Here is a 72,089-nt window from a genome sequence, read left to right on the forward strand (position 1 = left end):
CAAATAAATCAGACATTACTCAACATTTACTCAGTAGTTTTTTCACCAAGCTTTTTTACTCTTACTCAAGTAATTATTTGGATGACTACTTTTTACTTTTACTTGAGTCTTATTATTCTGAAGTAACGGTACTTTTACTTGAGTACAATTTTTGGCTACTCTACCCACCTCTGAGAGTATTACTTGATAACATTTGACATAACATCACGTTATAGTACGCCACAGCATGTTTTTGTAAGGGTTTATGGATTGGAATTTGTAAAAGAATATTTTTTACTGCTTGGTAAAGAAGGCTCTTACTTTCAGATTACCCGTGTTGCTAATAGTGACTTAACTTGGATTTGTTTTTGTCATTTAATGATGATTAATACTTGATGGATTTTTTTTAAGTTCCTTTTTGTTTACTCTGAAATGGGAGATGAGTAAAACCTCCTCTTGTGTTACAGAGCACAGTCTTCCTGAAACCTGATTAAAAGCAGCTGGAACAAGATGTTACATTAAAGAGCTTCCAACATGTAAAAAAAACCAAACATGCATGTTCGTCGTTGTTTTTATAATGACAACGCGTTTTGTCTGCACTGAAAACGTTTTAGAATGTTTTTGAAACTAACTGTGTCTATATAAGCCCTTTTTCCATCAACGACATGATTCGCTTTAATTTGATGCACATCAAGAAGTTAGTGCGATACATGTGATGGAAAAACGGTTAAATCGCTAGAACGCCTGTTTTGTCGCATTAAATCAATTCGCTCGAAATAGGTGGTTCAGGGCTAAGTTGTATCGCTACAGAAGTGATGGAAAAGGTTAATGCGATTCAGACTAGCCACGCATGCGCAGATGGTATTGGTAAAGCGCGAGGATTCGAATGTTGTTGTTGAGCCGCTCAGCCGCCCCATTTCACCTATCCTGTCGGTATCAAAACAGCAGCAACAACTAGTAACAACAATGTCCGATGATAAAAGAAACAACTGGTCGAGAGCAGAGACTCTGCTTTTTTTAAACACAATTCGGGAGGTCCTGAAGCAGCATGAGAGCGAGGCGAGAATTAATTATGCTGCGGATCCTGCGGATGAAGGATCCTCCTTCTTAAATTTCTGACGGCTATTATAAGCTGACATAGCAGCACTAGCAGCATGTTTAGTCCTATCCTACGGTCCATAACTCTAAATAAGTAACTAGCCTAATAAATAAAACGAAAGCCGGTGGTGAAAAGGTACGTAGCCTTGAAAGTTATAGCAACTGTAATAACAGGAGGCTGACAATAACAGCGCGAGCAATTAAATTCCCGCTACCGAGCATTCTAATTCGCTACATTCGCCACTTTTGTAATTGAAAATCATCTGGTCGAGTCAGAATAATGCGCATCAGCACGTTCCGGTGATGTCATTTTATTTCGCTAGAATCGTCCTGTTTGATGGAAAACCAACCGAACGCATCTTATATCGCAACAAAGTAATGCGATATAACTTTTAATTCGCTACAGAATCTGATGGAAAAAGGGCTTATTTTTAGTATCAGTTGCTATGTTTACAGTTGTTGATTCTGATGTAATCCAAAAGTATTTTGGTTTGATTCTTTTTTTTTGTTAGTAATTGAGTGGGTCATGGCCAGTGGCAGATCAGTGGTTAGAGTGGGTTGTCCACTGACCAATAAATCTGATCTTAATTTTAATCTTAAAAATGTCCATTCAGTTTGTACTGTGAGTGGCTAGAACCACCTTCTGTAACTTTCCAACCCTAAATTAACCTCTGGACAACTTGCCCTGTACCAAAATAGCCACGCAAGGATTTGCAAGCAGAACAAAGACAGGAAACTGGATTTTGCAGAATCCTCCACCATGTACACTTTTGTCAATAAAAATTTACATTGCCAGTGTTTTACAGACTAATTCCTGCAGTCTATGTCTTTTCATTTAGTCTGTTTAAACTTGACATTTTTTGGCCTGTAAGTGGTACACTCCTGCATTCCTTATTGTTCAGCGCTTTGAAACAGTTTTCCTTAGCTGAAATCAAAATTTTAGAAATTGCCATTTTACAATTTCATTATGTGCTGTACTAGAGTGTGTTGACCTAAATTGGAAAGATGTCCTGTGACGACCTGTCCGGGGTATGACCTGCCTCTCATGTGTACATGTCCTCCGGAGACCTGGCAATTCATTTTTATCCCATGTGGGGGACATGAATTTTAGACCTTCGTCAACCACCATTTATACAATCTGGCAGGCATTGCATTTTCCACATTTTATGGCAACAAGTGAGGTCAGTGATCAGTTCTTTTTACAGAAGCTATGCTTCTTTTGATGATAATCATTGTGTTTCTTCAAGATGAGTCTTAACTTTAATTTAATATGATTTCAGCAGTGCAGAATGTTTTTAACCTTTTCAGAGAACCACAATTTTCATTCAATATCCTTTGCAGAGGACAGAAGGTCTTGTAACGTCCCAATTTTAAGGACACATTGAGGCAGGAAGGATTTTACTGAGAAATGAAGCAGCAGAATCAGACATGAGGCTGTCAGGGCAGAGGGGGGAAAGTCAGACAGCAGACCTGGAAGAGGAAAGCTCTGAACAGGATACATAATCTTTTGAGGAATCTCAGCAGGAACAAAGTGATGACATCTCTTTTGCTGCTAAGCCTATTGCTTGATGTAATTGATAATACATTTCCTAAGAGTTCATTGAACTATAACACAGGAGGTTCTCTGATTACTCTTGCCTACATGTGTCCAGACTAAAAAAACAGAAGTGAGAACACACAAATCAGAAAATGACGGTGATCATTGAAGATGCCCTTAAAACATAGAAAGACATGATATAAAACTGAATAGAAATCCCCATGAAAATTAATATCAGATTATTATAATACACCATTATGGTATTTGATCAAACGAGACCTGATGGCCACTGCAAAGAAAAAAAGACATTGTTAAAAAAATCATAGAACTTTTTTTTTTTAATCCTATTTGTTAAATTATCTAAAAATATAATTATTTTGAATTAGAAAGCAGCAGATTTTTTGTCCTTCGACCTCCTTCGAAAACAAAAACTACAGCACTCTAAATTTCAAACAATAAAACTTTAAAAGTGACAAGTTTCTTTGAAGTGGCTTGTGTGAACTGGTTGGATGCAGTCTCTTGCTAATTAGAATATTAAAAACAAACACAGAGCTGGAAAATTAAGTTAATATTTATCTTTAATTAGCAAAAACTGAATTAAAAACTCAAAGAGATTGTCACCTGTGGGAGGAGGGGAAAACAGGATGATAAAGTGTAAGTCTGTGATTGAATTCGTCTGCAGTATGTAAATGACTGCCTTTGGAAATAGTGTTGAGAATATCAGCTCTGCCACACACACGCAAACATGCACACAAACACGCTTCCTCCTCCCCCTCTGGAAACCTGTTCTGGAGGGAGTGACTTTATCCAGGCGGCGTCCAATTATATGGAAGCAGCACTTATTCCACTTTATTCCAGGCTGCAGTTAAGTGGCATGAAGCCCTCAGAGAGATGCAGACTTGTTGGAGCTGTAAAGGCAGAGAGACGTTAACCGTGTGACATGTGCGTGTAGAGCTAAAGACAAAAGGTAGAAACATCCACGAGTGTGGTGTGTGAGAGGAGACGGAGGATGCTCCAAATCAAATGCACGAGGATCTTTTTTTTCTCTCTCGTCTGGAAATTCACGGCTTCATATAAATGATTCATGAGAGCCTCGTTCTATTTCTAAGGGAGTAATTGCCCTCGGTGAGTTTCAGCTGAAGCCAGCCAGTCTGTAGAAGCTGGGGCCAGAGCGTGGAGGGAAAAAAAGAAAAGAAAAACACTTAAGTTAATTAATTTCAGAAGAGTTTGATAAGCTTTCTATTAAACCTGCGCCGGTGCTCATCTGTCACAAGGATCAACTGTTGCTGCAGCCGGACGGAGGGCAGAGACGTTCTCCAAGTGTGCCTGGCTTTCACAATGGATGTTTGACCATCACCTGCACCCGCATGCAGCCACGCAGCTGGTTTGGTGTAATTAACATGGAAGAGAGACTCATATTGTTGTTGATGCATCGAATATTATCTGTCCTGATGTGATGCCACATTGTTGCACTGAGGGGAATGATAATACCCCACACCGCTACCGGCTTTTTCACACTGATTGAGTATCTCTGTGTGTCAAACAACACACTCCCGTTCTTGTTTTCTTTGTATAAGGTACTACTTTGGGCATTTTAACTCACGGACAGACGTCAAAATTGACAGGCTTTGTGTTAAAGTGACCTTGCCCGGCTTTGACATCCATTCAGCGGGAGATCAACATGCTGATGATGATGAAGAACAGCGGCGTGGAAGCGCATCAGGTTGATATCGATTCGGAATTTGAACCTCACGGTCGGTCGCGGTCGTGCACCTGGCCGCTGCCATGCGGGGAAGATTTCCACGGGGGAGAAGAGGCGAGCCGAGGAGGTCTGGCCCTGGCGTCTGTCAAAGTGGAGCAGTACAACGTGCCTGCGTGCCGGGCCGAGAGGAAAGGCGGCGCACCGGCTGAGATCAAGCACCCCGCCGGCGCCCCGGCCCCGGTCGTGGCAGCTCCTGCCTGCGTGTCCGGGGCTGCGCTCGACGTGGCCGGCCAGCTGCGCAAAGCCAAGTCGTCAAGGCGGAACGCGTGGGGAAACCTGTCATATGCAGACCTCATCACCCGTGCCATTGAGAGCGCCCCGGAGAAGAGGCTCACCCTGTCGCAGATATATGACTGGATGGTTCGCTTTGTTCCTTATTTTAAGGATAAAGGCGACAGCAACAGTTCAGCCGGATGGAAGGTAGGATACATGAACGATTTTTTTCTCTCCACACGCTGAAGGCTACACTATTTTTACCTTCAGTCTCTGTCTACAACGTAACTCTTCTTTTTTTTTTTTTTTGCATATTTCAAAGCCACATAATTGACCCGTCAGTTTGTGTCAGTGGCGTGTCTCCGTGTCACTCCACATTGTGTGGAAAGGGGCGGTGAGCTCGCCTGGATTAAGGTTCACTGGGTTCATCGTATTTAGGGAATGCACCCTGTGCATACAGCAGAAGCCTTTTGGAGCCAAACTCATCATCTTCTTTCATTTAATTTCTTTTGGAAATGCGCTGTGACGCACTGACGCCGGCTCTGTGTGCTTATAGCCTGTGTCTCTGCCATATCTGGTCACGCGGGGGACAGAGTTTGCCTCCGGCCCGATTTTCGACTGTAAATTTCACCCATGCCGCTGTTGGTTACTCGGGATTAACCGTTTTTAGCCCACCCCCATCCCCCCGCCCAACTCTGCTATCCGTTTCGCGCACGCCAAATTACGCACAGCCTGTGCGAAAGCATGGCACAAGGCGAAGGGCTTAAAAGCACAATAACAAAAGATGATGACATCGGGTGTCACAGTAAACAGATGTAGTTACAGATCATCCCCTACATTAAAATTATTATGAGGTTAATCTGATAGATTGGCAGCTTTAATCTACTTAAATTGACCACACATTCTGTTTTGGCAAAAGTAGTCTTTTGTTTTCAAGCCCCACACTCTGGCTCCCCCTCATACCGTTCTTTCTGTTTTTAGAAAGAAGTTAAGCCTCTGGATAATTGGGAAGGTTTGTGCACATCAAAGCAAGTTGAATAAGATGGTCACAAAGTGTCCCATTAAATTCCCCTGTTAAAATGAGCTCAAAGTTTATGTGCAAGGAAAGGACATTTAAATATTTGCAATCAAATATCACTATGCATGGTCTCCTCTTGTGTTTTCTGCACTTTCATGCTTTGTGGGTATTTCACAAGGGCTTCAGGGGTCAACACTACAGGTCATTTGAGTTCTTAAAACTGACAGATTGTAAATGAAGAACTGGGAAGCAGCCTCAACAAGTTCCATTTAATCAGTTTGATAGCAGGCTTCATTTGGGACAGCATGAGTTTGAAAAAAAAAAAAAAAACATATATTAGGTCAAACTATGAGTATTTTACTCCCTTAAAATATAGAGAGGGAAAGAGAACCCCCCCCCCAAAAGTCTAAATTACAACTACAGAAGCTGAAATATCCAGATTTTTTCCTTCCTAAACTTGGATTTAAAAATTGGATCCGCAATACAAGTGTATCCTTGTTTCATATTTTATTTCTTGTTCTAAAGTTCACAGCCCAGTTTGCTCAGTTCTTCTATCATCATTTAAGCAGATTTAAATATGGGAAATATACTGTAAGTATGCAGCTCAAAGCGTTGCATTTTAACAGCAAAATATAAAAAAAATGACCACATTTTCAACACTCTGCTTCCCACAGATCCAACTTAAGGTTTGATTTGTCAGGATGCCAGTGCTCATCGTCTCCATTTGTATTCCTGCATGATGTTGTCCACTTTCTATTGCTCACTTACGATTATAAGGAAGAATGATGGACTGTTCTAATCCACAGATACATGTGACACATTCATTTAAGAAATCTCTGGTTTGAGTCTTTTTCAATAGTTATTATATAGTATTTTAAACATCTGTCTCACTCATAATACCTTACTTTTCTTCTGCATTTGCTCCATCGAGGCGTGAGGCGTTAGATAGTAATTACACATTTATTAGTAGAATTAACTTACATAGTTAGGCCTATGTTACAAAATGCATGATTAATCTGTTCCACCAATCGACATCGTTATGGCTTACAAGTTTCTACTTTCATAAAATTCTGTAAAATTTAGTATTTGTGTTAACATTGAATGGACACATTGAAGGGAGCTTTGTTGTACCTAGACACGGTTATGATAGTTTTATATAAGTAGACACCATTTAAGCACTGCTACCTTTTTGACAAATTGACGGATAACATATATATTACATGTTTTCTGGTGAGACTGGGCTACATCATAACTAAAAAGCTGCAGTAAATACAGTATGATGCTGTTGTTTTCACTATTTGAGTAGTGTCAAGTGAGTAATATTTTTGAAAATCAGCATACAGCCCTATATTTTAAAAAATATATATTTTTGAGATAGCCCTTTTTTACTTAGTTGTTGCTTTTCTGGGACAGCCAGTAGAGCTTGTGTAAAACTACAGAGGAAAAAGAAACAAAAGTTGTGGTGGGATTAACAGGCGTTTTACACCATCTGAGTGTGACACTGAGTTGAACTGAAATCCTCTCCCTGCTTCTCCTGTCATGTTGTCCTGTTCTCCCAGCCTTTTTATTTTTATTTTAAGGGCCACCATCTATCTTCTTTTTTTATCCCCCTCAAACACAACCTTTTCTCAAAGCTTCAGCCTTATACCAGCCTCCAGTTAAACAGCACTGAGTTGCAGATTAATCACTCTAAAATTGCAAAGAATTGGATTTAAGGCAAGGTTTTAATTCGGAGGGACTTGTTTGCCTTGACCATGGATGCCCAGCTGTATGCCTGCTTTACAGCTTTGCATTGAGGTTTTGATTGGCCGCTCTGGCGAGGAAGCTGATTGGTGGAGGGCGGCTCCCAGTCCCAGTAAGGCGAAAAACAACTCCCCTCAATAACAATAACAGCAACAAAAACAACAAGAAGTCTTTATGAGATTTGCAACACGGAGGTAAAGAACTGCATGCACGCACATTTGTTTATCATATGTATACTCCCCCACACAGCCTTGTATGTTTCTGATTTGACTAAAAGAATTGATGGAGGTTGGGGTGGGGTTGGGTTGTATGAGGATGGATGGATAGGCTGAGTGGGAGGGAAATAAGATGCAGTCAGACTCTTGCTATTAAAAGCAGTCTTTAAGACCTGTTGTGTAATGCAGTCTGAGAAGTGGGGCTCAGTCCAGCAGTTGATGTCTTTCTTTTCATCTGGGCCAGTGGTTTCTCCTGCTCCTTAATACTACATTCACACACTATATACATAGATATGCACTTCGCACACACTGCTGAGGAGTCAGCCACTGTTAAGATGTCAAGTGCTGAGGGATGGGTGACAGATTGGATTCCTCGCAGGCATTAACACACCTCTTGCCTAGAGTTTATTAAAGTTTTCAAATGTGGTCACAAATACTTATTATACACACACACACAGTGTAGGTGAAGTGTGTGTCAGCAGAGTTGTCATGTTGACTATGTATGGATTTCTCTGAAATGTTGTTCAGTAATTGTGGTCAAGTGTTTTGGCCATGTTTGTTGTTGTAATGGAGGTGGGAGGCTTTGTTTGGTCATATAAAGAGTTCACTTTTGTAGGTGGCCACAGTGTAGCTGGTGGTGGTGATGGGGGGCTCTGTCTCTCTGATTCTCTCTCCCTCTCTTACACACACACACACACACACACACACACACACACACACACGCTCTTATGTTCATTTCACAAGTGGCTCTGCGTGGGAATAGATGTGCTGAGCCGTGGCCTGTCTGCAGGCTGTACTGTACACAGATTCAGGAGGTATCAGGTAGGAGCTCTCTGACTATACCTGAAGGTTTTACCAAGCAGCATGTTGAAGGCACTCTGTGGGTGTCTGACTGTTGTAATCAGACTGATGTATTGACATACGCAGAAAAGAAACAGCAATGCACATCAACATCACTGATGAATTAAGAAATGCAGCCATTCAGTATGTAGTTCATGTCTGGTTTTACAGTGTTTCTTACTTTGGTTGAATCAGCAGCATAGATTCCTTCGTATTTGTGTGTCAACTTCTTTTTAGGGGAGTCATATGTTTGGCAGCTAGGTGATGTCATGTGAATGCACCGGTTGTCATGTTTAAAATTCTAGTTGAATTCAATAGTTGTTAGGCCTTAAAGACAATTAACGCCTTAAAGATGGCAATAGCTCAAGGCTGAGCTATGGGCTTCAAAATGGCAAATCACAAACCATCTATGTGAATCACCCATGGGCTTTTCCTGCTGAAAAAAGCCAAAATATATGTTGAGAAAAGGGTCTCTGCATTTGCTTGAGTTATTTTGAAGTTAATTTATGAAGATAAAGAGTCTTTTTTTCTCCATCTCTGCCTCTGAGTCTAAGAGCGTCACATTTTGTATGTAAAAGTTTCTAAATGGGAGTCTTGAGGAGCTTCAAGTTTGGGTCTCAAGTTTTCTATCAATGTCAGGTTCATTGGGTTTATTCATAGACTAGGTTAGGATCCAAGCATTGTTAACAATAAGTACCACATCGATGTATATCAAATCTGAGCTTTACCACATTGCAGAAACTGGAATCTGTTGCATTCCAATATCTGAAATAAATTCCACTTTACAAAGATCATAATATGCAGTCTTTGATGTCTTTGTTAAGAAATATGTCAATTCAGTTTGTTTCAGTATGTTATTCACTCAGGTCTTAATGACAGGTGGAGGTTACATTCTGGTGAATAGTGAAATACATGAAAACCATTAGGGCTGGATTCATTCTTACCCATTTCAGGCATCAACTGTCTCCCTTCTCATTCACATCCAGTGGGGTGACATCATACGTTGTCGAATTGAATTCTTGGTCCGTTCCTTAGCTTCGCAAGCGTGGCTTGTGATGGAATAGCCCTAGTCTTGCAAACAGCAGTACGAGTGCCAGTCAGTATAATCGTCTGACTGATTGCACATCTGATCTTGTGAGTGACTGTCGCTACAACTCCAAATATCAGGCCTGCCCACCATCAAGGGTTTATGCATTGCTTCCATTTTAATTCTGCCTAAAGCAGTCCAATAGAGCAACATAATTTATCATGTATTCGTTTGTTCAAGTCTACCTAATAAAGTGGCTACTGACTGTGTATATTAAGATAAAGAGAAGATGATCTACTGTTTACGTACTGCACCCACACATTTGACATATTCTGAGAAATGCAGGTTTGATTGCATGAAAAATAAGATTTGTAACAGCTTTAACAATAGCCACATTAGCTTTAAGTCTACCATAATTTACATCTCTAATTACTAGAAGCAAAAGTGTATATTTAGCTCTAATGTGCTGCTAATCTGCCTGCAACGCATCATAGTGTACTAAATGTAAAGTGTCCTCGCCCACGCTAATGGTCATCACCTTGTTCTGCTAAGATTCCACATGCCAGAGACAGAGAAGGTAACTAGGGAGCACAGAACAGAGAGACAGTGAAGGGGAGAAAAAGAAGTAGGTATTATTTAACCTGCCAACAAAAGCTTTTTTTGAATTGGATTCAGAATTGAGTGGGAGAGTAAGGAAGAGAGAGGAGGAGAGAGAAAAGATAGAGGGAGTGTGTGAGCGGTGTTTGCGGCCCCTGCTGCTGAGCACACTGATAGGAGCCTGAAAACCTGTGATGCTCCACAGCTTGCCCAGACGGAGGGGAATTGGTTGGAGATGGTGGAACAAGCTTAGAGGGTTTCCCCGTGCCAGCCAGCCTGGCGTGTGCTCAACAGAAAGAACCTCTGCACCGTTACATAGTTATTGTTATGATCACAAAGGGGCAGAAGAAGCAGAGACATTTCTTGCGTTGGCGGGCTTGGCACTGGGTTAACAGGGACATAGAATTAGGAGAGGAAGTTGGAAGGCAAAGGAGGTTGGTAGTTGAATCGGAGACTTTAGTAAAACCATGGGAATGGAGGGAAAACAGTTTGGAAGAGTCACTGAGAGCTTGAATAGAAAGCAGGCCATACAGGGACAGACAAATGTTGATCTGAATAGGATCAGTTGTCTTGTCAGTTGAAGTCAAACTCCTAAAATCATCTTAACAGATACCACCTCAATCCAGAGAGGGGCTGGGACATAAACAAGGGATGCACCAACAGTGGAGGCGGGTGTTCACTGCAAAAAAATTAGTCGTAGTGGTTGGAATAGCACAGAATTTTTCTCACCCTCAGCCCTCACACTTCAATCGGTTGGAATAAATCAGAGGGAATAAAATGTTGAGAAACACTCCACAGACGGAAATTCCAGAGAGAAAACCGAGTCCAGACACAGAACAGTCAGTGAAGCAGGCGGATCTTGGGAATTGTGCCTGGTGGTATGTCGTAAAATGTCGGCCAAGCTCGCATTCTCTCCGTGTTGTCTACCAGACCTCAGGGATTCAAAATATTCTGGTGTATGGCTCAAATGATGAGCAAAGTGCCTATCAGAAAACGCCCAGTCTTCTGTCCTCTTAGACTGACTCAGGAACTGATCAGCATATAATGCTGTCGCAGGGATAAAATGGTCTTAAAGGAAAAAACCAGGGGTTCCAAATGCTTTAGTTTATTTTCATCCAGTCATGTCAACTCTAGTTTACATCACAAACCTTTTTTTTTTTGTATTTAGAAATATGGTTGTATTTCATCATCTTCTGTTTCATTTTTTTCAATTTATTTTATTAAAGGTGATAGAGAAGGGTTGAATGGGGCATTAATCCTTGTTCTGTGATGTGATATGTAGCCCCAAAAAAATTGGTTGGGTCTGTAATGGCTCAGAACCTCCCTAAAAGGCTCTCTGAAACAGCTATGTTACTATGCTGGGTTTAGAATGCGTTGTTTGCCCTTATTGGCGTCGTTTCAGAGCTTATCTGGCAACCTCATTATGAAATGCAGGTTGGTGTTGGCGCTATTCGGTTGCTGTTGCTTGATTGGCTGCCCTTGCTCTCACTGAAAACAGAGCTATAGAGTAATACACTGACTGAAAAGAAAGCTCATCAGAATCAGAATTCGTTTTATTGCCATTGTTAGTGAACAGTGTTCACTAACTAGGAATTTGCTGCGGCGTAAGGTGCAAACATGTAACATAGGATATAATAATAAAAAATAAAGAATAAAAATATATGAATATAAAATGTACAAGGTGTGTACAACAATTCACAGTATCCAATATACAGAACAACAACAGTGCAGCTTCATTAGTGCAATTTTAATGATGGTAAAGTGATTGGGGCAGGTTATGAGGTGATTATGAAGTGTTCATAAGTCCAACTGCAAGGGGGAAAAAATGTTTTTGTGACGGGAGGTTCTGGTTCGAATGGACCGAAGCCTCCTGCCCAAGGGGAGTGGTGCAAATAGTCCATGTGCAGCGTGAGAAGGGTCAGCTGTGATCCGACCTGCTCGCCCCATAGTCCTCTGAGCAAAATTCCGACTGAAGCCTGCTCGGAATCATGCAAGGTTTGTGAAACTGTACTCCGTGAAATGCGCAGAGCAAAGGAAAAGTCGGCGGTTGTATGTACTGGGGATGCTGTTAAAAATAAATAAAAGCCATTGATCGCGAACATTGCTTTCCGGGGGAAGAATATGTAACGATCGTAGTCCGCTTTCACAGCCTTGGAAGGCACACCAGTTCCTGTTTCTCGCCGAAGGGGCGTGTCTGAAACGGGGTGGCTGTGAATTTGGGTGTGGGTGGGGGCGATTGCTGAAAAAGTGACATCACTTTTTCACAAAAACGGATTGGCACTTTTTCTGGGGGATATTCAAAAAAGGGGAGTACTTGAAACAGAGGTTCTGACACTTGCTGGCACTTTGTGTGTACTCCCCACAGCGGGGAGACTCAGAACTAACACCAAAAACGTGAAAAAGATGATTTTGATTCTCTATCCCCTTTAAGTATTCTCAGATTTCTCTTGTTCCTTCCAGGTTAAACTGATCGACCAGCTCTTGGGGCGTCTTAAATGTTTTACTTTTATACAAATAACTTTTAATACATAAATAACACTCAATCCAAGCCCCCAATTGTCCCAACAAAGTCAGTGTTTCCCTATCTGGACATAAGACTTATTCCATTTGAGGGAATAAGCCTGCCTGTAATGAGTTTTCCTCATCATTTTATGCACCTCTGACCATACCCACTTGGAATGGCGTAATATGGGATTTCTTTCCCCATGCCTTTGCTTTGTATTTGAAAAGGCTTGTTAATGTTTGAAGCCAGCCATCATAGACCTCTTCTTCTTCTTTAACTAGTGCAAGTGGGAATCATTCTCCCATGTCTTTTGGCCAACTTCACCATCTTATAAATTTCTACTCTTGGAAATGCCAATCCTTTTCATTCTTTTGGATTACAGTTTCTTGAAGCTTGGACATTTGGACGCATTTACTGGTGAGACTGGGCAGACTATCTTAAGCAATAACAATATGCATCCAAAATTTGTTTAACATTATAGTATTGTTCGCAGTGAAACTACTTGTAAGACAGTAAACCACAGAATCATACCAGACAAAAATGATTGGCAACCAGTGGCGTATGCAGACGGTAGAAAAACTCTCCAAAAAATCCTTGTTTTCATTTGAAATAGTCAGCAGTGTTTGATGGACACAATTGATGGCCTCTAAAACTTGCATTCTGTTATAGTGATAGTGTGAAACATTTGTAGAGGTTAGAGAAAATCGCTGAGTCCGTCTTTCGGGTCGCGGGGGCGCTGGGGCCTATCCCAGCAGTCATCGGGCGAGAGGCAGTGTACACCCTGGACAGGCCGCCAATATTTAATACATATATATATTATAATTGTTTCCAAAATTCAAGTGCCCTGTATAGCAGTTGTGCATAATCTAACATTGTTTAAGACTGAGCCACACAGTGCAGTCAGTCATCCTCCCATTCCCTGTCTGTCAGGTCAGGGCAGCATCAAACCGAACAGAATCCCACTGGAATCACTGAGAAAATGTTCAAATGTAATCATCTGAAATTGCACTAAATTTTAATGTGATTAATGACAGAGTTTCCTCATAAAGTATTCACCCCTCAACTTTTAGCATATTGTACTCATTATACTATGCCCCAATTTTAATAAATCATTATGCACTCATAGTGTGTTTATTTTAGGCTTCTAAGCCTTATGATACCTTATAAGGACCACTTCAAGTAATCCCTTATTCCGAGTGCAAATGGGATTAGTTTTTGAGTATCTGCACATGTTAGAATGGGTTCAATGGAGGTTTGTATAGATCTGAAGACTCAGTGTGCATATGTGTGTATCTTCTCTTGTTGTGTAGCCGGGCCTGATGTGAGTCCACATCCGGGGGGTACAGCTCTAGTTAATAATTCAGTTGAGGCTCATTATCAAGGCAGCGCAGATCTCTCTCTGATTCCACCTTAATTGCAGGCAGGATGTGCCTCTCAGACACTCTCAAAGTCACTCCCTCTTCTGTCTGCAGCTGTAAATGACTACCACACACCTACATGCACACACACATACACACAGATCTCTATTGGTTCTCATCCAGACCTCACCTCCTCACAGCAGGTCCCCTCAGAGAGAATTAGGTCTGGATTGCATGAACAGACATTTGGAGATGAATAGATAAGTCCCACACAGCGTTTCTGCCTCTCAGAGAGTATAGACTCTGAGGCCAGCCGTGTGCTCCTATATAAGTCACTTACATTTTTAATCAGATCTTCATGAGGTAATCAGTCAGAGGACAGCAGCCCTGTGTTTCATGCTGTTGGAGAAGGAAGCGCTCAGCACCATGCTGGACATCTTAGATCACTGCTATTTCACAGTAAAAATTACCGTTCAGAGACTATGTACAGGTGACAAAACCAGACGTCAATCTTAAAAATCAGTCACCGTAAAATTGACTTCTTTTGACACTTATAGCAGAAGAAAGTTAATGAAAGAATGTAGATGTGTAACTCCCTGAACTGACTGTTCAGGGATCACTGACATTAAACTAAGACTTAGTCTGAGTGAAGAGATAATAAATCCATGGTACTAAAACCCACTGAGGTGTGGAAGACTCCAACTTTGGCAGGGTTAGGGTTTTCTTTCTTTGTGAAAAAAGTCCAGTATGCTCTTCATCCAGTAAACAACTTGGAATAGTGGAGGATTCTCTTTTAAGTTGCATTATTAAAGAAATACCCTACAAAGACGTTATGTAAGGGAACTTGCTGCACTTGCTGTTACATGTTGGTAAGAATGAATGCCAATTAATTTGGACTTGCTGGTGGTGATGAAGACCTAAGCTTAACGTGTGCCATGGCAAACAAATTGATGGTCAGCAGCTATCTTTCATTAATAACTTGTTGATAAATACAGCAGAGACAGCTGAGGATGTAAGACATGTAACTAATGTTGCAGGTATTTAGTGGACTGTCAATACAAAGCAAGTTGAAATATGACAGTGCCCTCTGTGACAGGTGAAAATGGAGGGAGTGATGTGATGTAGCCACAAAGTATGTGTAAATAAGAGGGAGGAGTTGTTTTACTGGCTAAATCAAGTTCTATTTTCAGTGCTATGGGTCACCATCACATGATAAGGACAATGATCTGGGTGTTTATTCAGGTTAGAAGAATTGGCAGTTTAGTGATAAACCAATTAAAAAAAGAAAGGCCTAAGGGAGAACTTGCTTCCCGGACAACACTAAGCAAATCATTGATATAAACATCTCATAAACAAAATTCAAGATTCAAGAGTTTTATTTGTTACATACACAAGTATACATGGTACAGTGTGCAGAGAAATGTATTTTTTTGCCTGGCCTCTTTAAAGAAATATGTATATGCATATCAGGAAGAAGAATATATAGAAGAAATATATAAGAGAGGTTATGAACAAAATGTGCATTCACAAGAAATCCAGGAGGGTGTTTCTGGTAATCCGGTAAGCTGAGCAGACCACCATCCTTAGGGCTGCAATGTCCTGCTTTGTGCAGCTTCCCATCCAGACTGTGATGGTACCACATAAGATGCTTTCTAATACATGTGTAAAAGTTCCTGAGCACAGATAGCAGGAGCTTGAAGTCCTTTAGAAGTTGTGGATTCGCCTGCATACAGCGATGTCCAGTCCCAGGTCGCTCAATTTAGTGACCATCTTGGAGGGTATTCTAGTGTTAACAGCTGAGCTGTAATCCAGCTGTAACAGGATGCTCACATAGTTCCCCTTCCTAGAATCCAGGTGGGAAGGACTCTTGTAAGAGTGGGATGGTGTTGTCTATGGATCTTCCTGGGCGTTATGTGAAAACTCCACAGAATTTAAACAAGTCTCTTCCAAGCAGCACGTAAGAAGCAGGCTTTATGCAGGATTTCAGTAATACACATGTATCCTTACTGATTTCAGAAAGGCTGACATTTTATAAGGTTAACTAATGGATGTAGTGGTGAAAGAACTAGAGGGAATTTACATCCATAGCTTTACGTTAATGGGTTTTGTTCCTGATGTAGTCCAGTCATGTTGAGGTGATGTTCAGCATCAATCAAGTCAAATTCATTTGCTGACAGTTGAATCCATTTTCATTAAAGATGCCCGTTACTGCACTTTAATTACAGCAGATAAAAGCCTGTTGAAAGTAGGAGCCATTAGTGCCCAAAGAGTAGGATCATTTCCTGAGTTTTAACCAGAATTATTTTCCCTCTGTCTTAGTAAAATGCCCGTTAAAACAGTTGCTACAACAAGGAAGGTGTCTGCTAACAATGTCAAACTGAGCCTGGATGCCTTCTGTTTATTGTCAGCACAAAAAACGGGTCGGGGAAGAGTATTTTCACTAATGAATATTCATCAGTCTAACGACTTATTTGGACAAATTACAATAAAAGCTTTTCAAGCTGGAGCTGAGTGGGGATAAATGACAACCTTGTCATTCTGAAGATTAATAATCAAACACCATTTTACTACTTAAATTATAGCTAAGTAGATTTACGTTATGGCATGCACAGATCGTACCAAATGTGTGTGTGAGTGTGAGAGAAAGAGAGAGAGATGGTTTGCTGATGGCGGTCCAGGAGACACACAGAGGTTAGCAGTGTAAGACACCCACTCTGTGGATTTCTGTGTCAGTTTGATGAAAATAGGTCAGGATTCAATGCTCGACGTTTAGCATTCTGATTATGTGATGGCTGACACGTTGCTTAACGACAGCCAGTTTAGAATGAACTCCAGACTCTTTCTGTCTCTTGGCCCCCCTTCTCCCTCCCACTCTACTATAATCTAAACTCAGTCCTGTCATCCTCTGTCTTAGTGTGGCCTGCAGATTAAAAGCCGTTTCCCTACTAAAATTGCTCTCAAATCTACAATTGACCAGGTCTGGAAGAATGTATTTGAGTTAGATACTTTTGAATATTGTAGCTCTGCTATTGAGAGAGAAAATAGATGTGCTTTAAAGCTTTATATGAATAATACTTCAGTGGCGGATAGAAATGACCCATCTTAGCATAAGGTCCACGGTATGTTTGGCTTGATTTATTATGGTCCTACAGAGCAGATCCTCATTTTTCTTGACTGCTGTGCTTTCAAAATTGCTCTCTTAAAGGTGAATTCACTTACAGATGAGACAGTTCAATGTTTGGCTACATCTGAGGCTCGGCAAATTACTCCCAACAACTACCTCTGGCATGTAGAGCACCAACTGTAAACAAAGATGGTAAACCTAACAGAAAGGGAGAGATAAGTGAAAAATGACAATTGCAGGTGAATTTCTTTTTATTGAATCTTTGGGTTAGGTTGATTTGTGTTTAGTTACTATCTTCTGTGGTAAGATGGCTCTGCTGGTGATTAGTCAGATGCTAATTTAGCAAAGCAACATGTCTGGCTTGTTGCAGTCTTGCTAACACCAGTTTTTGCTCTATTGGATTAAAGGCATAAAGATGCAGAGTGTGCTTCATATTTCACATTTCTTATGGCCATGAATAATTATTTTCCTTTCATTTAGCCTCACCCTCAGGGAAAACTTTGTTTGAACCCACTGTTTTAGAAGAAAAATAGAATTTAGCAATAACACTTGTTATTGACTCTTTCATTTTTGGTTTTAATTGTCATTTATGTCTTAAAGGGCCACTGGAAAAGCTTTACAGTGTTGCTGTTTTACCAGATCCATAAATACACATGAAAAATAAGATTTCAGCATGGCAGTCGTGGCTATATGCAGTATTGGTTGTACGGTAATTGGATATTAGCAATGAAGAAAATGTCCTCTAATAACCAAAAATCCCCAGGGCCTCAGAAGCCAGGTTCACTGTGTGTCAGTTGCATTCCAGGGATTTGATTGTTGGACATTTGTTTGAAAATCTGTATTGTTAATGAATAATAAAGCATTTACCATTTGTTTTTGATTAAACAAATAACCACTGGACTGGTTACTTTTAAGAATATCTGGAAATGTAGGGAAGGTGCTATATGGTGTACAGGGTATCTTACATTGTGCACTATAAAGTAGATGGGATATGCATTGCTTATGATATTTTTTTGTTAAAGCTATAATGTGTAATATTTCACGTTGTCTATTAACAAATTTGAGTCTTATCATTCACAAGTATTACCTCAATCGTTATTAATTACCTCCATCACAAAAGTGCAGTGTTCTTATATTCTTTATATTCAGCATGCGAATGTACATAAGACGCATTTTCCGTTTCCACATTGGAAACGGAAAGGGCGAAGCTGATGACATGTCCTTCTACAAATCCCGTAGTTTTAAAATGGCGGAGCAACATGGAGACATTCATTGTCCGTGAAATATTACACATTATAGCTTTAATGGTCATACTCGAAGAGGCGACCAAGAGATAGACAAGCCTGGATCCAAAACTGGGCATTTTGTATGCTTTCAATATCAGTTGATGCTTTCAGCCTTGGTCTGAAAGAAAACATGTTGTGGAGGCAAGTAAACCTAAATATATGTAGAAAAAAAATAATGTCAGTGTTGGTGCTTGCATATTTTGGACATATTTCGATGTGTTAATTTCCCTCAAAGGCTTATTGGTCCAGCATCTGCTTCCTCCTTTGTTTGCTTCTACCTGAAGTAGTTTGTGTCTCTATAACTGATTTATTGTCCCCCTGAAAATCTGACTTCATCAAATCGTTGATACCAACAGTCATATATACCATCTTTGATGAGTGCCACTAAAGTCGATGTGAGGATTTATTAGCAGCATTAATCTGCCTGTTTAATGGTGTTGTTGAGTGGAAGGTGGTCACTGAAAGACGCAGCACTAAAAGATGAGTTATGGCCCCTGATGGTGGATGGCGAAAGGGCAAAATGCAGAACAGTCGAGATGTGGAGGAAAGTTAAACAGTTAGACAGGGCCTTCCTTTAGACTGTAGTCCCCTGTAGTAGGGAGCGAGAACAGACAGGTGTTTGTTTTGCAATGACTTGAATTGAACATTGTGCTATAATTTGCTGAAATGTAGCAAGTTCGTTTGAAGACTTTCGTTGCAGTAGTAACAATGATAAACATGCCATCAAGGGTCAAGTAAAAGTCATAGCTCAGGGAAACAGTATTGACTGTCAGTTAAAAACAGACAGTTGTCAGTCTCTTGTGTTCAAGTCCCATAAACCTTTTTTTCAGTCAACTTCTCAGACCTCTTCCCTATAGTAGGGGGACTTTAATAACCTACTTTTCCTCCCAATTCATTACATATTGACTTTTCAACAAAATTTAATTCCCAACTCGTCACATCTGGGAACTGCTTGGTTGAGAGCCCTTCACACCAGCTTCATATTGACAGTTATACTTCTGTGGTGGTAAGTAACTTGCCAGCCTCACTAATAGTAAATAGCGACAGGAAGATGTCTCTCTATTGTGCTGGAGTATCAACCGCTAACACATCCTTCTATTTGACTTTATTTTGCCATTTTTCACCCTACTGCTTCGTTAAGAAATAAACATACTTGATAAGGGGTTTGGACATAGTTCTGTTAAGATGTTAAAAAATACAATAATAGTGATTTTTATTGCAAAAGGCTTCATCCACATTTTTCACTTTGTCATGGTGATGTGTTCCATGACTGTTACATTACCAGCTCGACAAAACCTGCATGTCTACAAATGACATAGTTTTACCCTTTTCATTCAAAACCGATGCAGCAGTATCTTGAATAAGCTTCAGTATTTGATGAGTTGGGAGTGAGAACAGGTTGGATGTTTGGTCAGTAGCATGCTGTGTTGATTGTCAATTTGCAGGATACTACTAAAGAGTAATGTAGGTAAACGCATATATCATTGAACCAAATATCAATCATTAACAAAGTACTTTTACCGCCTAAATATAACCAAGTACTTTTAGTACATAACAAAATAATACAAGAACAAAGGAAGTCAAAAGACCAAATGAATGACAAGAAGGAAGAAAACTGCAATCTCAAGGTTGGACTGTATAATGAGTCCCATGCCTGAGTGTTGGGTGACTATGCCCCTCCTCCCTTTTGACCGCCTCATGCAATCTATATTACTTGTTGATATCGAGCAATGTAGAATGACATTTCCCAATGGTGTTTCATTTTGGCACAGCTGAAGCATCATCATCTGCTGCAAAAGAATTGGCCTAACCGGTAATATTCAACTATAGAGTAGTCCCAGCGCATCGGAGAGTGATGGTAAAGCAGCACCCAGTACACTAAAAACTGATTGGGTATAAGAATGTGTCCAGTTTGAAGTCTACAACATCATCACTTGATTTTGCTCCACTTGGCCATGAAATTACATTTTTGAGCATTTAAAAGCCATTGATGCCATATTGCACAAGCCCTAGAAACAATAATAAAACATAACTTTATTTCATGTCAGTCAACTGTTCCACAAATGATCTATATGTTTCTTTTACGATTGAATTATTGTAAAAAACTACTGTATTTTACACCTGAGTGCATTTGTCAGACATGAGTTTATAGGTTTATGTTAAGAGCAAGATTAACACATAAGTAAGGGATTAGAAAATATGCTTTGTGCAGTTTTCTTCTGTAAAATGGTAGAATTAGTTCCATGTAAATCAGTTGAGCAAATGCTCACACATTATTAATGTGATATGATTAATGATAGAGTTACATATCACTAAGACCTTCACTTTCAAAACCTAAAGTACAATTTTTGTTATCATATCTTTTCTGTCTGTATTTAAGTAAGATTTCTGAAGCAGAACTTTTACCCGTAGTATAGTATTTACAAGTTGCAATCTCATTAACAAATATTTGTATTAGGTTTCTGAAATTCTACTATATGTGAATTTCTATTGCTATTTTTAATAGGGCACACTGTGGTCAAATCATATTTTTTTTAAATGTAGGACAATGATCCAAGTAAGTTATCCAATGATTCTTGTGATGCAGTTTAATTGACCCAGTAGGTGCACTACTCCACAATGATCTCAGTCTAATGCAAAGCTTTCCAAACATGCTATTGTAGCTCTCCTGCCATCAGTAATATTATCCATTATAGTATCAACAGTTTAAGTAGATAGTAGATTAAACTTCACAGCACAGGGACGTTACTTCAATAGGATATCATTTTTTGATGGCTCAAAAGAACTGAGCATTATTGATTCATAATATTGTGAAAAAAATGCAGTCATATTGCAGCTTCACCTCAGAGATACGTCTGTCGAGGTCTCCAGTGCTGAAGCTGATGGTAGGGGAGTAGGAGGACAGGATAGCATGGCATTGGTTGCGTGACTGAGCAGCGCACAGGTCTTCCTATGTGCAAGTCTCGCAAGACAGATATTAAAGACACAATGCTAAGGCTTTCCCTCCGCTCTGTCCCTGCTCTCCCTCTCTGCTCTCCCTATCTGCTTCGCCTTCCCCGTTCTCCCGTTCCCACTCTTTCCCTTTCCCCTCTCCGTCTCTGCTAATGATCTGCTTCGCCTGTCGCTGCCTGGCTGACTGATGCCCACTGACAAGCCCCACTCATGCGGAAATCTGCTACCCCTCATACACACACACACACACACACCCCCACACACGCAAACACACGGAGTAATGAACTCCTCCACATCAGTAGGCTACATATTTACTATGCATGTGTGACACACATGCACTATGCACGCCAGCTTGCATAAGTGCTCACGGTGAGATAGATGTACATTAACTAATCACGGCCATTTGTTCAGTCACATGTCAGCAGACATATATGCAGAACAGATGACAAACACACAAATAGACCACACATGTATATGTAAACCACAGAGAGCATCCCTCCTCTTTCTTCACTGAGGCTGGCGTGCCTATTTGGCAGCTGACTCACCGTCCATGCATCTTTATGCAAATGATAAGATATTGAATTAGACCGAATAGGAAGTGGCACATTTTAGTGAAATTCCTGCAGTGTCCCAAATTACTTTTTGTTTTGTTAAGATAGACATCTCAATGAAGAAATTATGTGACAAGACAGAGTGAAAACAAAGATGCAAGTTTGTCACATTAAGCAACACTGAAACACTCACTGTTGATGACATGATGTCTGTAAAATATCTTTTCAGACAATATATCATGATATCTGCATATGCACATACAGCATGCAGCCACAGTCAAAAGTTCACATTAATGACTTCTGAGTAATGAAACAGGCCTATCTAACTGTTCTATCTAATCCAACTGACAGACAAAAAAGCCATCCAATGTCTTGACATTGAAAATTGGCAGCAAAGAAGAATTTTACAAGCTGGCTCCCCCAAATGCTGCCAAAGTTGGCTTCTAACTCTTTGGAAGTACTTCAGTAAACTTCTAAGTAACTCACAAAACCTCAGTATCTGGACATGTGAACTCCCTGTTAACTTTTGGAAACGAACAATGATCTGGAAGACAACGGGCTTTATCTGGGAATGGAAACTTTGGATTACTGTCACAGTTCTCTCATCTGGTGAGTGCAAATGAGTTTTCAGTCCCAGATACAGCAGAGCACATGCCCCTTTTCTTCTTCTAGAGCAGGGTTTGCTTACGACAGCAAAGGGTGATTTCTTGCATCCAGATACTGAGGTTTTCATCCAGTGCTACTGTTACATAAAAAGTATGTAATAGGTATGTTTGTCCACTTGCCCTAAACATAGTATCACGATCCAAGGTTAGAAATCATGAAATGACTAAATATCTCTGGCCTGCTGTTTTTTGTCAGGCAGCATCCACGTGACGTGAATAGAATCCTGAAATGAATGAATGATAAATTGTGTAACCTCTAACCATGAAGGGAACGTGGAAAACATGTGGGATGTATCAGGAACTTGGGGTCTGTAGAGTTGGCTTATCTACCTTTCTTCCTTTTATAAGCGTTGTTGCCTAATCAACAGAGATGATGTGTACATTGTCAGTTAGCGAGACGTATTCATTATGTCTTGAGTATTTATTCATCTTTAGCTACAATATAGTTATAAGAGCTTTTAAAACTTCAGAGATGCAACAGTAATTAATTACTAGTCCTACTTTTAAGACATATTCTGTACAATCAGAGTTATACTTTGCTATATTCTGCATTTATGCGTGTCCAAGTTATTTATAGTTGTTCACGGTTACTTTCTCTGTGTCTAATTCCAACCACTGTGTTATTAACCATTTGATAAAGCTACTAATTAAAGTTAAATAGGAAGTGTTATTATAATAATACACAAAATGACTGATTGATTAATCATGAAAGTAACTGTTTAATTAACTGATAATGAAAAAAGATTCACTCCATCCATAGTATGGTTGAGACATTCAGTTATTCTTCATGTGTTTTTCCTGATTAATTTAAAGTTTCCACACCTACTGTATGTTACAGTGAAGGGCCACTTCAGTCACTCAAAGCGTCCTCCCTCCTCGTCTCTCCCCTTTTCTCTATGTACTTAACAAAGTCTCACATTCAGAAACCTATTCTGTCTCTTCCCCTCAACAGAAACAACAAATTATCATTGCAATACTGCGGCTGTTGGAATTCAGCATCAGCCTCCTTGTTGTTTCTCTCCAGATTCAAGATTTGTTTTTTTGTTTTTATTTGTCCTCCGCTGATAAGACTTTTTTTTTTAACCTACAGCAATTTCTCCCAATACTAAATATATTTATGTGCACATTAACTAACCTGAGATGAGGCAGAAAACACTTAAGTGGTGCTCAGATAGAAATTGTTGCCACTTCCCTTATTTATTTAACACCTTCAGCTTGTGAGTGTAGCACATGTTTTCAATGAAATAATAACTGATTTGTTCTTCTAGTGGAACGTGCTCATGCTCTAACTCAGTATTCTCCTGCTGCTCCTAATTGCTAATTGGTCCTCACTTGTATTAAATAGCAATGCATATGAAAATAATAATTACAAAAATAGTTTATTTGGTCAATTCATCGATCCTACAATGATCATCTGTGTAATCAAACCAATAAATACAGCAATGAATTAAAATATGACACAATACTTCTAGTACTACCACTAATAATAATAATAATAACAACAATAATAATAACAACAACAACAATAATAATAATAATAATGATAATAATAATAATAATGATAATAATAATATGCTTGGCTAAACATCTCTACAACAGTGCCCTGCCAGGGGAGTTTTATGGAGGTAAGAAATGAGGTCAGTGAGCAGCAGTGTGATGCAGGGCGACACCCCTGGGCTCGCCTTGGTCCCAGCCTGTGTACAGCCCACAGTCCGTCAGCTGATGGCTCACACTCAGCCAGGGGGTTATGCAAGGCTTTGTGAAGCCCCGCTGATTCTGTCACGGATTAAAACAGGAGACCCGGCCAGGTACAAATATTTAGATATGAAGGAGTTATAGAGGAAAACAAAGCACGCTGCATTTTCATTCTGTGGAATTAATTGCGTCCTCATATAGCACCTTTTAAAGGGTTCTAAGTTGCTAATCACTGGCTTTTTATTGGTAAAAACAGAAATACTTCATAGATCAGTCAGAGCATAAGCTATTAATAAACTTTTAGATTTTGCAAACACTCTTTAGATGTTGAATATTTCATAATAGTCCAGCCATTAAGAAATGCTTAAATGAGTTTCTCATGTTAAAGTGAGACATTAAAGTCTTGAGTTACAAACATTATGAGGAAATTATTGCAGAGGATGAAACCACCAGCTATGCAATGTTGTGTCAGAAATGTTCTGCATTTAAAAAGACAAACCAAATATCTTTCAACTCCAGCCAGGAGTGTCTGCTATTCAAAAGACAACACATTAATTTTAAAGTCTGCAGAGTGTGACATGTTCAGCATTGTCTACTTAGTGGTATGTATTCTAAAACGGACGTAGTGATGTGCTTTATTATAGTTGCAACATAGTTGTGGATAAGAATTTGCAGAATAGGTTCAAGAACAGAGAAACCTGAGCAGTCCAACAGTGAATAGCTTTGGATTCACATCAAAAGGGAGGTACTTCTATGTTGGACCATTACCACCTGTAGTGAAATTTTTCTGCACATACATCCAACATATTTTGAGTCATTTTTATAACATAAAGACATCCTCAGCAAAGGTAGGAAAGAAAAGATAAAAAAGAAAAGAAAAAAAACACAGGTTTTACCACAGAATAAGAGCACCATTTGCTATATGAGGCAAGAAGCCTGCCTCTAAGGCCTTAGAGAGACATCATTGTGGTTTGCAAATCTCAATTCCATACAGGTTTTTGGTTTTCACAAAGCTTATTTATTAATGAATAAAAAAGTTATAAGTAAATAAATTAAAAAGTTCACTAGCTTAACTAGCAAAAACTGTACTGTCTGTCATCAGTGGACGTATTCCAGTTAAAATGAAAACATGGGAAAGTAAGGAGAATTTGATCCCATCCAATTGTACCATATTCACAACTGGCATGTTCAACTCGAAAGAAGAAAAATTTACTAAAAAGCTTTGCCGATTTACTTAGGTTTGTTTTCCATGAGCTGATGAACTCACTGTAAAATATTTATACAAAATAAAAACTGACAGAACCCTCTTGAGAACAGGGATTACTTTGTTGGAAAAGTAGCACAAGTGATCCACCTCTTTGATCCAGACTGAAAAACTGAGACAACTGATGGACGGAACTATTAGTATTACACATGTTCATGTTCCCCTTTAGGAGGAATTATAATAACCTTGCTGATTATTGAGTCGTTTTTCCAGGACCATCATCCAACACTTTGCTCTAATCATTACTGAATCTAGTGATAGCTGGTAAATATTAGGATGTTATTGACATATCTTTTTTAATTGCCCTTGAAGCTGCCACCATACAAATGCTCGTAGCCTTATGACGCGTTTCCACTAGCTTGCTTCGGCTCGGCTCGGCACAGCTCGGCACGCTATTTGCGTGTTTCCACTAGCACGCAGTACCTGCAACCGGGTAGACTTTTGGTATCACCTCACCCCTGGTTCCAAGCGAGCCGAAGCGTTACTAAAACGTGACGCCAGCCGACTGCCTTCCACTGATTGGCCGATGAGTGTCGTCACTTTTCAATACTGTTTTGTCTGGCAGCCAGGAGTCTTCTCTGGCTCTCTTCTCTTGCCTTCTGCGCGACAAAAAGCCACAGGGTGAGCAGCAACACGAGCGCCTCCATGTCCTCCATGCTATCCTCCTCGTATGTTGTTGTTGTTGTTGTTCTGGTCGCGCAGCCGTGTTACGACGACCCCGCCCACGTCGAGGAGGCACGAAGTGATACTCGGTTGTAATGGAAACACAACCAAACCGAAACCGAGCTTTGCCGAGCCGTGCCGAGCCGTATCGAGCCGTGCCGAGCTAGTGGAAATGCGCCATTAGTCATGTTTTTTGTTTCATGCTTTATATTTCAACACTGAATTATTTTGTTATTTCAGGCTATTATAAGCTAAACTTTTTTTGCTTATGATATAATTTAGACCAAAAAACTGCCCAACTTGAAATTTGGACATACTGTAAATAGACAATGCCTCACTTTAAACACCTTAAGAAATCTCCAGTATGACATCCAAACTGAGAACAAAGGGGTGAGAGACAGAATGCAGGAAACATTAGAATAGGGAAACAATTTTTATCCTTTAGATACACGTAGTGGTAAACATCAGAAAAAAGAATGGAGATGTTACTGAAGATTGACAAGGACACACAAACACACAGAGACAAAAGCAGCATCCATTTAGTTTCAATTAACAGGATGGTTTTAGACTTTCATCACTGTGTTCGGACTGCCGAGAACAATGAAGAGACTTCTCAGTTCTAGAAAATGCCACAGTGCTTAGATGTGCAGCAGGAAGAACTTCTAGCCTCGAATGAAGTTTCTCGTCTACTCTTTGAAAGACTGAAAGCTCTGCTTTACTCCTCTCAGTTCCAGATTGACCCCCTCCTCCCTTCACTGACACATACACACATGAGCAGATACTCAAACACACACAAAAGCACACATTCCAGCATCCCCATTTGCAATTCATGAGCAGCGTCTCATTAGACTTTAAGTTTTACCATAGGCCTCTGAAGTATATGGCTGGAGCAGTTATTAATATTTCATAGTCTAACATTGAGGAGCTAAAAACGAAGTCGACCCGCTTCCGCTACAAAGTGACTCGTGCTCCTCTTTTTTTCCTCTTCCTCTGCTTCTTTTTTACCCCCTGTTTTCCCTGTTTGTCACACTGCCTCTCTCTTCCCCTCTTCTGGCTGTTTGCTCCTCCACCATTTGCTCCTCTGCGGTCTCTTTTTCTCCTCGGCTTCCTCGCTTCCGATCCTTCTCTGCCACATAGACCTTAACTCAAACTGACTTAATTGGGCTGTCTTTGTTCAAGGAATTGTGGGCATACCTTCCCCATCTCCTCATCAGAAAGAGAAAAGAGAAGTACAAAGTGAAGAGGAGGTGGGAAATGAGAGAGGAGGGGAAACAGTGGAGGAAAACCCTGATTGAGCTCCAGTTGCTCTAGGAGGACCCCATGTGCCATGCCCAAGCTAGCAGGGACTCAGGGGTCGAAGGATGGAAGATGGGGTGATGTGGGGTGTGTGTATGTGTATGTGTATGTGGAGACAAAGATGAGGGGTGGAGGGTCTCAAGGGTTCACAGGGTGTCTGTCAGACTGGCAGACAGGAGCTCTGCCCCCAAAACAAACCCATGCATGAATAAGTCAATAAACCCATGTCTGTGTGGTATGTGTGTATGGGTGAGTGAAACTGGATGAGGGGAGGAAAAAAAATTGGGAATCAGATGAGGGTGATGAGGCTTCTTGTTTCCCAGGGTCTGTGACAAGGAGACAGACGCCACATTCCCTCACAATGACAAACAGACTGAGAGACAGAGAGTGATCAAAACCAGAGAGGAAGGGAGCAAAGAGGAGAGAGGAGAATAATTGCAAAAGTATGTGGACCTCTGGACACAATGATTTTTTTAACATGTTATTCCAACACCACTAATCTCCTGCTTGGTGTTGGAACCTGGCTGCTGGAATGTGCTCTCATCAAGGTCTCATTGAAGGTCACTTCAAAAGTACTAAATGGGATCAAATCTCAGTCCAAGACCATTCATAGCAAACCATTACTTTATGGACTTTATGGACTGTCCCTGGAGGAACTGTCATGTTGAAACAGAAAAGGATCTTACACAAACTGTTGCCACAGTGTTGTACACATGCTTTTGTCGAAAATATCACTGCGCTGTTTCCCTTTACTTGAGCAAAGTGCTATAGCCAAAGCTATGCAAATCAGACCGTACAAAAAGTATACGGATACAATGACTGTGTTTCCATTCACTGGCAATGCAAATCTGACTGTTAATCAGACATGTTTTCATAAACTGGTTTGGGGGGGATAAATTAGTTGCCAGAGGGTTGGGCTATGTTGCTCATGGTTGTCATTTTAATCTTTGCCAGGTCAGATGCAATTCCCATTTCCTGTAATGCAAAGTTTTTCAGTTTGTACTGTTTGCATTCACCATTTCTTATTCACATCTTTTAAATGCCAATCAAAAATCGCAGTGGAAATGCGGCCTCTCTAACTCCATGACATTACAGGAGCAGTGTGAAAGATTTAGTCACATCTAGCTGCAACATTAGCCGCATTCGCACTGTATGAACCTTTGGCAGTTCCTATAACCTTTTTGGGAACGGGGTCATTTTTTCCTGCATTCGCACATACAGGAACTCGGGACCATCGCCCTCAGTTCCTATAACCATTTTAGCTCCTTCTCCGAGGCTGGGTCTTTTCTGGGTTCTATAGGAACACATCTGACGTAGGTGTTTGGTGGTTGGTAGCTACACCCCTTGTCATGTTGTCATGGCTGGAATGTTTACTAATATGACACGGACACAACCTGCGCATGTTTAATATGTTAAACTTACACGTCCTTTGTCTGCGGCGCTCTGCTCTCCTTCCTTCACGAAACGAAGAAGTATCGCCTACGCTCGATCCTGACTCTCTCTGTGTGCTCTTCCAGCCTCAAAGTTAGACGCCCGATGTGATCGTCCATGATTAATATCACCATCATGCAGACCATGAACACGGTGGCCTCCCCGCTCTTCATATTAGCTTCTTGGCGGTGTTTTTTTCTTCTCTCCTTACTTTTCGCGGGTTTTGTTTTGTTCTGTTTTGTTGTTGAATGTGGCGCTAAAGTAACACGTCACTGTCGCAGACGGTTGCGTCGCATCAGTTCCGACCTGGTCCCGACTTATGTGCGAATGCAGACTGAAACAGTTCCCCTGGGGAAGGACAGTTATCAGAACGAAATTCGAGGAGGACCGTTCTGAGAACGGCGTTCTTAGAACGGCGTTCTTAGAACTGCTCTGTCCGAATGCGGCTATTGACTATTACAACCCATCCCCTTCCAAGTTTGTAGATGACACAACAGTGGCCACAAAAGATTGAGGAAATCTTGAAAGGATGTTTGGCTGTTCAATGGTTTTGCTATCCAAGGCTACTGTGGAAATAAGTTGGCACACCATGTCGGACAGATCATGATCTACAAAGTTCATAGTTCTCAATACATCCTCATTGGAACTTTAAAGTAAAGTAACATTACCACAGTAGCCCACCAGAATAAAACACAAATACATACTTTAATTTAATTTAATTTAACTTTGATTTACTCTTGCATCATTCCAAAACAAGTCATCTTGACAAAAACTATCCAGAACATTCTTCACCATTCTAAAAAAAAAAAAAAAAAAATGCTAAAAGGTTATTATTGCAAACTCAAGACCAACAAGAAACAACAGAACGCCATATTACCTAAATGTAACATTCTTTTACATGTGTCACATTCACACTTTTTGCTGCCGATAGAGTTGTCCAAAGCGTCTCTGATGGAAACTACTTTACCTTTGGTGAGAGGGAGTGGCGATCTGTGCACTATCTGTCCGTTTTGCTCGCAAGTGATATTCAAGACTTGATTCACGCAACTCACATAGACGGTAACGCCAGGTAAATTTGGTCTTGTCGAGAGAACCATTTGGCAGGGTTTTAAAGATGAACTTGCCATTCAAAACATCCTTTTCTTTGTCAATTTTAGCTTCAGTCCATTAAATTAGTCTACACCCCTTCTTGAATGTGAGAAACCGATTGTAAATTGCTTTGTAAAAGCTAGACGAGGTTAAAAAGATGTTATAGCAGTGTGAACTCTGGTGTACATAAAGGCAGAGGTGTAGACTTGAGTCCAATGACTGGGAGTCAAGTCAGACTCAAGTCATGATTTTAATGACTTCGAACTTGACATGATAGAGTCCTAAAGGACTTTGAACTCGACTTAGACTTAAGCTTTTGACTTGAAAATACTTATTATTTCAATTAAAGACAATTATTTCACAACAAACAAAAAGCTTTACTCAAAATTCAAATCAATTAATTTTATTAATTTCCAGTCAACTAACTACCCAGAATTCCCAAATCCAATACAACATACACTGAAGTCACAGAAGAGATGTACAAAGATTTACTGTGACGTTACTGGGACCCAGTTGGAAAAAATGGTAATTTAGGTAAGCAAACAAAATCACCTTAGGTATAAGGTGATTTTGTTTGCTTACCTAAATTACCAAGGGACGTGGAGGCAACAGCTTCCTACTTTCACATTTGAAGCTACATAAAGAATGGTAAATCAAGGCTGTGATTAGTGGGTAATTAACGTTAGCTTAATGGCTAGGTACATTTTCTACCTTGCTAGTATAATAATGGAAGCATTTAATTTAATCTATATTTCTAATTTTTGTTGTCCTAGGTTATTATTTGTTGTCAAATGCAACCGCAGCACTTTTTGTTTTTCATCAAGTTCAATTGCACTTACTGTTTACTTTTTTACCTTTTAAGGAGCAGTTATTTCTGGAAATCATCTATTATTATTCTGCATTTGAATTAGATATTTGGTCAGATGACTTGACTCGAAAATTCAAAGTTCAGGACTCGGACCTGACTCTGGACTTCCACATCTTGACTTTGAACTCGACTTGGGACTCGCATGTCTTGGGACTTGACTCTAGACATTATTGGAAAGACTTGAGACTTACTTGTGACTTGCAAAACAGTGAATTGTTCCCACCTCTTTATAAAGGCGTTAAATGTGTTGTAACTCTGCTATTATAGCTCCCCTGATAAAACTGGTCTTAGGCAACAAAGATAATGATTTAATAAGAGGCAATGTAGCTGGAGAAAGAAAACACATGAGAAGATAAGATAGGCGAGGTATTGGTGGAGGTGGGGGGTAACAGAGATAGAAAAAAAGAGGAAGGAAACAATTCCATGTCCTTGAAAACCAATAAAGCTAATTTGAATTTGAGAATGAGGACTTTGTTCTCTTCTCTCACCTTGTATGACCTCCATCTCGCACTTCTTGTCTGCTCCTCAATCAGTTTAATCTCTCTTTGCTTATCCCTCACAGACGCTCTCCCTTCCTCTCAAACCTATCCGCCATTCATTATTGCTCACTCTCAAGGCTCGTGTATACTTCGCAGCAGTGTGTCGCAGTGAGCTTGTCGCAGACGCGACGCAGTTATTTTTGATTTATGCCTACTTTTGAAGCGCTGTCTGCGCTATGTTAATCCCACGCCACAACGCAAGAGGGACAATCACGAACAAGCTAGGATTGTGGGTGTTACGGTTACGGAGGTCATTCAACAACAATGGCGACTGGACGAATGCGCACTTTGATTGAGATGCAGCTGATCGATCTAGAAATAGAAGAAATATTGCTACTACTGGAGCTGGCAGAGAGGCGAAAGAATCGTCACGGTTAGCACGGTTAGCGTCACCATTAGCCGGTTAGCAAACCGGAAATACGCGTAGTGTAGAGCGGATGTAGAGTTGACCAATCAGAGGCCTCCTTTCTCTCCTCCCTGCGGCGATGTCTGCGGCACTGTCTGCGGTGAGTTACAATTTTGGGGAGGTGCACCAGAGTGTCTGCGTAAGGGGCGGGGGCATGTCTGCGTTAACTGCGACACACACGCAGACGACCTGGTTTCCGACCATAAATCAGCCTTCACAAAAACAGATTTCTCTCTATGACGGATGGGCTCCATGACCACCCGTCCGAAAGCTCTGTCAGATCCTTCCATGGTGGTGGTTCACATAGGGAATGAAGCAGTCATGATAGGGTTTTGTTCTGAGGTATTTACAGCATATTTGTCAATGGCTGGATCTAGTTGTGGTTGGCCAGGCAGTGAGCACGTCGGCCATGGGAAAGCTGCTACATGCCAATAGGCAATTTCAGAAAAAAAAGAGGGTCTTTTTTCAAGATCTCACTTTTCTCTATCTCACCCCATCAATTTTCCCTGAGTCTCTGTGGTTCTCCAACAAATCCACTGCCTTGTAGGCCTTTTTGCAAGTCCTCCTCTCTAACCACCTTAGCGTAACCCCCTGTAGCCTTTCTCTCCTTGCTTCATTCTGCCCTCACTTTTTCTCCCTGTCTTGCTTTCTCTCTCTGTCTACGATGGTCAGGTCTCATGGGGAAAGACAGTTGGCAGGATGCAGGCTTGCTGCCATGGCAACAGGAACCCTCCCTCTCCCTCAGCTCTCCTTAGCAACTAGTAGCTTGGCATTGTAGTAATGAACCATCCCAGCATGCCATGCTACCGAAGTAAAAGATGTGTGGTTGCTGAGATGCATTCTGTCACAGTGCTGTGATGTCAACTACAAAGAACAGCATTCGAACTTTTATTACAGTTCTTCTTCTTCCTCTTTTATGTTTTCAATTTCGCCTCAAAGTAGCTCTCACATTACTGAGCAATATTTAAAGATAAAAAATAATGATTATTCATTATAACAGACACCCCAATCAAGCTGCACAAAAACAACATGATGCAAATAGAGTTGACTGAGCATTTTGTTTTGCTTGACCATTTCTATTATTCCTGTGATATACTAAACTGTGATGGTGAACTGAGGCTACCATTAACGGTTCATACTATGGTATGATACTCATACCTGAGTTAACACCGAATCGCATATTTCTGAGATTTGTTTTGGCAGGATTAAAAATTTAGATCCATGAAAAACCACAAAATAATTGTCACATAAATCTTAATAAACATGAATTAAACTGGCACATATATATTCAGCTGGTTGCATATACTTAAAATAAAAAAAAATGTTTCAAATTATTAATCCTTTACACCCTGGATAAAGGCTGATTTATGGTCGGAAACCAGGTCGTCTGCGTGTGTGTCGCAGTTAACGCAGACATGCCCCGCCCCTTACGCAGACACTCTGGTGCACCTCCCCAAAATTGTAACTCACCGCAGACAGTGACATCGCCGCAGGGAGGAGAGAAAGGAGGCCTCTGATTGGTCAACTCTACATCCGCTCTACACTATGCGTATTTCCGGTTTGCTAACCGGCTAATGGTGACGCTAACCGTGCTAACCGTGACGATTCTTTCGCCTCTCTGCCAGCTCCAGTAGTAGCAATATTTCTTCTATTTCTAGATCGATCAGCTGCATCTCAATCAAAGTGCGCATTCGTCCAGTCGCCATTGTTGTTGAATGACCTCCGTAACCGTAACACCCACAATCCTATCTTGTTCGTGATTGTCCCTCTTGCGTTGTGGCGTGGGATTAACATAGCGCAGACAGCGCTTCAAAAGTAGGCATAAATAAAAAATAACTGCGTCGTGTCTGCGACAAGCTCATTGCGACACACTGCTGCGAGAGTATACACGGCCCTTAACCCTGTACCTGCACCAGCCCCTATAGGTTGTTAAATGGCAACGTTCCATTATTTTTTTCAAGGCTTGCAGAGAAAACAGCATATTCAATAAAAATATAGCCAATATCCTTCTGGATTCTTCATCCAAGTAATGGAAAGGAGCTTTTATAAACCAAACAATGTAAAGAACTAGAAGGGACAACAGGGCCCCCTTCTGGGGCTCCTCACATATCCATTATATATGAATGTTCTCCCCATGCATGTGCTGGTTCTCTCCGGGTACTCCGGCTTCCTTACACCGTCCAAAAACATGCTCGTTATAGGTGAATTGGTGATTCTAAATTGTCTTCAGGAGTGAGTGTGAGCGTGCATAGTTGTTTGTCTCATTTGTCTCTCTTTGGCACTGTGATGGACTGGCGACCCATCCAGGGTCTTCCCCGCCTCTCTTGCAATGCCAGCTGGGATAGTCTCTAGTCCCCCCAATGGCCCTGAATTGAGTTAAGCAGGTCTAGAAGATGGTGGAGAGATGAATGATTTTCAAATGATTTGTCTCGTGTGTAAAAGATGAAGAAGATAGTCTTCAGTCTTCTTTCATTGCAACAACGCATGATAAAGTTCAGAGTGTCTTATACTAATTTGGGGCTTCCAACTCTCACCAAACTCATAGAGTATCCTCATCCTGTCTACGGCACTATGCTTTAAATGATCTCTTCAACCATAGGGAGAACAATTGCTTTTAACTACACTGGCTCAGTTTACACGATGACTGAAAATGACATCACCCGACAGATAAGTCATTGTTGGTTATCGAGATAAACAGGATAAAATACTTCCTCTTGATAAACAAAATTCAGCTAATTTGAACACACTGAAGGAGTTAATTAAATGCAATAAAATAGCAATTTAGTCACATCATAATGAGGAGCAGTTTGATACTGTCTTCAGGTAGCAGTCTAGGAGCAAAGATTTTAAGCACTTAATCCTCAACAAAACTTCAGTTTAATTATGAATATTCAGTACAAAGTGTTAAATAACCATGGTCATGATTAAGTACCGTTCCAGTGCTACTTAAGGTTGAATCAAACTATATCCTATAAAATGGCAAATGGACTGTACTTGAATAGCACTTTTCTAGTCTAGCTGACCACTCAAAGCACTTTTAACACTACATGCCACATTCACCCATTCACTCACACAACACATCTTAGTCTATAGAGCTACATGCTTCCTACTACATTCACTCACATTCACATTCACACACTGATGAGGTATAAATGGAGGCTAGAGTGTTCTGTTTGCAACCTCTGTAAAGTCATGGTTAAAAATGGAAAACATTTGAAGCCATAATTTGAACATTTGTACCTTCTGGTACTTTCTCTCGGTCGTCGTGAAAATCTACTTGCATTTTATGAATGTGTTTCTGCCAGTGATTGGCTTCGACTGTGGATCATTACAGTTGTTGGAGGTGTCATACACAGCCTCCGGTGTGGATGAATGTGACAGCTGAGTGTGGAGGTGGGAGGTGATCTCCTGAGACCTGATGGCAGGTGTGATCAGGCCTGTTTATCAGCTTCTCCTTTGGCTCCCATAGGTGTCACGAAGCTACACCTGGTGTGTGAAAGCTCCCAGGGGTGGGATAGAAAGCTGAGGGGGTGACTCCTTTTATTGAGTCAAAGGTGGAGGCGACAGATACATCTACTCATGTTACTATAATTTAGAGGATTTAATATGATATGATATGGGGTGTAGATATTACATTTAAAAACCAGCTGCAATGAATTTTAATTATGATGTGAAGTACAGTACAAAAGTTTTATATAATTGTATTTTCATAGTTAAACCTGCATTTAATCTTCCTCTTCTGGCATAGTATATAATTACTGTAGATGCATGGATATAAAGCCAAACTAATGATAATCTGTACCACTTATAGTTTTATGACCTCTTTACATTTTAGCTATCAAAACTAACTAGCTCTCAAACTAGAAAAATACAAACTAGTTTGTTAATGTCTTAAGGTTGTAAAACTAAAAAGAAGACTTAAGTGGACACTTAAAATGAACAAATTCAGTTTAAAACTCCTGCTTAAAATCTTCAATATCGTGGTGACATTAGCTCAGGTATGAAACAATACTCCTATGTAGGCTAAAATATTCTAAGATTAAAATCAAACATATATGGATAGGGGCTAGCAAAATAGCCAAATAGGAAGCCTATCTGGATTTTTTGAAGCTCAGATGTGTTCCAACAACAGGACTTCAAACATCCTCAAACAAAATCCTCCAATAGGGTACAGTGGTTTTCTCCATCCCCTTTTTGAGATGTTAAGAAGGCCAATACGAAGGAAGCACCACTTATGGACACTTTGGATTCATCAAGCTTTACAGAACTGGCTGTAGCCTAAGGACCGGGCATCTTTGGCACGCAGGGAGGATTTTCCGATCTCCTGTTCCGCTTTCAGATGCTCATTAATCTGCCGGCTCTATTTTTATCTGCCCTCTCCTCCCACCCCCGGGCTTCCCGCTTTCACTCGGCTACTTGTCCATCCGCATAGGGACAGGCTGCCTCAGCAGGCCGGCTGCTCCAATTAGAGGCCTCTTCACTGGGAATTGGGTTAGCTGTCCACCCCCAGCCCCTTAGGCTCACTCCCTGTCTACCTTTCGCAGGTTAGCCCCAGACGGTGCTTCACTTTCTGCCTCTCTCCTCTTGTCTTCTTTCTCCTTGCCTTGTTACCCCACCCCCAAACTGGAGCTCCACAGGGAGTAGGGGGGAGAGAAAGGCCTTCTGTCGCCTGAGGGCTGGCTGAAGTCTCTCAGCTGTACTTTGAGGAGATGGTAACTGGTGCAACTTTCAAGAGGCAACTGCTGGAGACACTTACTCTGATCCAATTGTCAAAGTTTTTCCAAGTGTAAAAGTCAAACTGATGTTAGTGTAGTTTCACATTGTTATTCATTTTCAGCATAGAAAAACAAGGGTGCTTGGTGTTTGACATGTTCTGTTGGACTATCGGGACACACGCAACCAGCCAACTACTGAGAAATTCACAAATGTAGCACCTTCTTGAAAGTGTTTTTTGTTTTAACTTGGTGAAGTGAACTTACACAACACTTTAGGTAAATGGAAAAGCATGTCATTATACTGCTGTTGAAGATAATCCTCAACAAAGCACCTGTCTGATAATCATTGTTATGCCTCCTAAGTAATAAGTTTAGTTTTCACAACTTTCCATGAACCGATGTTTTAACAGTTGCAGCAGCACTATTCTGCACATATTTATTCAAACTGATTGGTCTGTGCTGTAACTGGCCTCATACACAACCACGTCATTGTGTCCCTTAAATGTTCTAAGTTACATTGCATTCTTCTGGATGTTCTAACCTATTATTTTCCTACAATTCACCAAAAGAATAGCATCTTTTTTCCCAGCTTAGCCCCCATCCAAACTCCACATGCTCACACCTACTCCAACCCGATTAATCCCTCTGCCTCCCACTTCTTTATTTCCCTTCAAAGAGACAAGCGCTGTCCGTGACATCAGTCACAGGAAGTGAATCTTTAACGTTGACTAATTTACATCGATTGCCTCCAGACAGGCTTAGCAGACGAGACCCATTCCCACACAGAGCCTAGATACTCTCATTTAAGTCTCCCCGCCTGTAGAAAACGCTCTACAATGAACACAGTCAGCGCTTTTATCTTCTCCCCCACTCCTGCTTATTATCAAATAAATGCGCGGTAGAGAGATACCCATTGACAGGACCGTGCATAATGACTCCTGGCTGTGTGAAATGGATTAATAAATAATGGTTGAGCATGGGAAGAAAACGGCTTTACTTAGTCCCACTACTTCTCAACAAGGCAGAGGAGAACAATCCCAACAACACTCAGCAGGATTGTGTTGGACCACATCTAATAGGGAGCTGCATGGAATTTAAAACGCAGCAGTCCTCTTTGAATGCATTGTGGAATGCGCCATAAATCAGAGGTGGGCTCTGTAAAATGTGAAGCAGAAAGCACTATAAAATCCACTACATGATGTTGCATTGAATCCTCTAAAGAGCCCTCTCCCAGAGGTTTTGCTTCTGTGAGAACAGAGGGGTAAGAGAAGCCAAAAAAATGTCCAGAGGCAGAACTCCCCTGCAACCTTTTCCCTCATCTCACTGCTGACAGAGCCGCTGCAGAAGGTAAATCAGTTTCCTTTTTGCTCCTGCTTTCATGCTCTCATGAGTATACTTTCGGTTCAAAGACACATATCCTGCAGTCTCCATGTGCAAACTCAATTGAAAGCCACACAGTCGAGCCAGCAAACACCAGAAGCCTCCTTGTTTTTAACAGAGCATCTCCATCTCTTACCTGTCAGTGACATATTGCTTCATTAACACTCTTGGCTTTGTGTATATTGACAGCTTTTTCAAAATGGCAGAGAGTAAAAGTGTTCCTGCTGCCTGCTCTGCACCAAAGGGGCTTTAACAGACTGTAAAGTTCACCATGAGGCTGTGATAGTGAAGTCTGCTATGACTGCCACTGTACCACTGTGCCAATGTAATAAGTCTGTCTAAGATAGAGGTGAAAAGGTCTGAATCTCCTTAATGCTAGATTAGGGAGCAACTTGATCAAGGTGTCTTAAGTGATCAATAGCCACTAAGAAGAATTGAGCCAGGAGCTTTGGCAGGTAGAGCTGTGAAGCCTATTATAACAGAGGTATGGCTCATACTATATATCCCATTCATGCTTTTTCTTGTTTCTTTTATTATTTTTTTTCTTTGAATAAAGAAAAGTGTACGGTGCTCTATTATCATCTGTGGCACCAGCAGCTGGGCAAAGTAATGCAGCCATGTGTTAGCATGTATGGAATAACACATCCGACTGAGGTGAAAAACATGTTTTCTACCAGGAGCAGTGACAACAGTGAGACTGGGATGTGACAAATAACAAGGGGTCAATCCGGATGTATTTTGAAGACAGTGAAAACCTGTGCTTGTTTTTCTTGACTCCCGATAACTGCCCAACCAATTATGTCTATCAACAGCACTTCCACCCTTAGTCGCCATGATTCAACCAATCCCCACCCTGTCTCTGTGGTTTCAGGGTGAAACCCAGCTGAGGAGTGCCCAGAATTAACCAGGATTAGCCTTGGATTGTCGGGGATTACTCAGGCTGGAGAGGGATTAAGTATGATTGCCAGTTTGGTGTGGAGAGTGGGTAATCGTGTGTGTGTGTGTGTGTGTGTGTGTGTTTGTCTTTGTGAGCATGTACATCAAGTTGAGCAAGTTGTGAAATACATATGGGGGCATCTGTTTACATGTGTAGCATGTAGTGTGTTGACTCAGCTCAATTTATGTAGCACTTTTACAATGCAGATGATACAGAGCATATTACAGCACATGCTGAGGAAAACTGAACAAAGAGAAGGAAACACAACAACATATAAAGAAAAGTAGAAAACAAAGTAACAACAGATTGAAAACTAGAAATGCACTCAGAGAGTGCAGACCTCCGCCAACCGCCAACCTACCTGTGGATAGCGAGCCATGTATGGACATACGTTCCTGATGTGGGCTACTTGTTCTTTGGCGCTGTCAGCAGAAGAGGCATTCCCTTCTCCCTATTCATTATTGAACAGCAGTGTTCGCCGTTATTAATTATTATTAATATTATTATTATAATAATGTTTTGTCGGGAAGCAGTGTTCTGTCGGGAAGCAGTGTTCGCCGTTATTATTACGCTATATGCAGTTATGCACACTGGCTTGCCGTGCAAGTAAATCTGCGCACTATGCATTCTGTCTGGCTTTGGGCACGCTATATGCAGTTATGCACACTGGCTTGCCGTTGCAATCTTTTGTTGTGCTAATTACAGCAAATCCGCGCAATATGCATTCAATCCGCGCACTATGCATTCTGTCTGGCTTTGGCTCTGTTTGGCTTTGGCACCTTGAGGTCGCGCCACCTTGTGGAGGTCGCGCCACCTTGTGGCAGGTCGCAAGATTGCGGCACAAACAGACGAACGAACGAACATCCAGACATCCAGACAAACCAACAGACAAACTCGGGCGATCACATAACCTTCTTGGCGGAGGTAATGATAATAATAATTATAGAGAGATGATTATGAACAGATCTCTGGGCACAGACATATACAATAAAATGATCCTCATGTGCCTACACAAGACCAAGACATTCAGACTTTAAAGAGACAAAAAAACCCAAAAAAAACAATAACACGTTGTCCAATCAAAGTGCACCTTTTTGTGATCTGTTTGTGAAGTATGGAAACAGAACTGCCGAAGTAGTCACAGAGTCGAATCAGTGTGTGTAAGGGACAGCTGGCATGGTGGAAGTTGGCCTCCTCCCAAAAATTACCCCACAGGTGGTTTGTTCATGCAGGCAGAAATACGTTAAAAGAATATGCAACATCTAGTGGTCAATAGAGCAATTGCACGTGAAGTATAAAAATGGTGGTTATTGAGGAAATAGTAGCAATATACAAAGAATGTATTTTAGTCCCAGTCATGATGTTTTTTTTAACCCTATTCAAATGATGTTCTTGCATAAATTCAAGCAGAAAGCGACAAGGTTTCTTGCAACGCAATGATTGTTTTCTAACCCAAACAAACTTGCCTATTGATGCTGCCTAAACCCAAGTGTTTCAGTAAAGTGTTGACTTATTTTTATCAGGACAAAATTGTCATGTGTTGGTCTAGAACATGTGTCCCTGGTTGAGGGCAGATGGTTGAAAGCACTGTGCAGCAGCCAACGACCTATTTGGACATTTTGACAAGAGGATTTGTCAAAACACCCATTGTGTTGTTTATCATTCCAGAATGGAAGCATGCTATTTTAAACACTACACAGTAACACTAACACAGGTAGTGTGTTACACTACCTTCAGTTGTGTAAGTAAGAATGAGCATGGTGGAATAATTACAATATTGTTTGTGCAACAACACAACGCAAACTCTATGAAAAGGGCTTTCAGCGAGCGTCTTGCAGATGCATTGCATCTCTATAATCTGGTGGACCTCTTTGCAAATGTTTTGCCTTTCTATATGATTATTTTCTAATCACTTTATGGGATGTTTCTGGAATGAGGATCCTTCTAAACCCTTGGTCCCCTCCATCATAACACAAACAAAATAGGCCTCGGCTGAAAAGTAAAAAGAATTGTGGAAATTATTGGCTATACTGGACTAAATTGCTTACTTTTCATCTGAAAAAACATCCCCAAGGCCCCATGTCTCTCTCTTTGACCCCTTTAGCTGGCAGGAATGAGATTTGAAGAACTCCAGAAAAAATTAACATTTTATAACAGGCTTTTAACAATGAGTCAGACGTGTGTGAATTTTTCACATGTAATTGTACCAAACTTAATGAAAGGGAATAAAGCACCAAAATGCATTACACATCTATTCATAGTAACACTAAATTACCTCTTTAAATATGCTCTACAACCGCCAACAAATAACATTGAGTTTGGTTTTAATAACAAACACAATCTCGTCCTGGAACAGGTAATAATTTGGAAAGAAGTGGAGGAACGTCTTCAAACAGATTTGAACTTGCACTTGTGTTGGATTAACAAATGATGAGATCCTCTGCTTAGACACACAGATCCATTGAGAGAATTGCTAGTCACAGCCAGCAAGAGGGAAAGGGGTGGAGGGGTTTACATCATTCTCGTTGCTATGCAACACAAACTAGATCATTTGCAATAGATGTAATTAGTGTTAGCTAGGTTACCCAGAATAATAAAAGAGACAAGGGGGATGAAAATAATCATCTACAAAATTAGTCATTGCTTAGTACTGATCTGAAATGGAATATGTGGGCACACAGCATCCTCTCTATAAGAGAACACACTGTATAGTGTCTGGCCATTCATAATGCTGCTTCTGGTCAGGGTCACAATATAAATGTTAGAGCTGATGATAGACTAAACAAATCAACTCACAGTGTAATGTGATTGAGTGTAAGAGTGTAAGAAATTGAGCTTCTCAGATAATGTGGTTGGGGTTCAATTCACTCTAGCTAATATATGAACTAGAGTCAAATGAGTCTAGACATGGTGCATATGCTCCCAGATTCCACCGTTTTTCATCTTTTTGTAAAAACAGTAAAGTGTAAGTGTATATTAATACAGCCAAATTCCAAATAAACTTGCTCTCACTCACATATTTTTTTGACATATGTCCTTTGACAGTCATATAAAACACATAATAAATTATGACTGAAAATCATTCCATTAAGACCAGGTGTAAATGCATGAGCATTTCCAGACAGTCACTCTGTTCTAATAAAAACCTGATTTTATAACCAAAGCATCACCTGACAAAATCACCATTAAAGTTACTTGAATACAACATCTGTGTAGGGAATGTGGATATACTTACATGTTAGTTAGTATGAGCATTGATATTGCAAATAATGATAATGTCTTATAATCATAATAACAGCTACTGAGTTGACACACTGTAGTGAACTTGTATGCTAACCACATTCTCATGACTAACAACTCCAGTCGCTGCTAAAGTCCATGTGACACAGCTCAGTTTTGTCAATTAGATGGCTGTTTGTCTAAAGTCAAATATGAGTGTAATTTATGGCTGCAGCTGTATTTAGCAGTATCGTCAAATATGATGTAGTTCAAAGTCAATTTTGCCCTGCCAATGTTCTTGTTTGCTCAAAGCTAGTCATGAATTGTGGGCGAGTGTAGCATTTTAGGAAAAGGGATAAGTGTAAGAATTGTAAAAATTGTGTAACCACGGGCCATTAGATGAGCACTGGACTGGCCAGGGGATAGTCACTCAGTGAAAGCAGCAGTGTGTTGGGGTCAAACTCAATCGCTGTTTATGTATAATACACAGTAGTGGAGCTGGATACAGTGTGGTGGATTCCCCGTAGAGAAGCTGAGTAGATATGGACACATTAATTCCCAGTGCTTGCTGCAAGAGCCCATCTCCTCCTGAATTAGCACAAAAGCAAAGGTTGAGAACAAAGGGAGCAGGCTCCTCCACTTCAGAATCAGTCTTTCTGACAAGTTAATACACTGAGGCTGGGATGGGCAGCTTTGTGCCACAGAGGGCTGAGAATCTACAGGTTTCATTGCGGCCAAAGGCTATGCTGGAGGATCTTTTCCACTGTGGCTCACAGTGTGCTAATAATGCCTGCTATACAGCCTATTATTGATATAAACTGCATACTCTTCGCATAATCACTGCACTTATTCATAAAGTTTTGCTAATGTTTAACGGCATTGAAGTTATAAGGACATTATTAGTTGCAGTGTCTTCCAAACAGAAAATGCAAGTATTTTCTGACTTCACACAGCTACTTGTTCAGGTTTGATTAGCTGTAGGGATAAAAACTTTTAAAGTAAAGGCTTGTGGTTTGAACAGTCGTGAATTAATTATTTTGACGAGGTTAGGGAAGACTTGCTTTTATACCAAAGACACAACTTGTAGATTTAGGTGACTGAAAAACCTGTTATTTAACCTACACTAATGGAAAAATTCTTACCTCTCCAAAGCAGGATCAAGACAAAGTGAATTTTAAGTGAAAGTTTGTAATGTCACTGAAATGTAATTGTAAATCAGGCTAGTTTCTATACACCTGTAGGGAGGGAATAAATTTGCTGTGTTTTATTCTTCTCAAGTCAGAACTTGGAGCAACGAATGATGTCCCACCAGAGTTGACTGATCCAGTTACAAATTGGAAAACCAGTAGGTTTAGCTCATTGTTAAGCTTATTGACTAGCCAAGCTATTATTAGCAATACAAGCTGATAACAACGCTTTATGCTGTATTTTTGCTTACAAAGTAGCGATGTGTTCACTGATATAGGTTTGTGTGTGACAGTATGTGTGACTGATTTAGTGAGAAACAACTTGACAGAAGTGCTAAAGAACAGTTTATTATTGCAGCTATCACCACTTCTTTGAGTACTACCAGCTTCCTTCCACAGTCCAAAACATGTATGTTTGGTTAATAAGTGATTCTGTATTGTGTACACTTTTGATAGTAGTTTCCAGTGGATACATGTGTGTACCAGAACATGAAAGTACATTTTTGTCACTGGGGATCAGATTGTTCTTCCAGCTTTATAGACAAAAAGGTACAAATATGTACCAATTTTCATAGTATAGTGCTTGTACCCTACAAGTATACAGCGACAATGCAAATGTATCTTTTTGGGACCATTCCTGTGCGTTGACTTCTTAGTATGTTGTACTGGACATCCATCTTCTTCCAAGGTGGAAACAGCTGATCATTCAGTCATGTACATGTACAGCTTCATTGGCTTCCTATTCCATATCGTATTAACTACAAAATACTTCTTCTTACCTTTAAAGCTATCCACAATCTTGCTCCTCCGTATCTTTCAGACCTATTTCACATTACTGTACCTGCTCGTACCCTCAGATCCTCATCCTCTATTCATCTCACTGTTCCCTCCGTCCGTCTTGTTACTATGGGGAGCAGAGCATTTAGTCGATCTGCTCCCCAGCTCTGGAACTCTCTTCCACCTGATCTCCGTAACACACAAACATTGCCACATTTCAAATCCAAACTTAAAACTCACCTGTTTAAATTAGACTATGCATTGTAATTACTATTGCACTGTTTTAATTAACTTTATTTTTTATCTATTTGGTATGTATTTTAAATTGTGTTTGTTTTTATGTAAGGTGACCTTGAGTGCCGAAAGGCGCCTATAAATAAAATGTATTATTATTATTATTATTATTATTATTATTATGAATGCTTTATGTTACCTACGTCAGAACATAAATCATGTTCCATCATAATAAATAATTCAATTTTGGAAAAAGCCAAAAGCTGTCTATAATTAGGGCAAATTAAGTTAGCAAAATTTAAGAACTTTTTTATCTTCAAATGTGCACCCAAAAATTTGATGGAAAAGGAAAATAAGAACGATCTTGACCAGAGGATTCAAGGCAGGAATGCTTTAGCTTTAGTGTCTAATAAACTGGCAACTACACAGACTTAAACTTAGTTGCATGAAAGTGTTACAAAACAAATTAGAAAGAAGAAATAAAATTCCACCTCATTTTTTCAATTATGGTGATTTTTAATTTGGTTTGACAGAGTACATATTTATCCTGATATCAGTTTTTAATTTAATTTAATAAGATAAACACTCAATGTCTGTTCAACCCCATGCCTGACAATCTTTAATCTTAATCAGTTTTCCCACACATGAATATGGATAATTTTCCTCTGGACGCCAAAGTATATTGCATTTGAAGAACTCCAGCAGCCTCTAAAAGGTTCACTTTTCTATATCTTACTCAATGATGATTCATTGGATCCTTATTGCTCTCCTGTGCTGAGATAGGGTTGACAAACAGAAACCATCTCATCTTGGAACAGATAGGGGAAAAACTCAGTGGGGATCTCCTGAACCAGAGTACCATTATTAGCATTTTTAATGTAGAATCACATTGTAATTGTACGTATACAGTAAAGCATTACAGCGAGCCGACATATATCTATCTGGATAGATAGATAGATAGAAAAATAGATAGATAAAGAGAGACAGAGCGAGATATATATATATAGATATATAGATAGATAGATAGATATCTACAGATAGATACCTATAGATATATCTTCATATATACAATATATCAGCAGGTAAACTAACGGTAGTTAGTTGAGCATAGTGTGGTAGTGGTTGTAGTCAGGTTATGGTATAATTGTTGCTCTAGTATAGAAGCTCTCTTTCCCTTTCTCTTCCTCACTCACTCACACATACACACACATACACACACGACTGCTAATCACAGCTTGGTACAGGTAGTGAGGCGTTGGGACTACTGGTGATTGAGCCTCCCTGGTGGATTGGAAGCAGGAATCTGACAGACTCAGATAAAAGGCTGTTTGGAGTTGCCTGCAGCATCAAACAGCACCAGCCACCTCCCCACCTCCTCCCCCTCTTCTCTTTCCTACCATCATCTCCCTTCTCTTCATTTCTCTCTCTTTTGGTTTACTCTGTTGCCATAGCTACACTTAGCCAGAGCTGTCACGTCGTGGAGGAAACTGTCAGGGCTTCACTCTCAGATCACCTGATGCGGGTCGCCTCCATTGTTGGCCTGTTTCACATGCAACATCGTTCAATTTGGCTTTGATTAACTCTGCTCTAGCGCACCTCGGCTGAGGAGTGGAGTCGGCCTATCTTGTCCCTGTTAGAGCTTGTGCAGTTTTGTCGACCTCATGTTTTAGGAGAGAACACCAGTCTGAACACCAGACCAAAAGAAAAATTATCTCCAATCCAATTTGCACATCTGTACAGAGAGCCCAGTCAGAGCAGCATGATTTGAGTGGAGGATGGGATGAAATTACCTGTTTGCAGTCACACTGTGGGGATGGGTGCATTTCTACATGAATGAAAATGGTAGTAGGTAGGATATAAGAGTGATATGAAACCCACTTAGAGCTGGATTCCCCCTGTAAACATTTTGTGAGAAACCCATTACCTGCTGTTCTGAATGTGTTGCCTTTCATAATACGCTGCAATAACAAAGAGACCTCTTTTGGCTGCCCTTCCAGTTAGCAGTCATGTGGTTAGACGCTATGTAGATGTGTATGTGTGTGTGGCGCTTGAAGGGCCATTGAACATATATTTGCATCTCTGTTGATTTTTTTTTTGGTATTTACTTGCCTTTTAGTGTGAAAGAATGAGCAGATGAAAGAAGGAAGGAAGGAGGGGTTGAAAGTTGTGGAAGGTGCTGAGAGTATGGATGTGTAGACAGAGGGAGAGAATGAGCGATGCTGTGATCAAGAGAGGCTGGGACACAAAGAGGGAGATGAATGAGGTTGAGAGCAGGAAAATTGGACAGGAGGCGGGGAGTGAATGAAGATAGAGAATGGCTCAAGATATCAGGAGACAGAGATTGTGAGCTATGTGCAGGTAATAAACAAGGCTGAAGAGATAGATATCTCTAGAGAGGAAAAAGAAAAGTATGTGATTGTACACACGGGCTAGAGGGTTGGAGAGTTTGCTTCTGCCAAAGATCAGAAAAAAAACAAAAAAAGCTAAACAGAAGAAAAGGAAGAGAGGGAGGAAAAGCAGCTGGAAGAAAATCTAGAAAGAGTGTGAAAAAGCAGGAAAGATTTGGATGAACATGCTGTACTTAGACTAACTTGGCCAACTGAGATGATGTGTATCCCTGCTAAGCTTTCCTTTAGGCAGGTTTAGATCTCATCAACTCACTCCAGGTTGGCACTGGCTTCAAATGCTGCAGTGGAGCCCGGGATTAACTATACAAACGCCACTCAGACACTTAAACAAGGGTCTGGAGAGGCTTATCCTACATACACACTCCACACCCACCCACAGCTGCCACATCCATCTTCTCCTCAAAGCTGCTCGCAAGAAGACTTCATCAGAATGATATCCGCAGTCATATTAATTGTGCTATGGTTTTAAAAGAGGTTAGATGAGCATGTCCCTCCACTGATTTACTTTGCTTCTCCTCTATCTTATTTCAACTCTGTGTGTTAGTGTTTCTTATTTCATTATGGTGCTTTTCCAGGTCTTCTGCCAAATCACACCTCCTCCCCTTGTTCCCCACACTCCCCAGCTCTGGCTGGATCTCAGGTTTTCATATTTGGACGTCCCACAATCGATATGGGCTGTCTGTGATTGGGTTGCCTCGCGCGATTCATTTCTGTAACCTTGGTGATGGTTTGATGTGCAGGCTGCACTCATGTCCATATTATGACTCAGTGAGCACATGGAGAGGAGAGGCTGGTCAAGGGAGATATTGATCGGTCCTTCACTCTCCCTGCCCTCTCTGCTCTATCTTTATCCATAATTTTTCTTGCTTTCCGTGGGAGTAATGATAGTTTAGCCAAAATTTGAAATGACTTTGTGTTCTCCAAAAAATATTTTTTAGCCCTAAATATTCCCTTGTGTGTTAATATTTATCTCCTTTTCATCTCTCCCTTTTCTGTCTCTTCCTCCCCCCTCCTCCTTCATCTCCATCCTGCTTTTTCTATTCTCATTCCAGAATTCTATCAGACACAACCTTTCGCTGCACAGTCGCTTCATCCGGGTGCAAAATGAGGGTACGGGGAAGAGTTCCTGGTGGATGCTCAACCCAGAAGGGGGGAAGATGGGGAAAGGACCCAGACGACGTGCGGCCTCAATAGAAAACGGGATGCGCTATCTGAAGACCAAGGGTCGCATCAGCCGAAAGAGAGCAGGGGCCATAGGCCTTGGACAGCGTCAAGTTCAGGGAGCTAGACCAGCAATGCAGGGCTCCCCAGAGCATGGCAGTCCAGCAGGGAAAGGAGGTGTGAGTATTGGTGGTGAGGAGTATGACACCTGGACGGACCTCCATTCCCGCACCTCATCTTCTGCCTCCACACTGAGTGGCTGCCTGTCCCCAATCCTCGCAGAGACGGAAGCTGATGAACCTGAGGAGGAGGAACTCTCTTGTTCAGCTTCCCCTCGGCTATACCCTAGCCCCACCAGCACCCGCTCTCCAGCATTGGGCACTGGGGGCCACTGCCCCAATGTGGAGCTGCCACAACTAACTGACCTGACTGGAGCTATTAGTCTAGATGAAAGTGGCTACCCCCAGCCACCGCAAATCAAATGCAACAGTTATCCCTATGTGCCTGGGCCAAAAACAGAGGGATCATACTGTGGGCCAATGTACGGACAGTCTTCCATGGGTATGTTGCGTCACCATGCTCCCATGGAGACCATCCAGGAGAACAAGCCAGTCAGCTTTCCGCGCCCAATGAGGGGCTACTCAGAGAACAATGCCCTGCAGAGTCTTCTCACAGGAGGCCCTTCTTACTGCAGCAAAGACACAGTGTTGAGTCAGGGACAGGAAACGCATGCTCTATTGACACAGGGGAATGGCGTTCACAGCCAGCACAACCACAGTCGTAACCACAATCACAGCCAAGAGCACACTCACAATCCCGGTCTACACAATGGCCACAGCTCAGTCCATGACCAGAACACAACCCACCATCAGAACCACAATCAGGGTCACAAACACCAAGCTAGCCTCGAGTACAGCCACAAGCCCCACACTGCCCATGATTATGGTCAGAGTCATGTGCATGGCCACAGTAACAAAGTAAATCCCAGTCATGATCTTAATCCTCGCTCCAGTCAGAGCCATTTGCACAACCACGCCTCCCACAACCCTCATAACCCTATGCACAGCGGGCCTCACCATCAGGCTCTGTCCCCACGGGTGAGCACTGACATTCTGCAGCCCTACAGTCTCAAGACCTCTAACCACTACGGGCCACGCCCCCACCTCCCAATATCCCCTTCCCTGCCACCAAACCCTGCAGGCATTATGGATGTTCCCCAGGACCCCTGCCGTCTGGCATCGGCACCGCACCCCCGTCACCAGTCTTACCCAGGAGCTCACCACCAGGGTATGACTGACTCCTGGCATGGCTACTATCACAACAACCATGTAGGGAATGCTGGATACCAGGGACAACAGCATAACTCCCATAGTAGAATGGCTGCTCAGCTGGAGATGGAGAACATCCCTAATAGTTTAGACTGTGATGTGGACTCCATCCTGCTCAATGACTTTATGGACACAGAAAACATGGACTTTAACTTTGATGGTTCTCTGTCCCATGGGGTGGGCATGGGAATGGGCTTGGGTTTAGGGGCTTTTGCTTGTCCTCCACCAACACATAGCAACCAAAGTTGGGTACCAGGGTGAACTTAGGCCTTAGGGTTTGATAGACATATGGCCAGAAATATCCCCCACTAGGCTAGGCTGCTGGTGGGCTGTGCCCTTGAACTGACTGTGATTCTGTTTTTCTGAGACAATATATATTGTCATTTGTTTCCTGGGGATTCTCTATACTTCCACATGGTACTTTTTCTCCCTCTTTGACCTTGTTTATAAAGCCTCCATACTGAACTTAAACCCAATGAGCCCAGTGCTAAAGCGACTCTCCCATTGCCCTTCAATTTGTTTAGTTATTTTCTCTCTTCTCACGATCTCATACTGTCTGTCCTAAGCTCTCAAGCACTTTACATTCGTTTTTTCATACAGATGCAGTAACGCAAATACCAGGCTGTTGTATGCTGACTTAAGTTTAATGTATGCAATCCACTTTACAGTATTATCTCTTTCTTCAAAGAAGGTGTTGTTTCTGACTTGAGAACATGATCAAACAGCTTAATAGATATCTTCATTGCAGAGCTGCTCTGAGAATGGAGGTAAAAAGGCAGGGGAGAATTTAAGGTTTAGGGATGAAGAAAAGAGGTTCCTATTTAGCCTTCTAAGGACGTGAAATGAGAGCTAAAGGGATGGAGTGGAGAAATTTTAGGGAACTCCATGGTCAGCGTGATTCCTCTTCCTTCAGGTGGACACTGCTGTTTCCTGTTCTGTTCAGTTCAACACAGGACAGTCATAGGACAGTCATCCATCAGCACCACTATCCTTTCTTTAATCTCCAAAGTAATGCTAGATTGATGCATCACCATTGCAAATCTAATGTGCTACTCTTTTTTTTCAACCCCCTCCTCTCCCTCTTCAACTCCGGACACACTGTTTTAATGTGTTTTGGTGAAAGTGATGATAAAAGTCACTCTGCACTAAATGGGGGAGGGATAGAAAGGGATCGTGTTCAAGAAGTCACAGGAAGGAGAGTTGCATTGAGGGGAGATGATAGGAGAAGAGAAATGAAAATATTCCCTGTATGCCTCTTTCTCCATTTTGTGGATTTATGTAGCTTTCCCCATAATGAAATAAGCAACGATCAGAGCTTGCTGTACATCCTGAGGAGCTGTCTGATTGGCCTGTGTCGGGCTACCTTCACATGCTGACCCCAGAACAGCTTAGCGAGCAGCTGCGGTCAGGCCAGGGTGTTGATGGAGCTGCTGTCCTTAGAACCCCAGCAACCTTGTCTAATTCACTAACACCTGGGTTCAAACCCACGATGTGCTTTTACTCCTATGAATTACTACGCTGATGAACAGCGTCAGCAGATTACTATTTTGCGCTATCTCCTCTTCTCAGGCTCCCTCCTATCGCGCCGCCCCATCCCGAGGTTACTCGGAGGGTAAACAAGAGTAATTAACCGCCAAACAAGATGGATGATTTATGCAAGTGCATGTATTCGCTCATTGGCACAAAGTAATAATTCTTCCCCCTGCCAAGCACAAGTAGTGCGATTTTTGAGAGGTGGTGCCCTGCGACAAGGTAAAGCAATTGGAAAGTGGTGTACTTAGTGTCCTTCAAGTCTTTTAAGCATCCTCTTTACAAGAGTTTGTGCCCAACCCTGGCCATAGCTTTACTTTGCTGTTGTCTTTTCTCGTGCTTGTTCTGTGATTGTGCAAACAGTGTGGATAAGAGCTTCCATGTGCATTTTATCTTCTTCATGGGCAGCTTGAAAACAGAAAAAGGGGGTCAAGAGCTAACCAGTGCTCTGGTTGCCATCCCTCTAAGGACAGAGAGAACAGGAAGATGAGAGGATGATGAAAGGTAGATAGAGACATGCTGAATGGGAGGGAAGGAGCTAAATGAGGAGGCAGGATCTGTTAGATTTTCCAGCTCAGTAGCTTTCTGTAAAATTGGCTGTTTCAATCAGGCCAAATGTCAAGTGCTACTCAGCCAGCTCCAGTGAGCTTTGACCAGAAAGTCGCTTCTCCCTTGAGATCAAGGACAATGACGGGTATTTCCATATGTATTTCTTTTGATTCTTCTTTATTTTTCATGAATTAAAATGGCTCATTGTTGTAACCCAATTGTAATTTGTTCTCCGGCCCGTGTACACTTGTGTGTCAAGCTTCTCATGTATGTGTGTGTGTGTGCGTGTGTGTGTCTGTGTGTCTGTGTGTCTGTGTCTGTAGCACAATGATGTACAAGAATTGATTAATGGAATATTGTTGAGAAGTAACTTGCCCTGGTATTGTCCATGCCTGGCTGAGTGCAGCATACATAATATATACAGTTTATATTTATTGGTTTTGATCTATGGAGGACCCCTCACTGCTTTGTCTTCTTGTTGGCAAAGAGTCAGAATGCTATTTCAGTTTGACTACATCTCATTCTGTAAATAATCTATATTGACAAAATTGTATTATAATTTTTTTGCAAATATCAATTTCTTTTCTAAAATGATGTATCTGCTCATCTGGTGACTGTAAAATAAATCCAAAACGAAAACAGATCTGTTTGTGTTTGTTATTTGCATACACTAACCACATATACATTGATGTTACAGCGCTTACACAGTCATCTGATTATCTGATCCCGATCAAGGTAAGACATTTTTGGGCTTTACGTTCTCTCCAGTGGGTTTTCATGTAGAAGTTAAGCTGTAGGAATAAATATAAATTCTTTCAGTCTGATGGATAAATCAGTGACTGGGGAGTTTTGATAATGCCGTTAATGTCCACATTTGAAAACAAATTCCAATTAGTCTGCACTTTGTTTTTAATAATTACATTTATGTTCCCTAGTAGGGCTGCACAGTGGTGAGGTGGTTAGGACTGTTGCCACAGAGAAAAAGGGTTCCCGGCTGGGGCCTTTCTACTTGCAGTTTGCATGTTGTCACACATGTATTTGTGGGTTCTCTTCAGGTACTCCCACTTCACACCATCCAAAAACATGCATGTTAGGTTAATTGGTGTTTCTAAATTTACCCTAAAAGTCAATGGTTGTTTATTTCTGTGTTGTCCTGTGATGGAATGGCGACCCATGCAGGGTGTGCCCAGCCTCTCACCCAATGGCAACTGGGACAGAATCCAGCCTCACTTTAATCAAGTCACTGCTGGTAGGGTTTTGACGCATCTGACTTGCTTGAAGATAATTTTTCACTTACAATGTGAAAACAAAATCTTGCAAATCACCAAAGAAGGCCTTACAAGGATTTTACATTAACAGTCAGTTTGCCATTTAGCTAACTGTAGTGGTATATAACGGGTTTCATCATTAGTCGTTTCTGCGGGGGTGTATACATCTGTATATGTGTGCATGAAAGTGTGTGAAGCCTGTGTACATGTGAGTGCGTGTATTTGCGTGTGTACACACTCATGGAGACTACCCCACCTGTATATCCCAACAGACACTCAGCTTTATCACTGTCTGAGTGTGTATTTGTGCAAAGGCCCATGGATGTGTCTATGTACGTGCGCCTGTTGTTTCTAGTCTATCGCCTGTGTGATAAGGCTCGTTAGCAACTCGATACCGTGCCACAGCTGAGTCTGTCCCTCAGGAGGCCTCCTCACTTGGAGACTGACTGCATCTGCCCTGCCTTACCGTGCAACACACACACATATGCACACATGGGTCCTTACCCCCCCCCCCCCCCCCCACACACACACACACACGAACACCTCTGTTTGTGTGTATATAAGTCTGTGGAGAGACAGTCAAAACAATAGATAGTTAGTTAGCTCCAGCTTACCTGACAAGATGGCTGATCCCTTTACACCTGTGAAGATGGCGGCAACTGCCACTGCTCACACACACAGACACACACACACACACTGTCAGGAGTCAATAACAACTCTTCATCATCTCTAGCTTATGCCATTCTATAAAATATGCCTCTCAGATGCTAGTTAGTTCATCTTAGAGAGAAGAGGGTTAGTGTGAGACAGAATGCATAATAAGGATGCCTCCTGCTGCACTCCATGCAAATGTGAAGCCTGATGTGTCAGAGCCTTGATGGATTAGTTCTGACAGACACGGTGACAGCCTGGTGACAGCAACTTAAAAACCAATGCTCCCTCTCTCTCTCCCCTTCATCGTACATATTTACAACCAGGGCATCTTAATGCACTACTCCTTCTTAATCTCTCCTGTTCCTCTGCTAGTTCAGAGATGTCACCATATTTCACAGAATATTGGATTTTGTGATCTGACAAAGGCTTCAGGCTGATGTAAGATTTGTACTAGTGTATGGTATCCGCATAAGGTAGATACATTGCTTTATATGGTCACAAAAATTACTAAGAAATTCTAAAATTCTTTAGTGAAGCCAAGAAAACTGATCTGACTGCTCATCAGTCCCTTTTAAGATTAATCGTGTAGTCCTTGTGCTTTTCATTACAGCTAAGTGAAAAAGAGAAAAAAGAAACACCTGGTAGTTCACTTCAGTAGATGTAAATGCACCCAGAAGTAACATCACAATGGCATGACATAAGATCATGACCACTCACAGAAAAGGGGGATGTTTTGACAGTGGCACTTAAAAACCAATAGTGATTAGTGGAGGGTCATACAGGCAAGTCTGATGAGCAACAGCTAACAACTCACAGGATTTGAAGGATCTCCTGTAAGGTTGTGTAGCACAATGTATATAGATACATGTGGTGAGATTTGATTTGGGGACAATTCCTTTTCAAACTATTTTTTTTCTTTTTATTCAGTGAGACTCATTTTTTTCAATGCTACTTGCCTCATGCCACTCACCAGTTGGTAGCTGGGATAAACTTCAACGGTATACCCTAACCCCCCGACCTCCTGGTGGTCCTGAATTGGATAAAGCCAGTATGGATAATGAGTAGATGAATGTAAACTTGGTCCTCAGAGATATTGTACTGCAACCATTGTCATATATGCCACGTTCTCTCCTAGATCTGAGATAGACATGGGGGTTGATATGCTATTTAAATGGCATTGTAATAGTGCAGAAGGACTCTGACAGTGACATGGAAAATGGCATGGCAATGATTTTGTGTGTAGAGTTCTCAACGGGTCGGGTCGGGCCGAAAAACCCGACGGGACCCGCGGGTTCGGGCCGGGTTCGGGTCGAAAATATAAGCAGGTTATGTGCAATGCTAAAAATCCAAGGTGCTGTTAAAATATGACAGCAAAAAAACAGGGACGTCCAGCCTGAGCCGCCAGCTGTGGGCATTCGCCACTGCACATAAGTGCGGTAACGACCCACAGCCCGTCAGTCTCCATAGGATAACATGGGAAAACTCGACCCCCGGCGTCGGGCCGGGTTTGGGTAGATAATTCATATTGATGTGTCGGGTTACATCGGGCTCGGGCTTTGAAAGCCACGGGCTGGGTCGGGTCGGGTTGTAATTTTCAGGCCCGTTGAGAACTCTATTTGTGTGGAATCTGCACAATATCTTAGGCAAATGGATATATATATAGAATTGGGCCATTGGCAGGTTCATGACACATTTCATCCATTCCAGGGGTCGATGTACCATCAGAAGTCTTGTTCAATCCATCCCTTGGGTCAGGCCTTTTTGGCAGTGACCAATGGCAGTGAGCCATGGGACAACAGCGGTGAACCGCATATATACTGTTCAGTAGTGTGTCACAATTTGGTCTCAGTGGCCTTCTTACCCCTTGCAGCTCCTAGAGAGTCAATGGGACGGGCTGAAAGGACTTCTGCTGGTGAACATGTTTTAATGCACTTGCTGCTGTGGTTTATTACAGCAGAGTCTCCTTGGGGATTCAGCTGATGGCAAACATCAAAGCTGTGCCTTCCATATTAGAACAGCAAGGATGTGGGTGGAGGTCATCTCCAATGAATTCTGCCTCATATATGGGACAAATGCCTTCAGCACGTTGCATGAATGCTCATTATCAATTCATGGAGACGTTGAACACTCACAATCTCTTTTCAAATTCTCTTTTTTTCTGATCTTTTTGTTGCTCTTTTTGAGCATGAATTTCGACAATTCACACTTCCGCTCAATGACAAGATACGAGTCCCATGCTAGAAAAAGGTCCCAAGTGTTTGAAGCATCTAGGCCGCTCTATCTTTTTGATCAGCAGCTCAGCTGTGAATTGTGCAGATCAGAAAGTGGATCACAGGCTCCCTGGGGACCGCCATTTATGTCTGCCACCAGCAGAGGATAGAAAACGTAATTTAGAGTTTGTTAAGATGCCCAAATTCCTTCTCATTTCCACCCGCCTCCCTCCATTCGCCTCGTATCCCTTCTCCTCCTGCTCTCAGTAGCTCTGATCTTGCCACAGATTAAACCTTTCCTTCCCCAAGAAGACAGAGCCATGGAGGGGAACTGCATCTCCAGCCACACAGGCTGATTATTTTAAAGAGTAATTAATGAGTGCGACAATCCCAGTAACAGTGCACAGGGGTAGACACGATGGAGATGGATTATTCTGATGGCGGTGTACACAGGCCCCTTTGAAAGGCACAAGATAGAGGAGTGCATTTGTTGCATGTATGTTAATTATCACTGTCACTCATTCTTTATGTCTTTATGTGCTTGATAGTAATTTATGTTCATATATGTGTATGTATCAGTGTCAGTCAGTCAGTCAGCATGCAACTTCAAACCACCGCAAGGCAGCAATTATCCCCTCAACAATATATGGCTTAGGCTTAGTACACTCTGTGTGAGATTTGATACTGAATGCTAATTGATCTGGAAGCTGATTGTTACTATGTGGGGGATAGTAAAGACTTGAAAATCAATGTTTCTGGTATAGAAATGTCTCTGGGTCAGTTAGTATGAGAACAGAATTTATATTTTATTAACTTTACTAGTTTTATCCACAGGAAAATAGAGACAAAGGAACTTTTTTTCTTTTTACGCTTTTCTTCCCTGCACTGAACTTATTTTAGAAATTGAAAATGACACAGTTTCATAAAGTAATTGTTTACCAGAGTGGGACTGAAAAAAGAAAGAAAAAACTTAAACTCAAACTGAATTTGCTGAAAAATGCAGCAAAAAATGACAGTATAATGCACATTGGTTCATCCATAGTTCATTTAATACCCGCACTGTAAAAAGCCCATTGCACATCAAGTCTGTATTCATTATATGCAATTTTTTTAATTCGTCATCCACAAAAATCTTTAAGAGATAGATTACTAACCTATCTATTTTAGATATTTTCAGTACAAGGCAAAATAGAGCTGCTCGGCAATGAGGAAGATTTTATGGTCCTCTAACTTCTTCATTGAAGAAAAGGAAAAGGTAAATACAAGATCTGATCTGGCATCAGGAGGAAGGAGAGTTTAATCAGCTTATTAAAAAGCTGTATTTCAGCACAGTATGTCAGTAGTCCAGTTTAGTACCCTCATGGCAATACTGGAACTGCACATTTAAAAGACAGACCAACAATTTCCACAGTCTTATAACAGACAGAAAGCTGAATCTGTTCCTAAAACTTAAATTGCTGGACGAAAGCTTTGGAGCTTATGTGTAAATGCTTGTAATAGAACATAGTATTAATATCACATTGTTTACTCTTTCTGTGAAGTGCTTGATATGATTTATGTTGTTAATTAGCACTATATGAATAAACTGAACTGAGCAAAGTTTTTCAGTATGGGACAGTATCAAATAACAAATTGCTGACTTGGTATGCAAAGGTCTTAACTGACTGAATTATTGTAGCTGTTGCAAGGCTACCTTTGAATAAACTGGCAAAAGTCTGGTAATATTTGACCCATTTAGATTAGAGAATAAAATAAATATTGTATTTCATTCTTAACTAATTTGTGAATTAAATTCTATTTAATGATGATATAAAATAAGGTTAGGGTACAAAGGACAGAACTAGTCCAAGGGACTGTGTGTAGTTTGGATGAGAGAGGGTGTGTGTAGAAATGTACAGCTCTGTTCAACCAGGTAATGCAATAGTAATTAAATATAAGCAATAATATTAATACCAATAAACAACTAGAAAGCTGCAAGCAGCTGTAGGCGGGACCGAGATGTGCGTACGTTGGGGCATGCGCTGGACACTGTAGTCAGCTCTGCCCACACGCACGATACCTCTGCGTACGTACGAGCAAATAATAACCCCAATGCGGAGGGGTTTTTGAAAATTTCTAGGGGGCGCCACTGAGCCATTTTGCTCCGCCCACACACGATACCCTTTACTTACGTACAAGGTCGTCAGGGTGGACGTGTGTGCCAAGTTTCATGACTTTGCGATGATGATAAGGCTTTCAAATCACAAACGCCATCACACGATTTTCACCGCCTGGCCACGCCCACACCGTTCAGAGTTTGGAAAGTTTCTCCATGATTTTTTCCCTTCATGTCTTCTGGCCAAGTTTGAAGCTTGTAGCATTAAATCTGTAGGAGGAGTTTGATAAAATGCGAGGTGTGAAAAAAAAAGACGACCACCAGCAGGTGGCGCCGTAGGTGGATATCACTATTTTATATGTGCGCGTTCAGGCTGGGTCCAGCAATCACCGTATGAAGTTTGGGACAGATTGGATAATGTATGTGGAAGTTATAAGCGACTTAATTTTTTATGGCGAGTGATGGCGAGTCATCGAACTTTGAGGCGTCGCCACGCCCACGCCCTTTAAGTTTTGAAAAAGTTTCCCCATGATTTTTTTCCCCCATATCTTAAGAGTAACCTGGCCACGTTTGAAGCTTGTAGCATTAAATCTGTAGGACAAGTTCGATCATATGCAAGGCGTGGAATCAGTCAAAAATGGCACGAAAACGCACTTTCCATCCAAAATGGCCGCCTTCATGTTGATGTGGGACCATGGCGGCATAAGACTTTTTTGTGCGTCTGGGCATGATGAATGAGTGTACCGAATTTTGTCGTCCCACGCAAAACTAAGCCCAATGCGGGGACCATTTTTAAGCATCGTAGGGGGCGCTACAGAGTTTTTATAGTTATATCTGTATAGTTTTTATTGCCACTTGAGGACAGTCTCAAAACCATGAGGAACAATCTGAGCAGTGGGCTGCTCTTTGTTGTGTTTTTTTTTGTCCATTAGCTTTGGTCTAGTGTGGAAAAGAAGTCAAAGTGAACAAAGATCTGCTTTGTGATGGAGTGAAATGAAGTAAAAAGATAATGAATACGGTCAGTGCAGCTGCTGTCTGTAATTTTCGCCTGCTATTTATTGTTTTCAGTCTTGGAAAGCAAGACAGTTTTGCTATCTTTGTTGTGAAATTGACAGAGGTGGAAAGAGTACAAAAATATTTTACTCAAGTACAAGTACTGTTACTCTGTTGAAATTGTACTCAAGTACAAGTATATTTACCAGTCAAAAAATCTACTCAAGTAAAAGTAAAAAGTAAATAATTTAAAATGTACTTTGAGTAAAAGTAAAAAGTTACTTTTTCACAATCTGTGTTTTCTGCCTCTACTGTGAAGCCCACATGGGACATCGAAAGCCCACCTGGCAAATTCCCATTGTCATTGTGACACAGCACACAGTGTTCACTGCACACAACAAAATTGCATTTATACCTCACCCATGCAAGGGGCCAGCCCCAAATGGCGCCCCAAGGCAGCAGTGCAGTGAGACGGTACCATGCTCAGGGTACCTCAGTCATGGGGGAGGATGGTCGAGAGCATTAATTAAATACTTCCACCACCAACCTGGTGGGTCAGGAATCAAAACCCTTACATATCAATTACAATAATCAATCACAAACCCATACATATCAACCAAGATGTTTTATTTAAAGGAATGTCACCAAAAGGAAATAATGTGGAAAATGAGCAGATACACAAATATACACAAATACACAGATCAGGTGTCATACTTAATCATTGAATCACTCTCACCTCTTCAGAAAATCAACATTGGCCATAGGTGGCTGGCTATTTACAGTACAAAATCATATGAAAGGTCCCCCCCTCTCAGTACATACAATGTAATGAGGACCCAATTCTGCATGGGCCCCCGCTCTCCTTGGGGCCCTGGGCCTGGGACAACACACCTGTTTGTCTCCCCTTGTACTGTGGAGGTGGACACTAACTCCTGGCTGTGTTAAATTGGACAGAATCATTTAAAGACAACATGACTGTAGATCATCAACCAAGTAGGGGGCAGGGAAGCCAACAGGGGGGGACAAAGGAGTAATTTGTCCCGGGCCCAGGTAGAGTAGTAAGTAGTTTATTTCCAGAACTCTATATCAACTTTATATCAATTCCTGTCCAGGGACTACAGATGAAAATTAGCCTTGTGGCTATAATCTGGCTCAATTGCATGTTGTGCACTGTCAAATAAACATTGAACTAAACTAATCTAAGCTAAACTAAACTAAACTTTTTCATGTGTATTTTGCACCACTGTCAATTTCTATGTAAGTACAGAATTCATTATAAACTTGGAAAGGTGCACTTGTCATACATATAATAAAAAGGTGGATCTTCTCCACGTCCGCCAGTTTGAATTTCCAGTAATAAACATACTTGGCTGCAAAACTTACTGTACTTTGGTCTCACTCGTGGGATGCATTGTGTGTATGATGTGTGGTGCTAACTTGAGTTTTAGATGCATGGACGGCTGTAAGTGAGCCACCATGTCTAAGATTAGATCAGTGTTGGGATACGAACTGCAAAAAGGACACAAATATTTGTGTCAAATGTGTGATTTTGTCCTGTCGGGGCTGTCAGCGGCCCTGACCGTAGAATAAGGTGTTTGTTTTTCTACAAAGACAGTTGGTTTCAGCACCGAAAATCGTCATTGGCTACCCCTGACAGTTTACATATCTGCGGTTATCAATTCAAACATTGGGCTTATTTGTTTTGTTTAATATTCTTTCTGGCCTGATGGACGTATATGTGGTAGGACCAATAGTTCTCGAGGTCAGTGGGTAAGACGGATAACGGCAGGTTAGCAAGCGGACGTGCTCATACTATTAGCCAGCTGAATAAGCACATTAGTTGGCATAGCTAATTGCCGTTACAGTGCCAACAACAGGTTGCTAATTCAATATTATATTAGCAGTATCATACACAGTTTTCGGGACATGGCTAGGACTCCTAGCCTTGTCAGTTTAAACATGGAAAGGGAACGAGAAACATGACTTACCTCAACGTGCTTACGCAGATTAGATGTCGAATTCTTGTAAGCCGAAATTTTGGACTTCTTTGGTACACATAGTGTGCACTCCATAACATAACTATCACCCCGTTTTTCCGTGAAGCTAAACATCTTACTCAGATAGGGCCAGGGGTGCACTAGGTCAGAAGAACTGCTCTCCGTATTTCCATTGTCCGCCTCCATGTCTGACTCTGCCATCCTTGTCTGAGTGACAGTTCGCACGCGCCAACACTCTTTATAGTAGGCTAGAATTCTAGAGCCATACCGGCGCAGGGGCACAACGTTCAGTATTTGCATCCCATAATAATTCATTACCAGAACGCGAATTTTTTTTTACTCAGTAACGCTTGTGCTGTAAAATGTACCGAAGTACATTACTTGAAAGAAAATGTACTTAAGTAAGAGTAAAATTACACATTTTAAAAAGTAGTTAAAAAAGTACAAGTACACAAAAAAGCTACTCAATTACAGTAACGCGAGTAATGTAATTCGTTACTTTCCACCTCTGGAAATTGATCGTTGTGTTTTAATTTCACAACAATGATCAATTTATATACATATACATATACTCCATATGTATGTATATTTCAACTCTCTGTTATCTTTTTTGGGCCTGCTTTTCTTGCATTTGATATAGTTTTGATACACATAAACAAGGTTTTTGGTCGACAAATAGATAAATAACATGATGTAAAATTAAGCTGCAAGCACTTTTTTGAAAAAAGGGTTAATTTCACTTGAAACGCACTTGCGACACTTGTAGTCATTCTCTGATGCCCCTGACAGTTTTTCTTGTTGACTTCATGTTGAGATGCCAAAACAAGTGAGAGAGAAAACAGATCAATGAAACACTAAATCTGATGATGGAGAAGCTGTGAGAGCGAGAAAGAGTGGTGTGTTGATAGAGAAGGGTAAACCTTGACCTGTGTGGCATCATAACCCTCCTGCAAACTGCCATAAAAACAAAGATTTTAACCTCTTCAACAACCCAGTCTCACAGAAAAACGTGTAATAGCTACGTTGGTCCACAAGAGAAAACGTGGTATTGTCACAATTTGCCCCCAAAAATTGTGACAATACCACATTTTATTTGGCCTATTCATAAACATTGCTTCGCAACCAGGTCACGTGACTGTCAAATTTCCCTCATCTAAAAAAGGAAAATGGCCGACTGTCAACCTTTTTTCTGTTAAAAACATAACATTTTTAGAAAGCATCTGCATTTGTATGCATTTCGATGGCATTTATAGCGAGAACTATGCATAATATTTTCAGAATCTTCATTCAGAGAATGTAGACGATCTTTCGTTTAGTAATTTTGCCGAAGATTTTGGTATCTCCTTGAAAAAACGTAAGCATATCACGTTTTCTACCGTTGTTAAGGTGGTTGCTATGGACGCTGCTATCTCAACGTCACCGACCAGCGCCGACATTCCCCGTAATTTCTGTTAAAAAAAAGAAGAAAGAAATATATATATATATATATATATATTTGGTTTTTGGTTTGTTTTTTTTGTTGTTGTTTTTTTTTTATATAGCCACACTATATCTGCGTGCTGCATGCGCCAGTGGCTGAGGCACGGCAACCCGAGCATGACAATACAAAGGAATTTAGGCTGACGTGAAGGAACAACGATTCTATTGTGTGTAGTTACATATGACACAACAGAACTTCTGTTGTGTATGCATTCTAATATGCTTTACTCTGTTCATTTTACATTTTTTGGAATATGTATTCACAAAGAGCAAAAGATAATTTTTTGATCATAGATAATAATAAAAGTATATCTATGCACCCTATTTGACTGTTATCAGTCTATTCAATAGACGTTATCAGCCCACATCAGTCCTGCTGCGTTTTTTTTTTTAAATCAGGTTGCCAGATCTCGTCTTTTATGTTTAGCTTGCCTGGTAGCTATTGTAGCATTGTGGTTGTTGACCCAATAGAGGCGGACTGGTCACGTAATGCATAAAAAACGCAGGTACTAGTGAACCTGGCAACCACTCCGAGCTGCTTAAAGAGCTACTTACCAAAAAAACATGACTCCTATTTATGTATGTATGTATGCCGACATAAACATACATATGTCTATTTGGTTATATGTGTATCTGATTTGATGGAAGAAGTTGGGCTGATTAATATAGGGATGAAAGAGTAGTAGTATTATACTAGTGAATATAGCGGACAAATAACATACACAGACACATATGTCTGTCTTTACAGAAGATGTATGGCGGGGCAGGGTAGGATAATTGAGGTGCTGAGAGGGCTACCTGTTGAAGAATGATCTTTATTGTTATTATTTATCATTTTTGTGAAGCGAGTGCCCTGCCGTGGGGGTATGGGATGTTGACAAACCCATGCCCAGGGGCCCATTGTCACCCACCTATGAGTAAAATAAAGTCTACAGTAGCCCAAATCCAAAATTATGAACATGATTAGGAAAATCATCAATACCTTGAAGGTTCTTTCTGACCAAAAATGAAAAAAAAAATCCAGACTTGATTTCATCCAGGCTGGACAATCAAATGGTCTTAGAACCCACACCTGAAAGGGGCTAACACCAAACACAGGTGAAAATGACACTTTGTTGTAGGACAAAATGAAAGACATTTTAGAAAAGACCTTGACCTGGTGAGTAACATATGTCAGTGTGAAGATTATAAATCAGTCCTGCCTTGAAATATTGACCTCTGAACGTTGACCTCAGTGCAATTAAGAAGGCTTGTTAATCATTAACAGAAGAGGCTACAGATATGGAACTAACTGTTATAGAGAGCTCTTGACTTCAGCTATGTGACTATACCCATATGGATATGACCACCAAGTGGGGGCGCTATCAAATATGGTAAAAAATCATTTTCACCAATTTCACAATTGCATATTTAAAATCTGATGACACAAATGTGTTTTCCACCCCTTTAAATCTCTCCTTGTACTCTCAATTTAGTATTTACCACTCCAAATTATAAGAAATACGCCAGTTTTCAAAATAAACTACAAGTTTTGGTTTCGTGCTATGCATCTGATCCAAATTAGCGCCATATTTGTAGTTCTTCCCAGTTTGCAAAGTAGGGTTTTAAAAACATATATATATTGAATAGATCAAATATGTAGTGCAGCCGAATTAGTAATTATACTTCATCTATATGATTGAGGTTTGAAAAAAGTCAAGATGTTGGTATATGTTAGATATTCTAACTGTTATTGTCGAAATGTGGTTTTGGGTTAGCAGCTTCTTCCGTTTTGCAAAGTAGGGCTGGAAAAACATACATCTACTAAATATATCAAATATCAAGTACAGCCGAATTAGTAATTACACTTGATCTCGATGATCAATACAAAGAAAAATTAAATAAATTTACTTCAGATACTTTTAGAGCCGCACCATGTAATATCATATAAAATCAACACGGTACTCGTAGTACTTCCGGTTTGCAAGGGTTATTTATAGTCGCATAAAGACAGATTATATGTGTGTCTAATATATGTAACCAACCTGCTCATCAGCATTGTATGGCGTTAAGCTATTTACGGTCTAGAGATGATTACTCACTTTACCAGAGGCCTGGGGTAAACAGTAGAAATGTTTACTGATGACTGCTGTGCTTTCTAAGGTTGTGCTCTCGAGCCCCCACTCTGAATTTCACCTCGGAGATTCATTTAACACACTTGAGCCCACAGTTGAAAATGATAAGCCCAAACACAATGGCAAGAAATGCAGGACACTGACAAAACCATACACAAACAAGAAAAAGAAAAATACTCGGCCGGGGTTAAGCAAAGTTATTGTGGGTACCCTGATGGCGCGCGATGGAGCTCATACCGTCTATTGACCTGAAGCGCTTACTCACAGACAGCCGACAATGTAATCCACCTCGTATCCACAAACGCAACATCCACCGATGTCACCCGAGTACCGACTCCATGACCATCCTAGGTAACGGTTTTCTGACACGAAGTAGCCTCCTCTGTTGGTCTTAACACCGCGACCCGGTCTTAACAGGCTAGCGGAGTCTCCGTAGTTGGCCGTTCGTTAGATAGCATTATCCAACTGTCAGTGTCAAACGGTAGAAAGTATCCAACTGTCAAACGGTAGAAAGTGAACTAAACTTCTCAAACGAAACATAACTCATGAACTGAAACCAAACGGACACAGAAAGACAGTGTGTCGAACTGCTCTTTCTCCTAAACGTCTGTAGTTGACATGTTGACTTAAAAATAACTAATTAAACTCTTTTCCAACTCGGTATCGAAAGATGTCTCTCCCGTTCACAATCCCCTCGCACGCTCTTCTTTCCGTTCCCATGACAACCTGGTTACCCTGTCAACCGAACAGCAGGCCGTATAGGAAGCTATAATACTCCGTCAACAAAATAAAAGTTCATATAACAAGTTGTCTACAATGTTATAAATACAATACATTACATTAGATGCTTATTAAAACTCTTGTTTAAAACATATATTAGTGCACCAAAACATATCAACACATACTTGGCTTTAGCCAATATTTCAGGTGTGTTACATATATTTATGATAAATATATTATGAGAGATACACGTTTGGTCAATAAAGTTGAAAAAAAAAAAAGCCCATGCCTGATAACAGGCCTTCTCTCTCTCTCACTGAAATAATGGTCCACTGATAGAAATGGTTGATAATGTTTTATCAACCATTTCTATGATAAGGTCACTATTGTTATGTGGCTATATCTTATATATACACACATTTTTTATTATTTTTTTTAACAGAAATTACGGGGAATGTCGGCGCAGGTCGGTGACGTTGAGATAGCAGCGTCCATAGCAACCACCTTAACAACGTGATTATCTTACGTTTTTTCAAGGAGATACCAAAATCTTTGGCGAAACTACTAAACGAAAGATCGTCTACATTCTCTGAACGAAGATTCTGAAAATATTATACATAGTTCTCGCTAGAAATGCCATCGAAATGCATACAAATGCAGATGCTTTCTAAAAATGTTATGTTTTTCACAGAAAAAAGGTTGACAGTCGGCTATTTTCCTTTTTTAGACGAGGGAAACTTGATAGTCACGTGACCTGGTTGCGAAGTAATGTAAATGAATAGGCCAAATAAAACGTGGTATTGTCACAATTTTGGGGGCCAAATTGTGACAATACCATGTTTTCCCTTGTGGACCAACGTAGCTATGACACGTTTTTCTGTGAGACTGGGTTGTCTTCAACCTTGGAGCCCCCGGTACTGGGGGTAGGAGGGGAACACCCGGTTTTATCCAGCTTTATTTTATTACCAAAATGGTTTACAGAGAGTGTGTATTTGTAGAGAAATACTCAATTAATTTTGGGCATGTCATTTTCGAGCAGGAACCCCAGAAAGACTCCTGGGGCTGAACAGGTAAATGGGGTTTTACCCATTATCCAACCTTAAAGACAGCTGTCATCAAAGTCGAGAGGTTTACACATACAAATTTGTACTGGGACCAGGCCTGTTTGTCATTAAGCAATTACTCAGCATTGTTTTTAGAGGGTTGCTGTGAGGCACATTTATAGAAGAGGCTGACTGGTAGCATCTTGAAGATATTGAATGCTACAATGTGATGTTCCATTTCTCTTGCAATAATCTTGCAGTGAGATATTTGAAATATTTTCCAAGTTTATTAATATCGTCACTGCCTCATTGTGAAAAGGCTGTTGTTTACTTTACAGTTTACACTCTGGCCTGAATCATTTGAATCATTTGTGTGCATATTTGATTAGGGACATTTTTTTTGCTGTTTGTCAGTACAGTATACAAATTGTGGACAAAAAATATTGACAAATGACATTATTTACATACCTGACATTAAATTAGTGAATTAAGAACAAAAAACTGCACTAATATTAATTTACTGTAATGAAAAATGCTTCATAGAATCCTTCCCACTAGCGAGGATAGGATAGGATATGTACCACAGACTTTTAAGGTTGCTATAATAAAACCTTTACTTGAAAAACCTACTCTTGATTCAGAAGTGTTAGCAAATTATCGACCTATATCTAATCTCCCTTTTTTGTTTAAAGTTCTTGAAAAAAATGTTGCAGCTTAATTTATTGATCATTTACACAGAAATAATCAGTTTGAAGAATTTCAGTTAGGATTCAGAGTGCATCATAGCACAGAAACAGCACAGGTGAAAGTCACCAATGATCTCCTCTTAGCCTCTGATACCGGACTTGTGTCTTTTCTTGTCCTGTTGGATCTCAGTGCTGCATTTGATACAGTCGATTACAACATTCTATTACAAAGGCTTCAACGTGTTATTGGGATTAAAGAACAGGATTAAGCGGATTTAAGTCATATTTTTCTGATAGATTCCAGTTTGTTACTGTGGGCTCCCCTTGGTCATCAAAGCTCTCATCAGTTTATCACCCACGATGCATCAAATTCCCATAGACCGCTGTCGAACAAGTACAAATTAAGAGGGACTTTCATGCCATGGCTGGACTGCCAAACATAATCGGAGCAATATACTGCACACATATGCATCAAAGCACCCGTACCGTTGTGGAGTGCACTAGTGAGCTGAAGGCCAGGGTGATGTGTCTCGATACAGCGGGGGGACAAACTGCTCTTATTCGGGCATGCAACGTTTTGCACAATATTGCCATAAACGAGGGTCTCCCACTACCTGAACCAGCCCACGCAGACAACATGCCAGAAGACCCCTCTCATGGACCGTCCCATCAAAGTGCCATCATGATGAGCCAACAACTGATTGCACAGCTTCAGTTGTAGTCATCGAGCGCCTGGCCATGGCGAGACGTTTTTTTTTTAAGCCATTTCATATCAAATCATTCCTTCTTAATTTCGGTGACATTACGAACTACAGGTGACACGGAATTAACAGCACTCGTAATTTCTTCCCATTTCTTTGCTTTAGCAGGTCCCGCAATTCCACTGCTGACACTGCTAAAAATGACAGATTTTCCTTTTTGGATCTCTGAAAGCAGAGTTTCAATCTCAGAACCCATTAAGTTATTTTTGCACCTTGATTCCATTCTCATGACTCAACACTTCCTGGCACAGGAGATAGAAAGCGTAGCCTTATATGGTATTATTTTGGGCGTGGAGTATGCAAATTTACAATCCTCGTACATGTGCACTTAAATATTCACAGGTGGCATTCATCATTTACGCAGGTCGTTTACACACTTTTCTGAAGTTAAGAGCGTTTCTTGAATCTGACGTGGCGTGTTCGTACAAGACCTTCATACGAAAAAAGTGAGAGAAATTTAGAATAAGAATACGAAAATGTTCTTGCATAAGCCTCATTCTGTCTGAGTGATGCAGGTCAACCGGTCCAGTAGTCCAGACACTTAAAGACTGGACTACTGTAATTCTTTATTATTGGGCTGTCCCACAAATTCTCTGAAAAGCCCCCAGCTGATCCAAAAGGCTGCAGCCAGAGTTGTGATGAGAAATAACAGGAGAGATTATAATTCTCCAGTTTTAGCTTCTCTTCATTGGCTCCCTGTTAAATTCAGAATATAATTTAAAATTCTTCTCCTCACATATAAAACTCTTAATGACCGAGCACTTCGGTCACTTGTTATTTTCCTAACAGAGCACTTCGCTCTGTTAGGAAAATACAGTATCTAAGATTAAACTGCAGGTTTACTTGTGGTTCCCAGAGTCTCTAAAAGTAGCATGGGAGGCAGAGCCTTCAGTTATCAGGCCCCTTTCTCGTGGAACCAGCTGCCAGTACAGATCCGGGAAGCAGACAACCTCTCTAACTTTTTGATAAAGCTTATAGTTAGGGATGGCTCAGGTGACACTGAAACATCCCATAGTTAAGCTGCTATAGGCCTTGACTGCTGGGGAGCCTCCAATGTCACACCTTTCATCAATTTGCCAAGACAGGAGTTATATGATGTCTCTTTCTTGTGTTGGTTGAAAGCCTAGCAACAGCGTTATGAACTGCTTAAAGACGACCAAGTTCCTTCTTATTAAAACAGGTAAAAACTGTTACAATAGTCTAAACAAGATTAAATAAAAGTATGGATACTCATCTCCAGCTCAGATTTAAACAGAAGTCTTCGTAGTTTGGAGATCCAAAGACATACCTGAGTCAAAGATAACACCAAGGTTTCTGAAGCTTGGCTGGACAGACAAGCCTAATTCACCAAGGTCAATGGTTAATGTCAAGGATGCAGCTGTCAGGGGTAACAACTAGGGTTTCTGTCTTTTCTGCATTTAGCTGTAAATAGTTGTTACATACCCACTGTTTGATGCTTGCTAAGCATTTCATCAGATGACAACTTGTGATGGTCATTAGGTCTAAAAGAACAATACAGCTGTACATCATGACCACAGAGAAGATACAAAATGTCAGTGTGCTACTGGATTATCAGTCCTTGAGGTAGAATGTATAAAAAGGAACAGGATAGGTCCTAGGACTGAACCTTGAGGAACCCCACAAGTCAGGTTTGTAGGTTCTGATATGATCTGATTTGCAAAAACACTGAAGCTTCTGCCAGAAAGGTATGTATGAAACCATCTTAAACCAGGTTAGATATACCAACCAAATCACGAAGCCTGTTGATCAAAATATTATGATCAATAGTGTCAGATGTTAGGTCTAATAAAACCCAAACAGTAAAATCCCCGGTGTCGGCTGACATCATAATGTTACTTGAGACTACACTCTCTGTGGAATAATGTTTATGGAAACCAAACTAAAACCTGTTAAAATTTCTGTGTGTTTCTAAAAAAGAGATGAGTTACTCTGCTCCAGCTTTTTCAAGAATTTTCTACATAAAAGGGAGTCTAGAAATAGGTCTGTAATTTTTGGGCTGGGAGGAATCCATACTACACTTATTCAATGGCAGTTCAACAACAGCATGTTTAAGTGACCTGGGAACCACACCTGTTAGGAGTAAAGCCGAACATATATCCAAAATACAGGGGCCAATAAAATCAAAAACCTTTTAAAATAACACAGTAGGGATCATTCGGACAAGTGTATTTTGTAAAGCAGTGTAGAGATGTCCTGTAGTGTCACTGGTTTAAAAGAGGACAACAAGTGGAGTGTAGGTGACTCACCAGTAAAGGTATGTGTCAACAAAGGACAGATGACATTATTGACTTTAGTCAGAAAGAAGTTAAGAAAGTCATTACAGTCAGCTTTAGAGGATGCAGGCACTGAGGGGACCATAGGGGAGGCAATAGAATTAATGGCATCAAACAAGACCTTAGGATTTTTCTTCTTTGAGGATATAAGTTGAGAGAAATCATTATTTCTGGCTGTTCGCATCATATTATTTAAGACGGCCCACAGATCCCTAAGGTGAAGCCTGTGAACCTCGAGTTTAGTTGCTTACCACAGGCGTTCAACCTTTCGACAGTCTCTTTTGAATTTTTTGATGGATTTGTTTATCCATGGACAAGATTTTTTTTATGTGGGACAAGTGCAGATTTCATTGGTGCCACCACATCAAGAATCTCAGAGCAATGAATGTTAAAGCACTGTGTGGCAACATCAACATCTTTGCAACCCTTCAGCAAACAAGGATCAAACAAGTTTTTGAAATTTCTGAACAACATCCTGAGTAATAACCCGCTTCTGTACCCTAAATTTTGTGAGCGATGGATCCAGAGTAAAATTAAGGTTAAAGAAAATACAGTAATGATCACATGCACATCATTCACTTACAGATTTGTAATGTATAGGCCAAGTGAAAAAGCAAGATCCAAGGTGTGGCCTTTTATATGTGTTGGTCCAGAGACATGTTGAGTGAAATTAATAATAATTTTTCCAGCGCCGGCGTGAGCAGGACGCTGATCCAGTAGCTCCGCACGTGTAGTGTAGTTTTAGCGTTTAAAGTGTGTTTTTGTTTTGTTTTTTGCACGTGCTGTGTAGTACTTTATACATCCTATGGATATAATAATAATAATAATAATAATAATAATAATAACTTGGATTTATATAGCGCCTTTCAAGGTACCCAAGGTCGCTTAACAAAAGAAAAGAAGGAGGGAAGGGTAGGGCCGGAGGGGTGGGTTTAAGAAGAGTAGGACATGGAGAAGAGATGTGTTTTTAGATTCTTTTTGAACTGTAGTAGAGAGGGGGCAGAACGGATGTGAAGTGGCAGATTGTTCCATAGGGTAGGGGCAGCTGAACAGAAGGCCCTATCTCCATATGTTTTTAGTCTGGTGCGAGGAACGGAAAGTAGGTCCTTGTCTGAGGAGCGCAGAAGCCGCGACTGGGAGTAGGGGTGGAGGAGATCAGAGATGTACTTAGGTGCAAGTGAGTGGAGAGATTTGTAGGTCAAGAGAAGGATTTTATAGGTGATGCGTGCTTTGACTGGAAGCCAGTGAAGTTGCTTTAGGATGGGGGTGATGTGCTGCCAGGGCTTGAGTGAGTTAATTTCAATTCAATTCAATTAATTTTTATTTATATAGCGCCAAATACAATAAATGTCATCTCAAGGCATTTAGATAATAAAGTCCAATTCAAGCCAATTGGAATTCAATTAATTGTAATCATAATTATTCATAAAATAATCCAATTCGTTCATATAAAGCCAATTCAAAAACAATTTCCAATTCAAAAACCAACAGATTGCACTGAAACTTTATTTTTTTTTTTTTTCCGGTCCAATCTCCCGTCCTGAGCATGCCTGAGGCGAATGTGGAGAGAAACGACTCCCTTTTAACAGGAAGAAACCTCTGGCAGAACCAGACTCACTGCTATGTCTAAGCAGTGTAAGCAACGAAGCTTGTTGAATTTTGTTGTTCGTGGTGGGCGTCAGCATGAATTGGATAAGGACCCATCTTGTTCTTCTCCATCGGAGGTGGCACACTGTGATACTGACAGTCTCACTGCCAGTGAGGCTATCAATGTCCCCTCAGACCTGTCTGGTATAAACGAGCCCGCCACCCGACCAAGGCTTGCTTCATGCCCCGCTACCACCATAGCAGGCAAAGCAAGAAGCTTCAATGTTCTGTGGTATGATAAATTCCCGTGGCTAGAATACAGCATTATGAGGGATGCAGTGTTCTGCAAATCATGTCGCCATTTTCCAGAGGCTGCCATCGAACACAGATTCAGTAAGATTGGCTTTAAGGACTGGAAACACATTTCCCATTCATGCACCAAGCATCAGGCTAGTAGGGCTCATGCTGCAGCGCTAGCTTGGGCTGAGGGCTACAAGCAAAGCCACCAAGGGCTAGGAAACATTGTCAACCAGCTTAACCAGGATGCAGGGAACAGGTCGATTGTGCAGAGGAACAGGGAGCATATGGACTCTGTAATCAGACTTGTTTTATTTTGTGCAAAACAAGACATTCCCTTGCGTGGGCATCGTGAAAACAAAGACGCTTTAAACAAGGGCAACTTTTTGGAATTGTTTCGGCTAATTACGGACTGTCGTCCAGATATGGCAAAACGTCTGGATGAATTGCCTGGGAATGCAACATCAATGAGTCCTGACATCCAGAATGAAATACTGGAAATAGCCGCATCACTCGTCATCAGGAAAATAAAGGCAGAACTGCAGGAGGAGGCAGGCACATACTACACAATTCTGGCTGACGAATGCAAAGACCTGTCCAAAAGGGAACTTGTGGCAGTGTGCATTAGATACCTTCACAAAGGCCAGCTAAAGGAAAGGGCCGTGGGCTTTGTCGAGAGTAGCGACATTAGCGCAAATGCCATATCAGCCAAGATCCTGGATGTTTTGGAGCCACTTCAGCTATGCA

General features: G+C 40.9%; 1 protein-coding gene across 1 annotated transcript; it reads left to right on the forward strand.

The window, feature by feature from the left end:
• The first annotated feature begins 3,883 nt into the window (after positions 1-3,883).
• foxo6b (forkhead box O6 b) lies at positions 3,884-51,752 on the forward strand. The gene is made up of 2 exons (XM_075450100.1): positions 3,884-4,796; positions 47,629-51,752. Exons 1-2 carry the CDS (start codon positions 4,296-4,298, stop codon positions 49,324-49,326), a joined length of 2,199 nt encoding a protein of 732 aa, XP_075306215.1. The 5' UTR covers positions 3,884-4,295; the 3' UTR covers positions 49,327-51,752.
• Positions 51,753-72,089: the final 20,337 nt, after the last annotated feature.

This window comes from Odontesthes bonariensis, chromosome 18 (assembly GCF_027942865.1).
Source record: "Odontesthes bonariensis isolate fOdoBon6 chromosome 18, fOdoBon6.hap1, whole genome shotgun sequence".
NCBI lineage: Eukaryota > Metazoa > Chordata > Actinopteri > Atheriniformes > Atherinopsidae > Odontesthes > Odontesthes bonariensis.

What these genes read in the sequence shown, in the direction of transcription:
- foxo6b (XM_075450100.1), top strand. Translation starts at nt 4,296, where the DNA reads ATGCTGATGATGATGAAGAACAGCGGCGTGGAAGCGCATCAGGTTGAT. An exon ending in ACAGTTCAGCCGGATGGAAG is followed by an intron (nt 4,797 to 47,628) that starts GTAGGATACATG and finishes TTCTCATTCCAG; the next exon opens with AATTCTATCAGACACAACCT.